A 72089-nucleotide genomic window follows, 5' to 3' on the forward strand; every position below is an offset into this window, starting at 1 on the left:
TAAATGTGTAATTATTTTAGTTTACCATAAAAATTGATATTTTTTTAATATTACAGTGAAGATTGTAATTTATCCAATTATATTCCTCATCAACGTGGGCCATATTGTGAAATGGGGCCTTTTTTATGCATAAGTAATTATTTGGGCTTAGACTAGAAGCAAAGAAACCCTAGCCCAATTCTTTGTGCCACGTCGTGCGTCTAAGCTGTGAAAAGTCTCTGCTTCCATTGCAAGGGAAGTTGTTGAGTCACCTTCATTATCATTGGCCATCTTTGTTGTGGGTTGCTAGTGCCGCGAGTGGGTTTTACTAGAGGCCAGGGATGCCATCCAAAAGCCATTGAAGGTGATAGCCCAGCCCAACTCTCAAGCCCAATAGAATTGGACCCTCAGAAACGACTAGACCAAATGAAGGAAGAGATGAGCAACACCAGAAATGAAGAGGGCAACGAAGATGAGCAGTGCGAAGAGGGAGGAACAACATCGTGTAAGGAAAGGGTGCGCATGAGGCCACGTTGGCTCAAGGATTACACACTGCACCTAGTTTGTTGAGAGAGGAGGATAGCTGAGTAACTAATTTTGGTTATGCACTTTTCTGTATTTGCTGAATATAAAAGAATTTTTGTGGGAAATTATGCGATTCACATTGATTAATTGTAATAACAAGTTTGTTGTGGAGATTCGCACTGTCTCGAAGAGTGCTTGTTACTAACAGAAGGGAGTAGTTGGCAGAGGTGTGAGATTTCTCTGTAAAGGTTGATGGTTCCTTGTCGTCTCAGCCATCGAAGGTGATGTTGCTGCCATAGATGATGACAAACTTCGACAGTCTGCTCTGGCGGTCTTGCAATGGTTAATCATATTAGGAATCTCTGCTACGATCGCCGTCATCCTTGAGTCTCTGTGAGAGTTCTTTGAAGTTTCGCGGGGGGCTTCTGTGGACATTGCCGAAATGTCGTCGAACTTTTTGGGTGATGTCAAATCTTGGGTTCTGTTACTGTTGTAGGCAACTCTTTGGGAGATATGATTTTTTCTTGCAGATACAATGATATGCATGGGTTGGGGTTTGTAGGTTGGAAAGATTGGAGCATGTTGGCTACGGTGGGTTTGACGGGTTATGGAGAATGAAGTATCAAACAAAGAAGAGGATGAAGATGAGAATGAAGGTGATGATGGAGGTGGGATGGGAGGTTCACAGTAGTGTTGTGGTGGTGGTGGGTGTGAGGTTGGAAGATGGTGGTATTGAGAAGATGAAAAGGAAGATGAAAATGGAGATGGTGATTGATGGTACATGTGAGAAGAGAATGGGGAAGACGATCGTTGGTGGAAACTCCACCTTTAAAATCGACATTTTCTGTAGCTTGAATCTTTAACTCGCTCAGATCGATAGTGAACTAAGTCTCGCCTTCACATTCGTTGAAGCTTTTGTTCCGCCCAAAAGGCTTCTGCTTCATGTTCTTTGACATCGAAGCGACTCCAAACGTCATCCGTGGCTATCTACCCATCGGGAAAGAACCAATGCTCTGAATACCAAATGATGCAGCAGGTTTGATGGTTGAGCAAAGCTCATGCTAAATCCATGGCAATAAGGGGAAACCCCAAATATGAGAGACTCTCAAAACTCTATTTCAAATATCAATCTTCTAAAAGTTCCATTATATTCTTTCCGGTAAGCTTATATAGTCATTACAATAAAGTTAATAAAATGACAAAATAACAAAACTGTAAAATATAACAAAGTTCTAAAATATTCAAATATATATATCCTACATCAAATTTGGAATATTAAATTTAACCACATACAACATACCACCTCAAATAATATTTCGACACGATGTTTTGTAACATGCAATGCTCTTCATTAGTTTTTGAGGATGAGTTCAACAAAGACGTTGTTACTTTTTACACATATATACATGGACAAATCTAATTAATAGTGACAGGGCTCAAGCCGGAGCCACACTTAATAAAGTTTGGAGCTCAAGACTCCTATTTTTTTTTTTAAATAAAACAAGTAAAAGATACATTTTAATGTAAAATGCAAAAAAAAATAAAGTGCTAAAAAATTTTAAAACTCAATTAGCCCCTTGGAAAAAAAATTCTGGCTTTGTCACAGTATTTTTTTTTCTCTTATAAATTTATCTAATTTTTTTATTAAAAAAATCTCTAAAATTAACAAAATTTTCATTTAAACCCCCTAAAATATAAAAAATTTACAAAATAGCCATTGTCATAAAAGAAATTCAGCCCCATCCGTCCCTATATATATATATATATATATATGTGTGTAATTGGTGAAAATTACCTCTTTTGAAGTCCTTTTGCATTTTAGAATAGTTTTGATAATTTTTTGTAAAATAATCCCTGTCTAAAAAATTTCGATTAGCTATCTAAAAATTTCGATCAGTTGTCTGAATTTTTTGATAAGCTGTTTGAAAAATTTCGACCAGTTGTGTGGAGTGTCGGAGACTATTTTATAAAAAAATATCAAAACTAGACAAAAGTGCAAAATCACTTCAAAAATAAGCTATATTTTTCCAAGAACCCTATATATATCATCCGATTTCATTTGTATGCAAAAATGGAAACTGTTGGGTGATGAAAAATCACTACAAAAACCTTACTTTTGCCAGCGCAAATTTGCGCGGCAAAAGCCTTCTGGGTTTTGCCGACGCAAAAAAGCCACAACGTACCCCCGTCGATAATGGCACTTTTGTCGACGCAAAACGTAATGCGCCGGCAATTGTATCTTTTGGCGAAGAAAAAATGCGCCAGGAAAAATAAGGATGCGCCGAGAAAAAATTTTGTCGCGTTATTGTGGAAAACACTTTTAGCGGCGCAAAAATGCGCCGGCAAAAGATGATTATTTTAGTGGCGCAACATTGCGCCGGCAAAAGATGTATCTTTTAGTGGCGTGTTTTTGCACCGGGAAAGGTGGATATATGTAGTGACGCAATTTTGTGCCGGTAAATGTTGAGACTTTTGTCGACGTAATTTTGTGCCGGTAAAATTATTTTTTAAATAAATTTTTTGATAATATTACTAATTTTATTTTCAATATATTAATATTAATTAATAAATTTTGATTTTTATATATTAATAATTATTTAATTTTTTAGTAATATTATTTAATTAGAAATAAAATTAAAATTAAAATTTTATAAAAAAATAAAAAAATTACAACTATTAATATTTATTGCCTCCACCAAACATGAAAATATAAAAGTATTTTAGTAAATTAAATTTTAAATAAATAAAAAAAAGTTCTACAAATATGTACTGCCCTCCTCATCATCCCCGCCCCCGTGAGCATCATCATTCTCGTTTGGATCTTATTCTGGTAAGTCGACAGTAAAACCAGAAGCCAATACACCAACTTGCTTCAACAAAGCACTGAGCAGGACATCTTGACATCGTTGACGACTATCAAGTTTAGTCGTATACTTCTTTAGGTTCTGCTTTTCCAGCATAATGTCCTGAGTTTGCTTCAAAATGGTGTCCACTTCAGGTGGCAATTGCCCGGACATTTGAGAAGTTGACGAAGATCCAGCCCTCTTTGCGCCAATTGCCTTCAACCTAGGCAACCCCCCAAACCCTTTCTTATAACGCGAGCAGGGTCCAAGGACATCCGTGACAATATCCATATCAGGCGTGAATTGATCGTCGACATTATCGCTGACACAAGAAGCAGCAGGTGATATAGGGGTCGTACTCTATGATGCTCGATGCTCAGTCATCTCAATCTGCACAATAAAAAACACGTATCTCGAATTCCAATATAACATTATTTGAGAACCTAACTTATAAATTTTTAATATAACTACATATAAAATATAACTTTATTATCTATCTGCCAACATCCTATCATTAATGACTGCAGACCAGTGATTGAAAAAGAATGTAACTAATGTTGTCCTCGTATCAGGGAGCAAGTGGGCTAAAGTTAATTTGGTCATTAAAATTCATATCTAAATCACAATCATGAAGATATTGTTGATATATACAGTAATAGCAGTTAATTCCATTAATAGGGAATTTATGTCTCTAAACATATACATCAACTATATTTTCATGTTTGTGATTTAGATATGAATTTTCATGAACAAATTAACTTAACCCACAAGCTCCCTGATACAGGAACAACATTAGTTACATTCTTTTTTTTATCTTAGTCCACAATCATTAATCATAAAAATATTGGCACACAGATTATAAAGATTTAATTGTTAAAAATTTAATTAATAATTAATAAATAATTACTAATTGACACCAATCAATTAATAATTAATATTTATTAATTATTTACTAAATTTTTTTAAAGTTAAATGATCATAAATTAGTTAAGGTTATGCAACTTACATGTTTTGTCGCCGCTACATCACTAATCCACTTATCCTTCTTCTTGTGGAGGTGCTCGAATGTGTCGATCATGCTCTGAAGCTCTCCAGTAGACGGGCCCATCTAAAAAAGCAAATTATTTAAACATTGTTACTTTTATAATATTTTTGTAAATGTAAGTATATAAGTTATTATAATTTACGTGATCATAAACATGGGCAACGATGGATTTGTAACCGTGTCCTCCTGGTATGACCATTTTTGCTCAAGCTTCTTTATTTCTCTTCGATATACGCTTCAAAAAGAAAATAGTACTCATTAATCTAGATTGTAATTTTATAATTAAACATTAATGTAAAATCTGCGGCATACCTGCTGAGAATCAGAAGCCCAAAAATTATATAGAATAGCCCAATCAGAAGAAGTAATCGACCCAAAAGGTTTTGACTTCGCTCTCTCGTTGTCCACCTCTCCTCCAACCTCTACCCAGTGTTTCTTCATCGTGTGGCGCCAATCAGTCAGATGCTTTTGCATTTGTCTTACCATGGCATCGTTGATTACTAGATTGTCTTGTTGATAAATGAATTTGTCCTAAAATCACAATTAAATTTGAAATTTGTTAAAATATTATGAAGATAGACAAAATATTTAATATTGAGTTATTAAAGATTTAAAAAATGCTTACAGATAGCCTATGCTGAATAACTTGGATATCAGCTGGTTTTACTTGTTCCCAAGCTAGTGTAGTTGGGGGTATGGTGTTACGCAAATAACGAGCCATGGAATTGTTGAACCACTTGCCGTATGTTTGAATAACTTTTCTAGTTTGTGCATCAAACTCTACTTTCAAATGGCTAACTTTTTTGGTGGCCAGCTCCTTCTCGATATTGGCACCGTAACAAGCTCCCCTGCCCCTCTTGGAGCTACCACCTGTGTCATTACTTGGTTCGGCCATTCCACATTAAAATATTCATTTATTAACTAATTCAAATTATGTATGTCTGTTGTTTTTTGTTATAAAATTAATATTTTATTACTTAGGGTCTTTCCCAACCTACCCTATTCCAACCCAGTGGATCCCTTGAAGATAGTAAGCAGTCATGTACTTTTCCACATTTTTCAAGATATTTCTCAAACATCTTGAAAAAATGAGGAATAGTACATGAATACATTGGCTATCCCCAAGACATCCACTAGGTGCATGTCTATTACTTTATATATATATATATATAAAATTAACATTTTATTACTTATGGTATTTCCAAACCTACCCTATTCTGACCTAGTGGATCCCTTGGAGATAGTAAGCAGTCATGTAGTTCTCCACATTTTTTCAAAATGTTTCTCAAACATCTTGAAAAAATGAGAAATAGTACATGAATACATTGACTATCCTCAAGGCATCCACTAGGTGCATGTCTATTGTTTTTTGTTATAAAATTAATATTTTATTACTTATTGTCTTTCCCAACCTACCATATTCCGACTTAGTGGACCCCTTGGAGATTGTAAGCAGGCATGTTCTAATACTCAATTTTTCAAGATATTTGATGAAATATCTTGAAAAAATGAGTACCAGTACATGAATACATTGACTATCCCCAAGTCATCCACTAGGTGCATGTGTACGGATATCTTATACTACCATTAATTAATGATAATAAATAAAGTTTTCATTGAATTAACTAAAAAGTTACATATATTTGTTCAAATTACATATCACTGTCCTCATCATCACTAACTACAACATCATTACGGACACCACTATCACTATCGACTAGAACATTGTCCTCATCCTCATCGTCTTCATACTCGGCCAACGTGTCGTCTTCAAATTCAACTTCATCATCGACAGCGAATTCATCTGAACCTTCACCAACCAAATCATCGACGTTGTACACTTCAATGGCATTGACATTAAACCGATCATACTGAAGATTATCAAAAATTAGAAGTTCTACCCACAACTTAAATGAAGAAGAATTAACTTCTTGCAATATTGGTATATCATTTGTGGTCTTATTATCATCAACATCAGAATTTGAGAAATCTCATACATTCCTCAGAATGTATTCATTAACGAGCCTCCAATCACCCCCATTTTTCACATTTCGAAGATAATACACCAACTTTGCTTGAGATGCGAGAACGAAAGGATCATCTTTATAACATTCTTCCTTCACATATACGCTCTTAAAATTGGATTCCACTTTAATTCTACTTGTATTGAACCATCTACACTTGAATAAGACAACACTGTAACCCATCAAGTAGGACAATTCAATTACTTCTTCCATAACTCAATAGTAGTTCACTTCTTCCTCACTTGGCACCATTACATCGCAATTTTGTGTTTTACGCTTCATATCACGACCATGAATCACAAATTTCACACCATTCACTATCATCCCTGGATATGAGAACACGATGCCGCTTGATTTGTTTGCGAGAGCATACAATTCATTATTCACTTCAGTGGGTGTTGACTCATGTAAACTGGTCACCTATCAACATTAACATTGAAAGTTAGTTTTGGATTGATTAAGTAAAGTTTCATAAAATAAACTAATATACATACTCTTTATTTGAACCACTGAGGAAAATCAGCTTCTTGTTGAACTTCAAGATTCGAGCCCCCCCACCCGGTCTTCTTAATTCACCCATATGCTCACTACAAACGGACAACAATGTTATGATTTTTTCCTTTACTCAGTATATAAACCAAACAAATTTATTGAAAAAGACTAGAAAACACACCTAAGGTACTCCTTAATTTCGGCATAATTGTTCAAGATATACCACTCAGCCTTTTGCTTTAATTACGGATTGAGGAGCATACTTGATTTCTTACCAAATGGACGACCAACAACCTTGTAAATAGAATATTCCCGATTTGGTTGGAATTCAACGCGATCGTCATTCCTCTCAGGTCGATTGAATCGAGTCTCAACCCCCCGAAGGTACATTGAGCAAAAGGTTAAGGCCTCGTTGACCACGTAAGCTTCTGCGATTGAACCTTCCGGACGTGCACGATTTCTTACATACTGTTTATAAACCGCCATTGAACGTTCAATGGGATACATCCACCTAAAGTGCACGGGACCGCCAAGAATTTCCTCTTTCGGAAGATGCAAAACCAAATGCACCATAATGTCAAAAAATGCTGGAGGAAATATCATTTCCAACTTGCATAAAATGGTGATAATGTTTGTCTCTATCTTCTCAAGGTCTTTCACATTCAAAGTCCGTGAACAAAGTTTTTTGAAAAAGCCGCGCAACTCAATAATTGGCTTCTGAACTTCAGGAACCAAAAACGATCTAATTGCGGCGAGCAACAACTGCTGAAACAACACGTGGCAATCGTGTGATTTCAGCCCAATTATCTTGCCATCATTGGCATTGATATTCTTCGAAAGGTTTGCAGCAAAACCGTCCGGGAATTCAACTGACTTCACAAATTCACAGAAAACTCGACGCAACGGGACACTTCCACTTGTTTCCCTCTTTGCGGAGGTGGAGTTTTTCCCTAATTTTCATGTCTGCTAGATCAAGTCTTGCCTTGTTAGTGTCTTTAGATTTTCCCTCTAAGTTCAACAAAGTTCCCAAGACACTGTCGCAAACATTCTTCTCAATGTGCATTACGTCCAAGTTATGTCTCAGCAATAGTTCCTTCCAATAATCAAGCTCGAAAAATATGATGTTCTTCGACCAATTAAGTTTAATCGGAGCCCTTTTCCGTTTCACACCATCAAATTCTTTGTGTTTCCCAGGATGTCTAATATGTAAATTCTCTAATTGCTTCAACACATCATCACTGGAGTAATCTTTCGGTGGTGGCCTGAGTTCCTTGTTACTGTCGAATAGTGCTCGTTTACTCCTCCATTCATGATCCATATCAAGAAACCTTCTATGGCCGATGTATGCAATTTTACTTCTAATCCCTACAGAGGGAGTTTCTTGCATGTGGGGCACACCTTGTACCCTTTTGTGCTCCACCCAGACATCATAGCATAAGCTGGGTAGTCGTTAATGGTCCACAAGATTGCTGCACGCATATTGAACAAGGTACTATTTTATGCATCTCGTGTCTCGACACCATTCACCCATAACTCCTTCAACTCATCAAGCAAATGTCTCATATAGACATCGATATCTTTTCTAGGTGAAGAAGGACCTGGAATTAGAATAGACAACATTAATGACTGTGGTTTCATGCACTTCCACGACGGCAAGTTGTATGAGACAAGTATCACAGGCCACATGCTGTAAGAGTTGCTCATGTTCCCAAAAGGATTGAAACCATCTGTAGCCAACCCAAGCCTAACATTTCGAGGTTCGGCTGCGAAAGATGGGTACAACTCATCAAGGTGCTTTCACGCCTTACTGTCAGCGGGGTGCCTCATCACACCATCTTCCTTTGGCCTTTCAGAATAGTGCCATCTCATATCCTCTGCAGTATATCTCGAACTGTACAGCCTTTTCAATCTTGGTATCAACGGAAAGTACCGCATGACCTTATGAGCCACTTTCTTCCCATTCCCACAATTATCTTGCGAGCGACACTCACCACAAACCGGACAGAATTCCAAATTCACATTCCTTCCAAAACAGTGCACAGTCATGCTTGCAAGCATCGATGGACTCATATCCCAATCCAATACTCCACAACTTTGCCTTCGCCTCATAGTTAGACTTAGGTAAAATTGTTCCGTCAGGCATAGCGTCGACTAACAATTCCCATCAAAGTAATGATTGCTGCACTTCTTAATAACTTTTAGATGCATCAGCTTCACCAAGAAGTTCAACGCGGAATAATTTCGGCAACCCGGGTACAGTTCACTTGACATCTCCTTAAATAAATTGTCATACTTATCGCGATGTTGAACATCATCTTGGGGAGGATCATTATAGTTTCCAGCGGGAACGTCATCTTCAACGTAAACATCCTCCAGGATATCCGCTATCTCATCTCTATCCTGATCTCGTACCACATCTGGTGGCGACGACAGCGCCTCTCCATGGTAATGCCACACTTTGTAGGACTGTATGATGCCATTGTTGAATAAATGTATCGAAATTGCATTTATAGGCTGGAACTTAACATTCCCACATTTCTTGCACGGACAACGAACCAAACCCCGATCATTCACCTGATTTTTAGCGATCTCGAAGAACTCCTTAACACCATTTCTATACTCCAGAGACCAACAATTCCTCGCACTCATCCAATTTCTGTCGCTCGCCATATTTAAGCGAAATAATTCAGAAAATATTAATAATTGTCTTAAAATGAGGGAAATGATAGTCAAAATATTTCATGACTGTTTGTCTCCCTAATTATCACTAAGTGATAATAATATCCTATCTCTGACAAAAATAATTATTTATATTTACCAAAGAAAATGTAGCTAATTATTAATTATTACAATTTTTTAAATCATTTACTTATTTATTACTTTTATTTTAAAACTAATTTAATTATACATTAATTTCATTTTGTAATTTTTTATTAAATTCTTCAATTTGTATTTGATTATTTACTTAAGTAATAATAACAATTTTATTATATTTATATTTTACTTAATTATATTTTATTAAATCATTTATATTTTTAACTTTTTTCAATTACAAAACATCTAATATTAATGTTAAAATTAATTATTAATTATTATGATTGGTAATTTTATTTTATTTAAATTATAGTTAAATTTTTTTTTTGATGTATTTTTTAATTATACTTAAACTTTTATTTGATTAATTATTAAAATTTTATTAATTTTACTAACTCTAACAAAATTTGGGCAGCATAATGACTATATTTCAAACTATCACAAAATTTAAAAATCTACAAATTAAACACATATATAACCAGAATATTCCCAGATTATACAAAACATATATATACATTAATAAATACATCAATTTACATATAAAAATATTTAACCACAAAAAAACATATGCCAAAACTGATTTTTTTATTAATACAAAAAAATTATTAAATACATATTTTCAAACATATCATATTTAATATAAAATAATTAAAAAATATAAACACACATTATTAATCTGATTTTGTTTTATGTTCATACTTTAACTAAAATACATATATGACAAAATACAATATAATAAATATTAACAAGCAAAAATAAAAATATTACAGTGGGTGAAATGGCTCTGCTCTGGCAGTGGTTCCTCTCTAACTGCTCCGGCAGTGGCTCGGGGACTCTATAGGAAAAAAAAATTCAATACATAAATAAAATAAAATAAAATACAAAACTATATTATAAAACTTACAGTAGACAACTTCGAGGAGGAGGGGGCGGCAATGGTGGCTCACGGTGGGGCTCGGGTGGGGTGAGGTGGGGGCTCGGGTGGAGTGGCCGTCGGGGTGGGTGGGCTCAGGGTGCGACTGGTGGGGGTGGTGGTGGTGCGGTTGGGGGGTGGTGGTGGTGCGACTGGGGGTGGTGGAGGATTGAAGAAAGAGAGAAGAGAAGAAGAAAGAGAGAAAAAAAAGAAAAGGAAGAAAAAAAAATGGGGAAGAAGGGCTTGGGCGGCTGCTGATATCGCTATGACTTTTACCGACGCGTTTCGTTGTGTAGGCAAAAGTCTAAAAATATGCCGGCAAAGTCAGTATTAAAACCCTAGGTCAAAACGACACCGTTTTAATAAGTCCAACTTTTGCCGACGGAAAATTAGACTTTTGCTGGAACAACGAAACGGGCCGGCAAAAGTCCCACCCACCAACCTTCTTGAAAACATGCATTTTGTTAAATATACGTTTGACTTTTTCTGGCGCAATTCGGGGTTGCGCCGGCAAATGTTACTTTTCCCAGCGCAATTCCAAATTGCACCGGTAAAGATAAAATTGCGCCAACAAAAGTCTTTGTTTTTGCCGGCACGTTTTACTAAAAATGCGCCGGCAAAAGTCTTCTTTCTTGTAGTGAATAATAAAAATGGGTGAAAGCTACGTGTCTGTGTGTGTATATATATATATTTGTTCCCTAAATTTAGCCGTACTTTACATATGAAAACTAGCCCTTAGTTGGCAGACTCATAGTTTTCGTTGAAAATGAGTGTGTTCTACGAGAAGACCATGTATACAACCATGTGAAAAATGAATAATTTTATACCACGCTTGACTTTCAGATCAGGCGCCACTCAAGACTACTGAATATATACAAGGCTATAGCTTGTACTTTTCTAAAGGCAAAAGATGTAAAATACAAGCCCTTTTTCTTTCTTTAATTCTTTCATGGAATCAAATATATACCACTTCTATGATCATCAATTATTTCTTTGTAATTGTAATAATAAGTCTGTTTTTTTTCTTCTATACATTCAAAGCTAGAAAATTAGTTTGGTCAATGTAAACGGCCACAATAATTTTCTTCACTAATAATTGTAAGCTACACAGTAACGCACAGCATAATTTTATGGAGTAAAGCCTAAAATAATGTGAGTTCCCAGCCCAAAAAAACCCTTTTAATTTTGCATTTTATGTTTCTAAAATCTATGATTAATTTCCACATGCCTAGATTGTTCATGTGTATAACAAGTACGTACACACTCGATTTCTTAATAATGATATGCGGTGAATATTGTAGAGCAGAGAAATGTAATTAAATTGAACAAATCTCATGTACGATAATATATAAATTTATAATAAAGAAACTAAAAACTATATCAATAAAAACCTAGCTATATATATATATTTAATAATTATACCTGGACATTTTCTATAGAGTGAAAAATAATAGTCGTAGTACTTGTAAGGCATTAACTTTATTCCTTTTTTTCTTACTCAGTACGGGGAGCTGCTTCAGAAGAATATGATGACACCTTATTTCATCAAGATATGAAATGTAATTAATTATTACATGTCAAGAAGATGTTTTCTTTGTCTATCTTTTTCAATATAAACTGAGCAAAACGGTTAAAAAACGAAAGTCCAACAACACACCAAAATATATGCTTCATTTCAATGAGATTATTCCATTTCTGAATTAGAGTAAGAGATAAGAGATCTAAACTCATCGAACAAATCAAAAATATAAAATGTTTTTCATTAAAACAAATGCAATAGTACTAGCTGTATAAGTATATTTCATAAGCTTATAGATTTTGTGCAATAATATTTTCATTTATAAAAATGAAATGAAAATCGATCACTCTAAATACTAACATTAATTAACAGATCATAAAGATGAAAACAGAAACAAATCACGTACGTTTAGTTTTAAGAGAAGAAAATGAAGGAATAATAAAAATATCCCATGTAGCAAAATTTCCACAAAAAAAGAAAAAGAAAAAAAAGATAATCTTGCATATTTGATTTGCTTGATGATCTAGCAAACGATCGGACCGAGACGCTTGATTCCCCGTGAGTTAAGAAGAAAGTGCAGTAGTTCTCTAGCTAACACCATAAACTGGGAAAGCTAGGGTTTTTGCCCTTGTGGTGATGAATAGTAGTGGTATAGTACTAGTGCTAGTACTAGTGCTACTAAACCAACCCTTTTCTTTTTTCTCCTTTTCTTCTTTTTCTTCTTTGATCTTCTTTCTTCATCTGGTAGTAGTTTTGAATTGTAATCTCTTGGTGATGAGCATAGAAGGTGATTATGAAAGGGTTGGGAGATGATGGTGATCATGATGATCATAAAGCGAAGCTGCTTGGGAGTGATGAAGAGAGGTTGTAATGATGGTGTGAGAGATTATTAGTCAGAAAGAGAGATCGAGAGCATGAATAAGGAGGAGGCCATGATGATTGCTGTTGGCTATGCTATGCTGCCTTCAAAACTAATAGCTTTAATTTGGAGAAAAATCCAAGGTTGAGAGAGAGAGAGAGAGAGAGAGAGAGAGGAATCTTCTCTCCTCTATCTCTCTCTGATTAGAGAGAATTATCATGAAACATGGGTCCTATCCTTTTCATAATATTATCATGAAACATGGGCCCTATCCCTTTCATCATAATTTTATTATTTATCAGCTATAGCTCTCTTGTTCCAGAAAAGAACAGTTTTTCTCATTTTATTGTTCAGAATATATACATACATATATATATATATATAATACCTTTGCTTGTTCAGTTGTAGAGAGCCCTATAGATATAAATATACACCTCTAATTCAACAGTTCCAAAAGTCATTTTCCTTGTGAGACAAATCAAAATGTTCACACTGTTTGACATTTTTCAATGTAGATAGGAGGGGTGACCACTATATGAATATATATGTACAATAAGAGCCAGCCATTATGTCATCTTAATAAATGTACCTTCTTTTTTTTCTTCAACATATATACATTTTTTTAACATTTTTTTCTTAATAGGTCATGGAAGCATGCAGTTAGATTGGAAATTGAATATACTACTGTGAGAGATTAAGTGGGGTTGTACGTGGCTGATTATAAAATTATCTTAAAATCTTTATTAAGAGTTTATACTATATTGGGTAGAAAAGGCTGTTTGTGACTGTATATGTATGGAATTGATGAATTAATCGTTAAGCTTTATTGGGTTTAGTTAAAGATGTTAGTTGTCTTCTGGCCACACAAACATTTAATATGATATTATATAAATATATATATATATATATATATCTAATAGAAAATGAAGAATCGCAAGCGAATCATTCAACCAGGGATGACAGAGGGGAGGGAATCGAAGTGTGTGTGTGTGTGTGTGAGAGAGAGAGAGAGAGATGTAGTAATTTGAAGGCTTAGGGAGAATGTGTGGCCTTGTGAGGATAATTGCTGGCCTGAAAAAGCACTTTGGCCAAATCAAAGTGGAGACAAATTATGTTACTTACTGTTCTTGAAATGTATCGATGTCTAAAATAAAAAATAAAAAGAAGCAGCAAATTCCTACTTTCTTTCTCTATATGTATAAGTTTCTATTTATTATTAACTTGCTTTATCTATGGTTATTGTAAAAGATTCCCAAATGAGCCTGTTCTGATATGAGTCACCTCCTCTGTGTCTACTTGGTCTGATCATCTTGAGCCTCAAAGTACTACTATTACTGATCAAACCCCAAAACTGATAAATTTGAAACATCTTTTCAACCCTTTATTTCGTTTCCATTTTTTTACCTTTTTTTCCCCTTCGTCTTCAGATAATGTGAATATATATATATATATATATATATATACGTATGAAATGATTTTATAACATAATTAAGACCCAAAGAGGGGCTGCTACCTAAAAAGAAACTGTTACAAGTAGTGGAATCTCATATGGCTAGTATAGCCAAAAGGCTTACACTCAATGGCTATTAGGAAAAAGAAAAATTTGATGCGTTGTAATTAAGACGGAAAGATAAACTAAAGGAATATAACAAACAACAAAACAAAATTATCTCACTTTCACCCACTAAAAGCAAAAGAAAAAAATAATAATTGACAGCCAGAAGTGATAGTCCATAGAAATGGAGGCAAATTTTGTAATATGGATGACAAAATTAGAGCTTTTAAATCACCCTTTTAACCACTTTGTCCAATGACTTTTATGTTTGACCTCTGATAAAGTCTCCCGCATGAACCAGCCTTTTGTTCCACTTTTTTCTCCTTTAAGTGCTGTAATCCAGACAAGTTTTTTTTTTTTTTTAATTTTTAATTATAAGTACTAAAGTATAACGTCTATAGCTAGTAAAGAGAAGAACAAATACAATTTAAGCAAAACCAAATAAAATAAAAAAGGAAGAAGAAGAAGCTATAAGGGTAGCTGAGATTCAAATCTTTTTAGCACCAAACAAATTTCAAACCCACAAAGATAAAAAGTTCACAGTGTTTCATGTCGTTTGTTTTGCTGCTATGAAATCTTGTTAGATCATACAAAGTAATATTGCATATTCATCCAAAAAGAAGTTTGGATCTTACTTTTTTACAATTTTCCATTAGTGTACAAACACTCAACTTTTTCCACTAAAACAAGTTAAAAACCATTGTCAAACATTGTTGATGTGTACTAATTAAACAGCTAATAACAACGTTATTACTACAATTAAAAAATTTATGGCCCCCACTAGTTGTCATCATGGTCATTATTCATTGGTTCCAAAAGAATATTTTCTCATATGCCTCATGGGTTGGGGTAAGATAAATCGTCAAATAGTGAGGGACCTATATGTGACTCTACAAGAAAAAAGAAAGTGCCTTTCTTTCACTATGGCCCGTTTGGTTCTGAAAGTTCAGATACCATCATTACATTAAGAAAGTGGGTTGACACTATTCTTTTTGGAAAGTATAAATATTTGCTAATACATGGGGATGGCCATACCAAAAGTGATTTGAAGTGACTGAAAATAAAAACCAAGGCTGTATTGTATAGTCTTTGTACGTCTAGCTTTACGTGCAGGTAGGATTGGGCCAAACCATGCAAACTGTATAAGGCCATTTAGCATAGTCTACACCCAATTCAATATTGGGCTTTTGGACTCAAAAGACTTCTATTTATAAAAGATGTTGCATTGTGTTGTGTTTATGTTGTTCCATTTTTCAAAATAAATGTTGGAGAACAAGCAAGTGGGAATTCTTTTATTAATGTAAGGTTTTCAAACTGGAAAGAGAATGACAAGTTATAAAAGCATGTACCAACAATTCTAATAATATATGTTGGAAAGTTAGGAGATGGAGAACAAAACATAGAACACAAATATGCTTGAAACAATTTTTTTGGAAACGCTTTCTATAAGGTAATATTTCCCCTGGGAGTGTTCGCGGTGCGGACGGTGTAGTTTTTTGCTAATTTATTGGATCACACCGCATATACGGTTTGAGCAATACCCCTGTTCTTTTACAAAAATTACGACAAACCCCCAATCAAAAATTTTGGTGGCAAAACCCCATTTTCTTTTACAAAAGTTGTGATAAAGCCTCCAATCATAAATTTTAGTGGCAAAACCCCTTTCCATTAATGGTTTGTTGCAAATTACCCATTTTAGGTATTAAATGTCATGTAAGTAAGTTAAGTGTCAACTAAGATACACGTGACAATACTTTATAGGGCCGCATGTCAAAAAATAATTAATTATTATTTTTTAAAATAATAAAAAATAGTAAAAGTAAGTTTTAATTATTTTCAATTTAATTTTTTGTTTAATATTAATCATGTATTATGTATTATTATTATTGTAAAACATTAAAATATTAAAAAAAATTTTAAAACAACTTAAAATAAAAAAAAAATTAAGAACTTTTTCAAATAAATTTAAATTTTGAAGGGAATAAATTTAAAAACTTTTTTCAAATAAATTTAAGTTTTGAAATTTTTTTTTAAAAATTTATATTTGTATTTTAAGTTTTGTTTTAGTGTTTTAATTATTTTAAAGTTTTAAAATAATAATAATATATAACTAAAATTAAACAAAACTTAAAATTGAAAAAGTTTTTTAAATTTATTTTTTCTATTTTAAGTTTTGTTTTAGTATTTTAATTATTTTTTTCTATTAATTTAATGTTTTAAAATAATAATAATACAAAATTAAAATAAAAAAAACTTAAAATTGAAAAAGTTTTTAAATATATTTTTTCTATTTGTTATTAATTAAATTTATTTTTTTTAAATAATAATTAATTATTTTTTGACATGTGACCCTATAAAGTATTGACATGTGTATCTTAGTTGTCACTTAACTTGCTTACATGTCATTTAACACCTAAAATGGGTGACTTGCAACAAACCATTAACGGAATGGGGTTTTGCCACTAAAATTTATAATTGATCGGTTTGTTGCAACTTTTATAAAAGAATAAGGGGTTTTGCCACCAAAATATTTTATTGGGGGGTTTGTCGCAACTTTTGTAAAAAAAATAATAGGGAGTTTTGCCGCAAATATCCCTATTTTTCAAAATAAAAATGTTGGAGAACAAGTAAGTGGGAATTCTTTTATTAGTGTAAGGTTTTCAAATTGAAAAGAGAATGACAAGTTATAAAAGCATGTACCAACCATTCTAATAGTATATGTTAGAAAGTTAGGAGATGGAGAACAAAACATAGAACACAAATATGCTTGAAACAAGTTTTTTTTGGAAACACTTTCTAAAAGGTAATATTCCCACTAGGGGTGTTTGCGGTGTGAGCGGTGCGATTTTTTGCCAATTTATTGGACTGCATCACATATACGGTTTGACCAAAATTTCAAACTGCAACCTGCACCACATAGACCTCAATCTGCATAAACGCACCACAAAATGCAGTATGGTGCGATGTGTGTTGGTTTTTGATAATGTGATTGACAGTGCAGCGGAAGCATGAGATAATGTTTCAATGTAATAATAACAATTATTAAGGCATAAGAACAAATCACTCTAGGAGCAATAACTAGAATGAGATATTTCTCATGCGCATGAATCTGAATAAAATAGAAACCTACAAATACCTTTTCTAGATGTAGAGTACGTGTAGATCAAATAGCGTCTTAGCCTCCTAACTCACCATCTTCCATACTATGGTTTGCACAAAGAGAATGAGACAGGTGGATGTCTTTGCTATTTGGTAGGATACACAAGAACACACTTTTGAATCTCAACACATGAGATAGTGTTCTTCTCACAATTCAGAGATAACAAAGTTCTTTATTTCTCTCTCTTGACAAATAATGTTAATTGCATCTGATCTCTCTCCTTTTTTTCTTGATGTTATATTCTATTAATATAATAATATAAATAAGACATATCCCTAATCTTATTGGGCCTTTGCGTGGGCCACAGTCCATTTAGACTGTGGTTGGCGCCAACTATAGGGTTTTGGACCTTGTGGTATTTTATCTCTATAAAATGCTATTCGTTGGGCATTTATCATATTATTTTATGTAGTATACAATTATACTACAAAATTGAATATGATTAAATAAATTTTTAATAAAAAATTAATTTCACAAAATTATTAATATAATTTTATTTGCCATTAAATGTTATTTCATAAATAATATTTTAAATATTATTTCACAAATAATATTAATTTGTGAGATTAAACATAACACTTTATTATTTCAATTATTTCCTTTTAATACCAAAATCATACATCTTTGTTAGCAAGACAGTATGGGGACAGTATGGACCCGTAGTTCTAAGCTCCAATAATTTAATTAATTTCACTAACTCTTAGTTCCATTAATTAATTTATTAACTATGAATTATTCCACTAGAAATTCATACTTGAACTCTCAAAACTAAAGTCTTATATTATTAGAAGTTATAACTATAAAGTCATCCATTGATTTAGTCATTACATGAGTTATGCCCATTTGCTAGTTGTTCATAATTAAAGCTAGATCTTAATTAGTTCCATTGATCCTCTAATGAACATTGTTCTATAAATTTAATTATAGAATGAAATTTCTGTTCTCCAACAGAAATTAAGTGCTCTATGTTCAAGCCCCGAATCAACACTAAAATGAACAACTAATATGCTTTCATTTAAGTATGGAGCAGATTTCATATCTCTGAAGTATGTTCCCAGCCAATTGCAGTTCTATGATTCCAAGATATCAAGAATTCGGTCGTAGGAATATTGAACATTATCCGATAAGTCAGAAGTCATAAAAGCACAAATGGGAGTTCATTACTCACTTTAGGATTGAGGTCAAATCTCAAACGACCATCGATTGATGAATGTAGAACTTCTATATTTTAACGGAGATTATCAGAAGTTCTTTCTTTCATCGTGTCACAGTCCAATACAATCTATATTGTATACGGCACCTCAATTTCTCTATGTCGCTACACTTAATGGTATGGATAAATTGTTCTGTCTTAAACAGAAGATAGACCGTACTCATAATCTTTATTAAATAAAACTCCCACTTTATTTCGGACAATTTTTATATTATTATCTTGAATTAAATCTTCTTGTATATATATCATTATACATATACTTAATTCAAGACCATATCAATAATATTGGATTTTCATGATAAATGACATGTATAATTAAATACAAATATGAGTGCAAAATTTTAACTTTATTTAATTAAAAGTAATCGTTCGTAGAGAAATATGCTTTAAGGGCACAAATCACAACAGTGCAGTATATGCGGTTTATACCTATCACAAATAATTTAACTATTAAATATTATAGTTAATAAAAATTCAAAATAAAGCTTATAATCAAAGAGTGTTTAACAAAACAATAAATATACAACAAACTAATAATTTTTTAGCAAAACAATCACTACACCAAATACCCCTTAGCATAACACAAGAATATAATACTACTGAAAAAGTATTATTATATACATATATGTGGTAAAATAAAAAAATGGCGCTAATTTATTTTGGTGCTCGCCTATAACTTGTTATATTTTTTTCCTAGCCCGCCTATAACTCTCCCGTTTTCTTCTTCGCACCCATCTGCGCCTCTCCCTGCTTGAAATCTTCCTTTAAGCATCTCTACCACCCCGACTGCATTCTGTCCTGGCTCACTCACCATAACTCCTGCCCCATTTTTCGGTTCCAGTTACCCGCAGAGCAAGCCAAGCTGGACTCTTTTGGGTCCCCGGAAGGGGTTTTGAGGTTAGGGGACTTGATGATGGGGGATGAGGACTGGTAGCGGCGGTGTTCAGGGCTCATTCTCTCCCAACCAGATTGCAGAGGTGGAGACAGAGACGGAGACGGAAAGAGACTCTTCGTCCAGTGTCTTCTTTCGTTCAGGGCTCGAGGCCATGGAGATGAAATGGAAGAAGAAGAAGAATATGAGGAACAATGAAAGAAGGCACTGGACGAAGAGTCTCGGAAACAACAGGTACTTTCTTCTTTTCTTTACTTTCTCGGAGTATTTTGGTTTTAACGGCTGTTGGGTTGCTGGAAAAGAATAAAAAACTAACCAAATTAATATAATATACCTAAAGGTTTGAGATATTGATATGCATTAGTTTCAATCGCAGCCCAAACTCTGCAAGATTTCAGTCAAGTGTATTTGGTTCTACTGTTCCAAGCGGATCATCTATTTTACAGTTGAGTAACGTAGTATATAAATTTTTATGGGTTTAAGCATATTTTCTGTTCTTATAATTGACCCAAGAAGACGACACATTGTTCAGGGGATGCAATGTCAAGAGAGTCCAACCCATTAAAGCAACGGCCACTGAATTGCCACCAACTGTTCAGAGTAAGGACTAGACACTTCATACATTGTAGTGTGAATTTTGAAATTCTAATATTTGATGCTCACTCATAATTTATTTTGTTTAGAATTGAAGACCGGTGGGAAGTCAAAGGTTGGGATCAATGGTAAGTTCATCATAGCTCCTAGTTTGAAATGAGGACTTAATAATGATTGTACATTCCATTGTTTGGTGTGGTTAATGTTTTTATCATTCTTTTTAGAGATGCAAACTTTTGTGCATTGGTCAATGTTTGATCAGTTTTGGCCTTCAATAATTTTTGTTTTAATAGGTCAAGGTACAGTTGAAAATCTTGCAAGAGTTGATGTGTGTTTTCATTCTGGAAAATTATTTACTTTTATTCAACTTAGTTTCTATGTTACATTCATATATTTATGTTTATTTGTTGCTTTCGAATTAGAAGTAGTCTATAGTTTGGATTCTGTTTCCTTTATGTCACTTTTTTAATCCCTTTTAGTTTGGGCGAGTTTAATATTCTGACATGTAAAAGAGTATAGCTTCATGTATCAATATTGTTCTTGGATGCTAGATATATATATATATATATATTTATATTTAATATGTGTTTTACTAAATGAAGGACCTCAGAGTTTAAAGAACTTTGTGAGCCAAGTGATTCTCTTTGAAAGAAGAATGGTAAAGTTGATTAATTCCTTACTTTTTCAATGCTTGGCTCATATAGGTTTTGGTCGGATTGGAAGATTGGTTTTACGAGTAGCAATATTCAGGGATTATATTGACGTGGTGGCAGTGAATGATCCTTTTATTGATGCTAAATACATGGTAAGGATGTCAAGCTAGCTGCAACTTGATGGATTTCAACTGCCAATGTTTTTGATATGCTCATGAATAGTCATTATAATTTATAAATTAAAATGGCACTACTCAGATGATGCAAAAAAAATTTCTTATGTTTGTAAGACTGCATCGAGCATAATATTTGGTTGACATGTCTTTGCTTACAACCTGGTTAGATGTTTGCTTCATAATGTATAATGATATGACTTAAGTCAAGTTTTTGTGCAATGCTTGCTTGATTTCTTGTCGTGTTAATAGTATGTTGTTGAATGTGGTGATTTTTTTTGTCTAAAGTGGCTAAAATGATTATGCTCTACTTTAATATGGTCAAGGCAAACTATGTTATAAAGTATGTGGAAGAACGTTTAAATTGCATTTTATTTCAGTAGCTATTAATTTTGATAAACACCTCATAGGAAGGGAGGTGCTCATTGTGTGTTCTCTTAAGAAATCATCTAGTCTCCTGGACTTGTAATTCACCTTTACGCTATCTTCTCTTCATAGTTTTGACTAAATAATTTTTATTCTCACTGCTATTAAATGTGAGAGATGTCTTAAATCCGGATCATTAATTGCTTTGAAATTATATTTATCACCTTAAACCCTCTATAAATGTTACCAAGTATTTAGTTGCATATAATTATCTCAATTATCTATTGATAAAAAAATGATTCTATTCTTTCAGATCTAACTTGAATCATGCTTATGCTTGTTGTGTGCAATGCTTGCAGTTTAGATTTTATTGTGATTTTTTGTGAGCTTATTTTTATGTCAAGTTGAGAGCATGGCAGCTTGTTAACTTGGCACTTTAAAATTTCTCACATTTTTTGGATTATGGTCTGAGGTGAGTAGTGGCTGTAGTGATGAACCATGGTCATTAATAGGCTTATGATGCTACCTTGAATGACCTTTATATTACATGAAATTATATGTATCTGAATGAAATGAGTATTTTCAGAGTATTTTATTAAATTGATGTCCTTTGCTAATAGTTCAACTTATGTAACAGTGATTCCTAATTGTCTTCTAAGGTCATCCCATTATGTGAAAATGGTTATGATATTTTCTATTCTTTATCCAAGCCTACATGTTTAAATATGACTCTACTCATGGATTATTCAAAGGAAGCATTAAGGTTGTAGATGATTCAACCTTAGAAATCAATGGGAAGCAGATTAAGGTTGTGAGTAAAAGGTAATTTTCATAAGATCTTAGCATGAAAGTGTATACATATTCTTTATTTGCTTATAGCACTTGCAAATGTGGGTGTTTTTTGTTTAAAGCTTAATGTAAATTGAGCTGACAAGTAAAATCTAAACCTTTAATCAGGGACCCTGCTGAGATTCCTTGGGGTGATTATGGAGCTGAGTATGTTGTTGAATCTTCTAGTGTTTTCACAACAATTGACAAAGCTTTAGCACATAAGAAGGTTTCTTTTACTAATTTATTCTGTTCTCTGTCTCAGATAGTCAAATGTGTGAGAGCCCACCATGCACGTACAAATCCATTTACATTTGCATGAAATTCTTTGTAACATTGAACTTTTCTGTCTTTGTAGGGTGGAGCCAAGAAAGTAGTTTTATCAGCTCCATCAGTTGATGCTCCCATGTTTGTGGTTGGAGTAAATGAGGAGATATACAAGCCAAACATGGACATTGTTTCAAATGCAAGCTTTACTACCAACTGTCTTGCTCCTCTTGCTAAGGTCGGTTGTTACTTGTTTTTATTGTTTTTGTTTTGGTTCTTGTTGTAGTTGTTTTTTCTTCTTCTTTGTGTGTGTGTGCGCGCACGTGCTCTGGATGAGTAGAAGAAACAGAAATAGAATTGATTTACAAAGAGTAGAGAGACCAAAAGAAAAACCAAAGACTGACAGTCTTACTAGAAACAACAAGATGAAAAGTATGGGAAATTTCTTTATAAAGCAACAATGAGCTGTGATTTTTGTAATGATTAGTGAAATTGTTCAAACTTGATTTTGAATTTATGAATGCATCTGGTTATATTTCCTTGTGCTTTTGATTTCAGCTAATACACTTTTGGTCTTGCTCCTGTTGCTAAGGTGTGTGCATGTGTGTGGAAATAGCAAGCTACAAGAATAAGAAATTTCTTTAAAAAGTAACAAATGAGTTGTCATTTTTTGAAATGATTAGTGAAATTGTTCAAACTAGATTTTGAATTTATGAATGCATCTGGTTAAATATCCTTGTGCTTTTGGTTTTAGCTATTATGCTTTTTAGTTATTCGCTGAGTGATTTTCTTATTACTTTACACAGGTTGTTCATGAGGAATTTGGTATTCTTGAAGGTTTAATGACAACTGTTCATGCAACTACAGGTTTGTTTTTCACTTTATTTGTTTCTATAATAGGAGAATAGTTTGCAAGTTGGTTACTTGACTCTTGTTTCTAATGTTCAACAACACAGAAGACTGTTGATGGCCCATCAATGAAGGATTGGAGAGGAGGCCGTGGAGCTGGACAAAATATCATTCCTAGTTCTACTGGTGCTGCAAAGGTAGTGAAATCTAAATTCATAGGGAAATCTAAAAACAATGCTGGTTTTAATGTGATTTGATTCTTATTCTTATTATTATGTTTATTATTATTTTTTGGAACTATAGGCTGTTGGAAAGGTTCTGCCAGAACTGGATGGAAAACTTACTGGAATGGCCTTCCGTGTTCCAACTCCTAATGTCTCGGTGGTGGACACAAGGTATAATTTTGTTGGTGACACAAGATATAATTTCTTTGATGTGTATTTTTAATACATTTTAATTGCACTGATGGAACTATTGGCAATGTCATGTGTAAGAAGTATGTTTTCATCTTGCTAATATTCTCTTAACTATTTTTTTAAATGGCCCAGAAAAATCCATTGAAAAAAACAAGATCATATTGGGGAAACTAATAGTAGTTATGCTGTTATTTGTTAAAATCAGTTTTATAACATTTGGATGATGTAATTTTTCTAAGCATATCCTCTACCTTTACCATAAGACCTTGTACAACTTGCCTTCAATTGCTTACCAATGGTTAATTTTGTGGTCTTGCCAATCAACTATCTCCCTCTCTTGGTTCTATATCCTTTCATTTCATTCTTGTCAATTCATCTCATCAAAAGTGATAACTTTCTGTGTGTGTGTGTGTGTGTGTTTTTTTTTTTTTTTTATTAACGGTTCTTTGTTGCAGTTCCACCATTGCTTTCAAGATCATATCTTTAGTCGATTTTATGGGGTCCATTGTCACCTAAACAATCACTGATCATCTTTTGTTTTGCATACTCTGATATTTTGGTCTCCTATCACCACAGAAAACATGTTTAGACAACTTAGCTTACTTGGGATTAGAATGGAATCAAATTATTTCCATGTTGTTTTTTTGGCATGTTTTGAATTGAGCCAAGAATTGCTAGCAGCCCTAGTTGGAAAGGAAAAGAATAAAAATGAAAGATGATTGTTGCTTGTTCCAATGTGGGTCTTATCTGTTTCTGTTAAAATAAATGAAAATATATTTATCGTTTACCTCATTTTTCCCAAGTTTTTGTGACATATCATTTTGGTATGGTTTTCTTTAAGGGTTGCTATGTTGGAGATCATGGTCTAGCTACTATTGGACAGTCTTGTAAGCAGCTTGGGGATTTAAATTTGTGATTTTGTGAGGCCTTAACAGATGCGGGTTTAGTTGAATTAGCTCTTGGTTGTGGGACTTCATTGAAAGCTCTTGGTATTGCTGCTTGTGCTAAGATAACTGATGTCTCACTGGAAGCAGTGGGCGTACATTGCAAGTCTCTTGAGACCCTTTCTTTAGATTCTGAGTTCATGCACAACAAAGGGGTGCTTGCTGTAGCCCAAGGATGCCCATTTTTGAAAGTATTGAAGCTACAATGCATCAATGTTACTGATGAGGCTTTGAAAGCTGTAGGCACTTCTTGTGCGCCATTGGAGTTATTAGCTCTATATAGTTTCCAGAGATTCACAGATAAGTTAGTGCCATTTTTTAATCTTTGTCGCCTCAGTTTTTACATCTTTATTTGATATGTGTTTTTGGTCATTTATTGTCGAGCAATGTGCTATCTGATTACAGGTATGAAGAATCTGTAACCATAGAACTCGTTGGAACAAATTAAATCTTGTGTACTTTTTTTTTTGTCTATTTCATTTGCTCTTAGGTTCATTTTTCAATTTTTCTATTGGTTGCCTCTAAATGTTATTGGGTACCTTAGTTTATAAGATAGAAGAGATGTGATAATAGCTTGGCTTTTTTTTCATATCTTTATTCTATTTTCTAGTAAGTTCAGTACTTATTCTTTCAATTTAGTGAGTACCTTTATGTATTAGGCCAAAGAGCAAATCAAACTGGAAAATTATTTCTGAATTCCACTGAGCAAGGAAGTTGTCTCGTTTTGCTTACAAGGTTTCGCGGAAACATCTCTGGTTGTGGGATTGAGAAGCTAGTTAGTGGGAATGGTGGCTGTTCTGACTACTCTCTTGATGATGTTACCAATAAATTGGGAGATAGAGTTAGAAGTTTAAATGAAAATTGTGAACTTACAAGTTCTAAAGGAACCTGGGAGAGTTCTTGTGATTTTTGTGTGAAGAGCTGGGAAGACATTAGGGGAATGGATTCACCATCTGCAAAACATGAGCCTGTTAACATTGAAAATGAAATGTGTAGGTTCACGGTTTTGGTGTCGATTATTGGTAGCGGGATTAAAGATGTTGGATATATCAGACCCATTTTCACATGCCTTGGGGGACAAACACTCAACTCTGGTATGTTTCTCTTGAAACTTTACACAAAAGTATTGTTTTCAAATTGTTTTTTTTCAGCTGGTCTGCGTTTTTTGCATAATAAAAGAAAGGGAAGACATAAAGCATAGTAAGAAGAATAGCATTAGAAAAGGTGATAATTCTTCTTTGGCTGGATAATTGTGCAAATACTCTGTATGGAAATGGAAATTGAAATAAAAACTTTTCTTTATGGATGTAGGTGTATGGATTCTGATTGGTTTCCTAATAGGAGTTGTAATGATGGTATTGGTTGCTGCATGCTTCCTGTGTAGAAGATACTTTAAATCAAATCACCCATCCAAAAACCATGGTATGCTCTAAAATGTTTCACCACTAAACAAGAAGCCATTTTTTCCTAGATGTATGCCATGTGCCATACTTGTACTTATTTTTGTCTAATTCACATGACAGTGTTCAGGGATGTCCTTACAAAAGAGCCTGCTTGCCGAAAAGTACCTGTCAAGGAAGTGTATGCTGCAACAAACAATCTCTGTGAATCAAATGTAATTGGTGAAGGAACTGTAGGTTAGAACTTTGCTAAAACAAAACAAGTCTGTTTACATAAAAAAGTGTAACAGGAAAGATATCCCTATGTCCATATCACCTTATCTAAGCTGTTTTTTGGACCATCCACCATAGCAATCCTAACAGGTGTTGTTTTTAAATCAGGAAAGGTCTACAAAGGGATACTGTCAAATAAGCAACCCGTAGCAATTAAGCACATCATTAATGATGAAGATGTTGAAACATTTGTCAGGGAACTTACTAGCTTAGCACATATAAGACACCCGAACCTTGTAGCTTTGCTTGGTTGCTGTGTAAGGAAAGATGATGGCTTCCTTATTTATGAGCTTTGTCCAAATGGGAACCTCTCTGAATGGCTTTTTGGTATTTCCTGACTCTTGTGTAAGGTTATTCTGTATTTCTAATTCATGTTATCATGTTTGGAGCTCATGAAATATTGACTTTTGACACACTAGGAAGAGATAAGGTCCTGTCATGGATTCAAAGGCTTGAGATTGCAATTGATTGCGCTAGAGCCTTATCTGGAATAAGGTCCTGTCATGAATGCACTTTATAAGATCCCTGGTCAGTAGTCTCAGGTTATACAGATTTACAGACTTTGTGTTGTAAATTTTCTGTTTTATAATTTATAATTCTACTCTTAATCTGGGTCCTGGATTTTTCAATGATACTTCTTTTAGCCTTTATTTTTAATCTTAATACATTTCTATAACAATGATGTTAACTGAACGATTGATGTTGTCCCTTGTTATACTTTCTTCTGCTCTTTTCTTTTGGCTATAGAGAAATTGTTCTGTTAAAAACACACGTGGAACATGTTTTAACTGCATTATGCTCTCCTCCAGCAGACTGACAAAATAAAATTTGGAACTTCTAGTGCATTGAAAAATGATTTTGCCATTAGATAACTTATTCTTCTCTTTGTCACACTGCATTCTGTGTTATTTTATTTATTTATTTTCTGGAATTTGCTAGGGGCACATGTTTCATACCAAAATCTTGCACCACATAATGTTGCATATATATATATATTTCCTTTTCGAAATAGAACCTGTCATTTGAAGTCATATGGCTAGCTGTGCAATTTTATTATTATTATGTAAAATGTCACCTGCATTACTCTTATTTTACACCCTTAACATTGTTATCTTCAATTGATTGTATTATTTTCAACTTGTGGCACAACAAGTTTTTTGGTGATCAACCTGCCATTGATATACTAACGAAGAAGCGAAATGCATTGCTTGGAGTGGCTACAAATGATGATGGAAAGCAAGTGGAGGAAGATGCTAGATATCCACCATGGGTGCAATGTTGCCTGAAATCTCATTATCTGGATAAATATGATATTTGGGGAAGTCGACATTATTGAATATTTGGCACTAAATTGGTGGTTATTAGGATAGATACTCATTGTCTTGCATGTTGGTTGGAAATTGTATAGCATGTTAGTTTTACCATGTGATTTAAGATTTATTGGTTTAAGTTTTCGGGTCTTTGTCTCCTGAGAGCTATAATATAATTTGATGACAGTGTTGAATGTTTTAAACTAATTTGTGGATTGTTAATACAATGTTGAATGCTTTTTACTTTTTGTTATTTGAAAATCAAGTTCATTTAATGATGCTAGTATATATTAGAAAACTAATTTTAATTATATAAATAAAAAATAAAAATATAATAGAATAAATTAGTGTTATATAAATGAATATATAATGAGAATTTAAACTTATCTAAATATTAAAATAATACGAAAAATGTGTTATAATATCTATTACAATAACACTTTTTATAAGTAAAGAACTTTGTTATGCAAACTTCATTATATAACACAAAAAATGTGTTATACTAAAGTGTAGTATAATACAAAAAATGTGTTATATAATCGACTATAAATAATATAATTAAACACTTATCTATTTATTAAAATAACACAGAAAGTGTGTTATCGTTGACAGTATAATAACACATCTGTATAACAATGATAAAGTGTTATGCAAAGTACCCTGACCTACGATAACATAGTCGGTCTTAGCACATCAAAAAGTGTTATGGTATGTTTTGATAACACATTTTTGGTGTTATTAAAAGCACTTTTTCTTGTAGTGAATAAAAATACAACCAACTATTAACGAAGAAAAAATGTGATATAGAAGTAAAGATTTTGATAAAGGAAGAATATATTTAGGATGAAGTAGAATATGTGTTAGCATCCTATGAAATATAATAATTTTTCTAGATATTGTATATATTATACTATATAAATATATATGTATTAAGTTTAAACGTAGTAAAATTGAAACAAATATAAGCGTGAGCTCCTCCTTCTCTCTCTGCCATGGCGTGGCAATGAAAGGTGGTGCAGAAGCTTGCTCAGGCTGACCCACGTCAAGAGCTCCCTTCATCCATAGATTTACCATCGGAGGCTCCATCGACTGAGCATGTGTGTGAAAAAAGAGCAGATGAGGCTGTGCCCTCTGCAACCCCTGAGATTCCTGATAAGGCGAAGGAAGTTTCTTCTCCTGTTGCTCCGATATTGTCAAAGGATAGGTCTGGTTCGTGGGCGGAAGAGGTAGAGACTCAAACTTTCCAAGAAGCGGCTAAGGCTACCTGGTCACGTTTCAAGGAATCCCTTCCGTTTCAGGGGGTTCAAAATTAGAATTTATGGAGCCTCTTCAGAAGGATGGACAAAAGATAGCTCAGCTGGATATTGAGGAGATAGAAGTTGAAGCATCATTTTGGAATTCCGCCTTGATCTGTGTTGTCATTGGTGCTAATCCACCATTACTAGTTTTTGAAGGTTTTATCAACAGGATTTGGGGGAAGCTTGGGATTGACCGAGTAGCACGGATGAACTCTGGTTTTATGATGGTCAAGTTCAGAGATGAAGCTACACGTGATATGGTTTTAGAATTAGGGGTAATCCATTTTGATAGGAAGCCTGTTATCTTGAGACCTTGGACGACTGACATTGAAAATCTGAAATCGATCAAATCGATACCTGTTTGGATTCGTTTGCCTGATCTGGGTTTACAATACTGGGGCACCAAATGTTTAAGTGCATTGGTTAGTACCATTGGAAAACCAATCATGATAGATAAGGTCACAAAGGATCGATCAATGATTAAGTTTGCTCGAATTCTGGTTGATATGGAGATATCAGATTCTCTTCCAAAATTCATTAACTACATTAATGAGAGAGGTCAAGTAATGGATCAATTGATAGACTATGAGTGGTTGCCTACTAAATGCACTAACTGCAAAAAGTTAGGGCACACAGCTTCTTCTTGCAAGCAAGTGGAAGTTTTGGTCTGGAGGAAAAAAGAGGTCACAGTTGATGCTGTAGAAAATCACACTAAGATTGAAGCTTCAGGCAGTAAGACTAACCAAAGGACAGACAGTTCAGATCAGGCAGTAACTGAAGAGGAACCGCATTCCTAGATTGTGGTGCTTCCAAAGGAGCAAGGATGGACTACACCGAAAAAACTAGGTACCATGAAGGCGAAATCCCCTGTTATTGGTCAGAATACAAAAAATGCTTTCAGTGTTCTTCAAGAACAACAACAATTCCTACACGATCCTTCTCCATTATTGAATTTGAATGGACAATTTCAACATAATGAGCTGGAACGTTAGAGGGTTGAATAAGAGGAATAAGCAAATAGCTGTGGGTGATATTTGCAAGATAAATAAGATTGGTATTGGGGCTCTCTTGGAAACCAAAATAAAAGGTGATCGAGTAAAGGAGGTTATGAACTCTAGATTTATGAGTTGGGATTATTACAGTAGTAAGGCTCTGGAAGGTAGGATCCTTTTAATCTGGAAGGGCAGCTGGGTCAGAGTTGATGTTCTGGTTGATCATGCTCAATTTATCCATTGTAAGGTTCTGATCTGGGCTACAGGACAATCTTTCTGTTTCACTGTGGTTTATGGCTTGAATCAGATAGAATTGAGGAAAAGTCTTTGGTCTGAGTTGGCTATAATCTCTCTTCCTGTCAAACCGTGGTTAGTTATTGGCGACTTTAATTCTGTATTTGATGTAGAAGATCGTATAGGGGGTAAGTTCATTTCTCCTAAAGAAGTAGAGGATGCTAGGAAATGGCTTGATCTTGGGATTGTGGAAGAAATGAAACTGTTGGGCTCTTATTAAACTTGGTCAAATAACCAAGATGGAAATAATCGCATTTTTTCCAAATTAGACAGAGTGTTCATAAATGAGGATTGGATTGATACGTTTCCTAATGTCAATGCAATAGCAAGTTGGGAGGTTGTTTCGGATCACTGTGCCATCATTTTGAAGCATATTTCTGTTCTAAAAAATGGTTTGCGCCCTTTCCGATTTTTCAACATGTGGACTAGTCATCCGCTCTTCAAGCCTACTGTATTGGCTAGCTGGAATAAATCATTATCATCAGAGGGATGTGGTTTGCAACAGGTCTTGAGGAAATTACATCATCTTCAGTTTGTTTTGAAGAGATTTAATTGGAGAGTTGTTGGTGATATTGTTAAGGAGTATGAGGAAAGTAAGGTGTTGTATCAGCAAGCTAAAACAACTTATTTACTGATCCGAAAAGTCAAGTCCTGAGTGATATAGAGAGAGCTTCTCACCTGGATTTTAAAAAGAAAGAGGCTGCTTATGCTAGTTTTTTGTATCAGCAGAGTAAGGTTGATTGGCTGAGATTAGGTGATGAGAACTCATCTCTGTTCTATGCCAGTATGAAGAAACGGAAAGCGCTCAATAGGATTGTGTCCTTTGTAGATGAAAATGGCAGTGTTGAAGGATTATCCAAAGGTTATAAGTCATTTTACTCAGCATTTTCAATCTTTTTTAGGAGGAGCAAGTGCAGCAACTGGGTTAGTCGAAACCTCAGTAGTACTCTCAGGACCCACTCTTTGCATTGAAGACCAAACAGTCCTGATCAAACCATTCACTTACTAGGAAGTCAAAATAGCTATGTTCAGTATAAAGGCAGTAAAGACCTCGGGACCGGACGGATTTGGGGCTGGTTTTTATAAGAGTTTATGGTCTGTTATAGGGAAAGAAGTGGCTACAACAGTAATTGAATTTTTTGATCTAGGCTACATTCCGAAGAGGCTGAACAGCACCATATTAGCTCTTATTCCCAAAGTCACTCATCCCTCTAATGCCTCATAATATCGCCCAATAACCTGCTGCAATACACTATACAAATGCATATCTAAAATGCTTTGTAACAGGTTAATTCCTATCCTTCCCAAGTTGATTAATCAGAACCAAGGTGCTTTTGTTAAGAATAGAAGTATTGCTCACAATATTCTTATTATTCAAGACCTCCTTAAAGGTTATAACAGGAAAAGAGTGTCACCTAGGTGCTTAATGAAAATCGATCTTAGCAAAGCCTACGATTCTATTGATTGGGATTTCCTTGAAAATCTGTTAAATACTTATAAGTTCCCTGGCAAGTTCATTAAATGGATTATGGTTTGCTTGAGAGGTTCTTCCTATAGTATACTTATGAATGGTCAGCTCTATGGTGATTTTAAGGGAGGTAAGGGGCTGCGACAAGGTGACCCTATTTCCCCCCTTCTATTTGTCCTAGTTATGGGTTACCTCACTCGAGCTCTTCATGGGGATGCTAAAGATAAGCATTTCAGATTTCATCCGCTTTGTAAATCTTTGAACATAACTAACCTTTGTTTTGCGGATGATTTGTTGCTAGTTTGCAAAGCTCATATCAACTCTATTCAGATTATGCAACAGGTTTTTAAGTCTTTTTCTTCAGCTTCAGGTCTGAGCATAAATCAAGCCAAGTCATGCATTTATTTTGGAGGTATTTCTTCAGTTGAGAAGGAGAAAATTTTGTGTATATCTAATATGAGAGAAGGGCAGTTTCCCCTAATGTATCTAGGTGTACCTTTGCGGCCAACTAAGTGGAAAGCTATGGATTGTGATCTAATTATTTCAAAAATTAGACAAAGACTTCATGGTTGGGCTAGTCGTAACTTGTCTTATGCTGGGCATGTGCAGCTAATTCAGTCGGTATTATTGGGGATTAGGAACTTTTGGATGAGCATATTTCTCCTTCCTCAGAAAGTTATCAAAGAAATAGACTGTTTATGCAGAATTTTCTTATGGGGTGGCAATGGTTTTCGAAGTAAATTTCATCTAGCATCTTGGGATCATGTTTGCAGGCCAAAATCTTATGGTGGTTTAGGATTTAAAGAGGGTGTTCTTTGGAATAAGATTAATCTTGCTAGATATGTTTGGGCGATCTCTTCTAAACAGGATAGCTTGTGGGTCAAATGGGTTAATTGCATCTAGTTAAAAGGGGTCCGGATCTGGGATTATGTTTTGCATCAAGATACTAGCTGGTACTGGAAAAAGCTAGTTAAGGTGAGAAAGTTACTGTCTGAATCTGAGATAAATGCTGCTGTTTGTAAGGGGAAAATAAGGTTGAATAAACTTTATCTGCACTCTATTTCTGGTTCCCCTAGCAAAAGTATGAAGAATATTTGGTGTAAACTATCAGTGCCTAAACACAGGTTTATTCTTTGGCAAGCTTTTCACCAGAAGCTGCTTACCAGAGATCTTTTACATCACTGCAATATACCAGTATTATCTCAAAGCTGCCCGGTTTGTGAGACTGAAATGGAGTGCCATGCTCACCTATTTTTTGACTGTCTGTTTTCCAGGAAAGTGCTTCAGGCAGTTGCAAAATGGTTGGGAAATCTAATGTAGCCTAGGCAGTTCCAGAATTGGTGTTGTTGGCTGGAAGAGCCAAGTAAAGATGATCTGGCTCGGGTTGTTGCAGCTTCACTGGCTGCTTCAGTCTACTTAATTTGGCAAAATAGGAACAAATGCTAGGTGGAAAGCTGCTGTTTTTCAGTAGCCCATGTTGATGATCTTACTAGAAATTCAGTTAAGGCTAGAGTTAATAATCTTTGCCGTAGGAGTAAAAAACTGACTTTGAGGGAGAAACTAATGATAAATTTTTTCTCTAAAATGTAATTGAGGGGGAGTTATCTGCTCCGCGTTTGTATTTGTTGGTTTATCAATATAATTTCCATTTCTTGATCAAAAAAAAAAAATATTGAAACAAATATAAAAAATTAATAAATATATATAAAACGATGTTGTGCGGTTTGAACCGCATTTATTAAATTCTAAACTGCAAATTGCATTGCACCGCGAAGGATTCCAAACCGTAAATTGTGGTGCGGTGTGTGTGGTTTGTGCAGTGTGGACGATTTGATGAACACCCCTAATTTCCACCCTCTTAGAGCAACTCCAATGGCAAAAGCCATTTTGGTGTTGTAACTAGGGATGGAAATGGGGCAGGTAATTGGCGGGGGTGTTCCCTGCGCCCCCATCCCCATTAACAGTTTTAATCCACATCCCCGCATATTCCCCGTTGGGGTTGGGGTGGGGAATCCTTGTGGGTACTCATTTATTTAAAACTAAAATAAACATAGGTATATTACCTAAAACTAATATATATTACATTATATTAATCACTCAAAGTATTAAATATGTCCAAAATAATATTAAAATATTTAAAAAGTTACTAATATGTTACAAAATCAGATAAAGAAACATGTCAAATAAATAAAAAAATAATATAGAATAAATAAAAAAATTAAACCGGACCTGTTGGGGTGGGGAATGCTATCCCCATCCCCACCCCCACCCCCACCCCATTTAATATTCGGGGTTTGAAAATCGCCTGTCCTACTCCCGTTCCCCATTTAGGTGGGGTTCATCCCCATGGGGAAAATTTCCATCCCTAGTTGTACCAACATCAAAATGGTAAATTAGGACCATATTTTTTTCTATTCCAATCACAACACTAAAAATTACACTAAAAAGTATATTCTCTAATAAAATAAAATATCTTCTTATTATTATATTTAATAAATATATTATATATTTAAAAATATGTATTAATAATATTATTATATTGTAAATTGATTTTGTCGTTGTCTATAGCTACATACTAAATATGGTGTGGCACTATGGACAATCCTATATTTGTTGTGATGTTTATCGTTCAGTTGGACTGAATGTAGGGGGATATCAAATCAAATTTGGTGTTTTGCAACTGGGTTGGAGTTGCCCTTAGTAGCTTGTGGGTTTGTAAGGAAATAGCTTTGGAGATATGATAAGCCTTTGAACAACTTACACTAAGCAACAAGTGAAGGTTGTTCCAAACAATGTATCAATACTTTGATTTCTGGTTATGGATGTTTTTGAGAGAGAGAGAGAGTAAATATTAAAAGAATGGTTGTTGGTACTCAAAGTCTCTCAAAAATGTATTTGGTATTTTTTTGGTGACTCTAGTCACCAAAAGTCACATTTTTAGTGAAAAATTGCAATTCTTCACTCAACATACACAAGAACATATAGATGGCACTACAAGAGAAATGATTTTTAGCTATCAAGTTATTAGCTACCAAATATTATTGGTAGCAAAAAATATTATTTTGGTACCAAATTTTAGTAGTGAAATGTCTTAGTACTAAATTTTAAACAATATTTACTAGTTAGTTTTATTTTTTAGCTACCAATAATTTTTGGTAGCAAAATATTTTTTTTTTAGCTACTAATTTAGTTACCATTTTTCTTTAGTAGCAAAATAATTTTTTAGCAACCAATTTCTTTTGTAGCAAATTATATTTATTTTAGCTACCATTTTTTTAGTAGCAAAATATTGCTTGTTTAGCTACCAATTTAGGTACCATTTGTCTTTAGTAGTAAAATAATTTTTTTAGCTACCTCTTTCTTTAGTAGGAAACTAATTATTTATTACCAACTTTTAGCTTCCATATTTCATAGCAAAATATACAGGGTAGTTATTTGGTGCACCCCCTCTAATTTTTTGCTCGGAAAGTATTTTCTGTAAGGTCCCGTAAAATCTCTTAACATAATTTGCAGAAAACACAACCATTTTCTAACATTAAGGTAACCGAAAATCCATATAAAAAAACTTTCAAAACATGCAAGAGTTAGAAAGTATGCACATACTTAAAAGTAAATTACAGTGTCATAATTTTAAAACATTCAACAAGCCCAAAATAATTTCTAGTTATCATATGGGTTCTAGTCCCCAAAACATAAATTCTCAAAAGGTCGGTCTACATGTACATCCTCGCAGATAAACTCCAACGCTCACTGATCTACTTTGCCTTTGAGCTTACCTACAACATGAAACAACTAGGTAAGTGAAACACTTAGTAAGAACAATTTAACGAACATAACCACATAAACGAAGCAAGAACTTAAACTAACTGTAACTAGGCAGATAACCAATCAATAATAGAATTCTATTGAAAATGAACCCTAACATACAATTTAAGAATGTGTGAACGTCCTGGAAAACTTATGGTCATGCCTCATAACCAAAATTCATATCCTGAAGGCACACCCGCACGCAGAAAATCCCAGAGCATACATACAGTCTTAACTGGTAACATACATACATACTTACTCACTCATATCTTAACATACATACTTACTTATTCATTCATATCTTAACATACATACTCAGTCATTCATTTCTTAACGTACATACATACTTACTTAGGGTTCCGGAGGAACCTTCAACATAACTTAACATATCTTAGCATAACTTAACACATCTTAGCATAACTTAACATATTTGACCATAGATTAACATATTGTAGTACATCTTAACATATCTTAGTACATCTTAACATATCTTACTATAGTGTCGACAGGTGTAAACTAGTTACACCAATTACCCAGACTCCTAGAAGAATTCGACATACTTTCTTAGTCATAGAGATTTGATTCCAGAATTAACTTACTTACGTGTTACGGGATTTAACCGGACTCTTATGTCACAAGTGTTAACCCGGATTTCTTACATGTTGCGGTGGCCAACCTACCTTAGTTACATAGTCACCGGTGGCGAACCGGTTTCTTACTTAGTTCCCCGGTGGCTAGCCGGAGTTCATAGTTGTCACGGTAGCTAGCCGGAATTGGAATCAACTTACTTATATGTCCTAGAGTTTAACCGGACTCTTATGACACATGTGTTAAACCAGACTTCTTACATATTGTGGTGGCCAACCGACCTTAGTTACAGTCACCGGTGAAAAACCAGTTTCTTACTTGGTTCCCGGTAGCTACCCGGGCTGCTTACCTTAATCATAAGTATGCAACCCCTCTAGGACCACGGTCTTGAGTAAACCTACTAAGACTAGTTCAAATTATTAGCTTATAACTTAGATATCTAAACTAGTCATTAACGTGTTGTAGCCAAACATATCATAAGTTGTCTTACCTGGATTCCTCAGTGCTTGCTTGTGGAAATCTTTAATCCAGAAGCGAGCCTTCCCGCTTAGATAACACTGTAGTGAAACCATGGAATGACTCGGATTAATTATGGCGTTTGATTAATTAAGTTTATGTCTTTAAGTTGAGCGATTAGGAATGAACTTAACAAATTTTCAATACTTTAAAAGCATTTGCTCTTAAATTTTAAAACTTAGACTAAACCCTTGAATTTATAGCTTTATCACATTATTCATAAAAATATGCCTACAAATAATGATGCTGGAAATTTGGAAATAAATTCATAATTTCATAAAGAGACCACTTTCTTAAGTCTAAATAAATCTTTCATTACCGCTTTCTTATTTTCCTTATAAAATATAAGTGTTAAATGCTATCTCCCACTTTATTAAAATTGTAAATAAAAAATGTCAATTTTTAGTAAATTAAGAAACTCATAAGTTTTATTATCCAAAAAGATTTTATTTTTTCAATTAACCAAATAAACAATTTTAGTCATATCTCACACAAGAGTACTATCTTAAGATTTTTTAATAAAATGTAAAACCTCATTATATTTCAAGCCACTTAAATCTTAACCCTTGATCCATAGAAAGTTATCTTATACTTACTTTAAGAAAAAGAAACATGATTTGACTAGTGAATTATGACTTAAAGTTTTAAAAAAACAAATCTGTCCAAAACATAATTTGATTTGGCAACCATTTTAGAAAAACCAAAACTCACAATCTATGGGGTATTTCTTAGTCAACTCTTGCAGGACTTTTAATTAATATAAAAAGAGTCCAAATTATTAAAACCATCTAAAAATGTTGATTTTAAACTTGTCAAAATGTTGCTCAAACATGCACTCTTCAAGCTGTCAGTTTTCCCTCCAGCCTGCACATCAATTACAAAAAGCTTATAACTTGACATAGACATAACATTTTTTGGTGTTTCAAAATACTAAAATCAAGTACTCTTCCTAAATAATGAAATACTAAAAGTCCCATTTGAAAATTTGACCAATAACCTATTGCTTGGCTCGTTGTAAGCCACTGTAACAAAACCATCTTGGTAGCAAACAATTTTGAACATATAAATTGGAAAATTTATAACTCCCAAACTATAGTGAATTTGTAAAACTTGTTTCATGGGTTTAATATCAAATATGTCCAGAACATTAAGAAAAAATTTCAGCCAAAAATAATCACTTTTACCCGCTCAAATAACTGTTCAAAGTTTTAAGGTCGGAATTATCAAACCCTAATCCAGCTTGTACTAGATTCCTAAAGAGCTCATAACTTGAGTCATATAAAATATTTTCCAGTGATTCAAGATGTTAAAATCATATAATCTTTCCAAATAACTCATTACAGAAACTCTCATTGAATAATTAGGTCATTTAGGTATGGTTTTACCCTTTGGAAGCCACTGAAATTTTTTGGCAGCAAACATGCATCAACTAATCCTATGGAACTTTGGATTCTAAGCTACCAAACACCACATAAACCACATGCATGCATCATCAGCCCACTAAATAATCTTATTACAATCCAAATAACTAATTTAACTCACAAAACAACAATCAAATTCAGATTTGCTAAAGCCATTAAAATGTTATGGTAAGAATCAAGATTTTTACCTCTTTATGTTCAAGCCTTTAGGGTGGTTGAGCTCTTTGGGTTTCAGATCACTTCTCAACACTTCACACACTAAAATCTCTTCCCATAAACACTAAGAATCAGATTATAGAGCTAGAAAAAGGAGAGGGATGCTTAAAAAGAGTTTGCTCTAGGGTTTACCTCTTTCAAAAATTTCCTTCTAAGCTTGCATGCATGTAGATGATGGTGCTCACACTTGCATCAACCACACCTAGGTTTGAGATGATGTATGTGGTGAGTGTTAAAATAACATGCATAGAGTTTTAGAATCCTTAAAGGTTCAGTCAACATAGGAAGAAGAAGGAAAGAAAGATGGTAAGAAGAAACAAGAGAACTCACCCTTTTTCTTAACTTTGGTTCAAGCTTTTTGTGAAACCTTTGGTGGAGCTTCTTCAACTTTTAAGGGGCTGAGATGAATGGTGTTTCATGAAGTAGAAAACAATTATTAAAGCTAGCCATGAAGAAGAGAAAAAGAGATGGAGAAAAAATGACATAGTTAGAGCATTTTTACCTTTGGTTTTGTAGAGTTTGTTTTTTCTTCAATGGTGCTCTAAACTTCTAGAGAGAGAAGGGAGCTTTGAGAGAGATGAGTGTGTGCTAAAAAAATCAGATGGAGTAAGAGAGAGGGAGGGGTATGGTTGAGGTATTGGAGAGAATGAGTGTTGAAATTAGCTTAGTTTTATTTTCCATAAAAAATGATAACATTGGAAAATAATGATGGCTATTTTCTTGAAATTCTATTGGGCAAGATTTTCCCACTCAAGCACTCTATATAACCAGCCACACATGCCTCAAAGTGCCCTTAATTTAAATTTTATTAATCCACAATTAAACTTGAACATAAGATCAAAAATGCATTTAGCATAGTGTATAATTTTGATTAATTTTTCTTAGTGAGAAAAATCAATTTAAATGACTTAGCTTTTTTTGAGAGATTTGTTCAGTTGTAAGTTTGGTTTGCTGGCTCGGTTGAGCTTGGTTTGTATTTGCTTTGATGGAATTTCAATATAAGCATATTTTTTCATAAAAAAAATCAATTTAAATAAAATGTGACATCACCAAACTTATCATATTTTATTTATTAAAATAACCAATAGTTATTATTTTATTTAAAGTTTATCCTCAAACTTAGTTTTGCCATAATTATTCCATCAATAATATTTTATCCAAGATTTTTACCCGATTAAGGTTTTTGACCTGGTCCACGACCAAAGGTCTCAGTTTCTAAAAAAAACTGCACTTATCACAATATAGCTAGCATTCAAACATTGCGAACTTCTTGTAACATAAAATGTTCCCCTGAAATAATACATAATACAATGAATTAAAATACCCAAACTAGGATTTACCCGGTGCCCTAAACGCGGGGCGTTACATTTTTTGCCCAAATTTTATGGTCATATATATTGTAGTTAGTTAGAGCTTCCTGCAAAATTTCAGGAAATTCCGAATAATTTATAGTGAAGAAAACAAAGTTCAAATAATTTGTTGCACCTGTGACTGTTTTTTTTATGCTTGTGGAAGATTCATGCTTGAACCTTATTTTTGGCACTGTAAATTATTCAAAATTCTCTAAAAATTTGCAGGATGCTCTAAATAACTACAATGTACACAGTCATAAAAAAACTTGCTGAAAACACTTCCCTACCCAAAAACACCAAGGGGTGTATTGATGTGCCCCTTTTTGGGGGGTGCACCGGAGAATCCTCCAAATATATGTTAGCTAACAATTTTTTGTAGTAAAATATACTTCATATTTTCAAAGTTTTTGTTACTCAATAATATATTTTTGGAGGATTCTTCGGTGCACCCCCCAATAATGGGCACACTGATGCACCCCCTTGGTAATTTTGGCTTGGGAAGTATTTTTGGTGAATTTTTCTATGACCGTGTAGATTTTAGTTATTTAGAGCATCCTGCAAATTTTCAGAAAATTCTGAATAATTTATAGTGCCAAAAATAAGGTTCAAACAGTTTATACCTTCCACACACATAAAAAAAACACAGTCACGAGTGCAACAAACTATTTGAACTTTGTTTTCTACACTATAAATTATTCAGAATTTCCCAAAAAATTTGTAGGATGCTCTAAATAACTAAAATATACATGACTATAAAAAAATTTGAGCAAAAAATACTTCCCGAGCTAAAAACTAGATGGGGGTGCATCGAAGAACTACCCTATATTTTATATTTATAATAATGATTTTTTTCAAGATAAATGTCATCATTCATATATTTGTTTTTTTTGCTCGTATTCTTATTTTTTTTTTATTTGTTAATGATATACTCAATTTGTTATTTTTTAAAAACAATTCACGATTATATGTATCCATATATATATATATTTTGAAAAATTGGAAATCAACAAATGATATGAAAAAAAAATATATTATTTATAAATAAATTAAATGCTAATATTTTTAAAATTTTCAAATCAAGATTAAAAATAGAATTTATGAGAAAACAGTGAATGAATATTGAAATTTCACTTTCTTTATAAAAATTATAAATTATCAATCTTTTTAAAATAAAAGCACTAACATGATAATAATAATAATAATAATACAATTTCGTTTTGACAAAATATATTTATAAAATATATTGTTGGATCCAAAATTGGCACGTTTTAAATATTTATAACTCGCAAGCGCACAAATCGTATATATAGTATAGAGTTCATGTAAGTAAGGATGTCAAACCCAAAAGAATTGTCTAAAATAAAAAAGAAACTATTTTAAATCAATTATAAATAAACTCTAACCTAACTCCAAAGATTGATGAAATTTTTGTATCAAGAACAATAAAATAAAGTATGGTAATAAATGTATTAAAGACAAGATATATAAATAAAATAGAAATTGTAAACAAGACGGTAGAAGAAAAATTATTAATGTATTAGAATCCACAAAATGTAAGTTTAATAATACTTATAAGTATATTGATTTCCAAATTTTATTGATAGTAGAAATTAATCAAGCTATCACTTTTTCAAATTAGATTTTCTATTTAAGCACAAGTTATTATAGAAATATATGATTTATCTTCACTTTTAAGATTATAATTTCAAAGTATTTAGTGTGAATCAATGTAATGAAACAACAGAAAAATCAAAGGACAATACTTGTAAGGCAAAACGTAATATTTTTGTTCTAAGCTTGGATGTGCTCAATTTAATTTCACACCACAATAAAAAAAATATTATAATTTTGCACAAATAAAGAACAAAGTGTAAATATCTTCCAACAATAAAAAAATACAAGATATTAAAGATGAAATAAGATATTTGAAGAAGAAAATTCATAGAATTTATTGCACAAAATGGGAAATCAACATACAAAATAAACATTATCTAGTTACATATTTACTGTGTGTCGTATGTTGTACCAAATTTTATTATTAATGTTAATCACTTATAACAACTACTTCAGTATAGCGGTAAATAAGGGTTGAATCCATGAGGACTATGATATTCAAAATAAGAAATAAACATAAATTAACCAAGGGATTTAGTTTTTACAGGCTAAAACATAAAATAAAATGAAGATTGAAAAGAATAAAGATTAAAGAGTAACGATTCAAGAACTAAGGAAACTGCGATTTTAAAGAAATAGTCAAGAGTTACTCTCCACCTTCGACAATCAATCTATCAACAAAGATAAATAATATTTCTTTATTCCCAATTAAACTATTAACCCCACAGATAACACTTAAGCAGTCTATTGTCTCAGTTTCCTTATTATAATTAATTAAAGCTAAGCGCTCTTAACTAATCAATTTTACCAAGCAATAAACTCATTAAGCATTCGATCTATTTAACCTAGGAAAAGCATTACACTCTATGGAAATAGGTTAATCTAGGCAACAAATTCATTAAGCATGCAATTCATTTAACCTAGGTTCTATTTTTCATCTCAATCAAGATACCTGTCACAATACCATAATTGAAAATTTATCACTCTACATAGAATCCTAAACTATTAGGTGAATAGCAATCCTAAGATGATAGTAGAATAATGTAAAATCCTAATTAGCGGTAGTCTAAGTAAGATGTTACAAGATCCATGACATTCAAATAGAAAAATAGAAGCAATTTAATATAAGGGAATAGAAGGAATAAAATTTATCAATGCATTCAAGTTCTCATGTCTAGTGTTTTGAAATAACCCTCAACTACAAAGAAAACTATTCTATAAAAAAGTTCATATTCACAAACATAAACATTCAATGAAAATAAAGAAGTTTTGAGAAAAAAGAAAAATTAGATTGAAGAATAAAGATGATGATGTATTTTTCTTCTCCTCTGCTGCTCTAGTCTCTAAAATTCGCAATCCAAAGTTATATTAAAAGTTAACCCTAACTCCTTTTATAGCTCTTTCAAAAAATACATTTAAAATTCAAAAATTAAGGAAAACTTAATCGTCAGCAGCAGCCATTGGAACATGTATTTTCCCAAAAATCGGGCTCCGACCGCGACCTTGAACATTTATGGCCGCGGCCACTGCGTTCTGTCCCTTAGGCCAAGGCCGTAGCAATTTTTTTTGTTTTTTTGGTTTGCTTCAGCTGTAGCCGCTGACAATATTTTAGCCATACTTTCCTCGATATAACTCGGAATTGGACGATTCAAAAAGCTATGGAAAGCTAAGAAAAATATATAAAACTTGTATTTCTTAAAGATTTTCAAAAGAGTATTGAAAAATTATCAAATTCAAGTGTGAATTTCAGACATGTAATTCCGAGCTTAATCATTACTTGTAAACACATCCCAAATTCATTATTTTTCACTCAAATGTCTTGTAAGTCCTAAAAACACACACAAAAAAATTATTAAACACATATAAACAAATAATCAAGTGCATAATCATAGAAGAATAGTGAATTAAAAATAGACAAATTTGAAACTTATCAATATTGTTTCATACCTTAATAATCTTCTAAAGATTAGAAATTTATGACTAGAATTACAAACACGAGTAGGAAAATTTGGAGGATTTGGAGGAGACTCCCCCAAATTATTCCTCTAAAAACATATGGAAAAAGTGATTAAAAAGAAAAAAAGATGACGAGAATGTAATGGTCTTGAAAATGTGGCAATTGTGTAGAGTAACCTCCTCCCCAAAAAATGTAGAGTCCCAGAATTTACTTAGCTAGTTAGATAGTAGTATTAGTAGTAATAGCTAGTGTTAGTTATAGTATGTTAGATTTCATGGATTTTGGTTCAAGCCAGGACTTAGTTGGAAACTCCTAGCAATAGTTATGGATTTTATAAGTTTAACCTATAGTTTAAGAATATTAATTATAACATAAGGTTTGATTAATATTGCTGGTTATTAATATGATAATTAATATAACCTAAGGTTTAGATAGAGCTAATAAGGATATGACATTTGTCATGAGCATGGATTATTCCTAAGGTTTAGATAGAGCCAATAGGAATATGACACTTGTCATATGTATGATTATTAATGAATTATTATTTTAATGATAAAATAAGAGAAATATAAGACTTAGTCTTCACCAGAATTTGTTAGGAGCATGACATTTGTCACAATTTTATTTGTGATTTAGATATTTTATTTATTTGTGATTTAGATAATTAAATAGATTTTTCGTAACTTTAGGGTACTGTAACTTCCGACCTATTTTTGACCCAGTTATGTTATGAATTTTGAAACATAGTATTTCTAAAAAGTTGTAGATAATTTAATTAGCTTTCTAACGGTATAAAGATATTCTAAATCGGAGTTCTACAACTCCAGATATGTTGATTTTAATGTAGGTTAGTTTAGAGTTATGAGATTTAGGGAGTTAGAAGTTAGAATTCTATTAGTTTTGATTATTAATATTTTTTTAAAAAATCAATCTTTGTTGAACAAGTCCTAAGCCTTTGGCTGAAGAACATTCAAATATTTTCAATTAAATTCATTATTTTTATTCAAAGCCAAAAAGAAGATTTTTATTCCTAGAACATTATAAATAGGACCTAGCACCAAGCCTTTTCATTCATTCTTCAAGCATTAATCAGAGCCTTCCAGGTGCTAGTGAGACTATAGAGTGATAAACACTTAGGGTTGGGGTTATAAGCTTAATCATTCTAAGCTTATTAGACACTTGGGAAGTAAGGTTCATAGAGTGTATTTCGGTTTTGAGGTGTAGTTCGGTCATAGCAATTTCAAAGGTATTCCTATTCTTAGTTCCTTTTCTGTATTGTTAGTTCTTATAGTTTTTCTCTACTCAATTCCTAACCCAATCTTCTCTATTCTTGGTTAGGCATCTAAGTTCTTCGAACTTGAGATTTCTTGTAACGCTCTGGATAACCAAGACCGTTACACTGTGTGTTTAAAATAGTGCAAGACTTGCTAATCAAGTCATTTAAACAAAATGTGAATTCAATGTCATCAACGGATTAGGAATAAAAGATTTTGGTCACAAACATGCTATTTTCATTAAAAATGACAGTTTAATACATGGAAACTCAAAATAGGGTTTAGACGACTTAGTTACATCAAATACCAAGAGTTACAAATAATTCAAGCCACTCTAATGGCAAAATATACATTTTAGGTTTCCGTCCCTGTACAATTCCTCGACGGTGGCAACCGAGCAGCTGACAATGTACACCTCGCCCCCAGAGCTCTCCAACTCATGGCTGATTCAGCCTGCCCTTGCCTTTACCTGTACCACGTAGCACCCGTGAGCCGAGGCCCAACAAGAAAGCTTGATATCATAACAAAACCAACATCATTAATCAAATATTCCACAATGCACAACCAGGAATTCAGCAATTCAAAACATTTATCCAATCGGTGATAACACCCAGTAGAATAACAGTTTATCATCCAGACATTCAACCAATCTTATCCATAACACAATATTCACGTTCATAATCAACAAATTATCACATCCATCAAATAATATTCAGGGTCGGCGCCCTTAGTCGCACCCTCTACTTAACACACTGTCTTCGGCTCACTTGGGCCACCCCCAGTGTAATACTCACTAACTCCGGCCAGCTTAACCGAGCTCAGTGATAAATAAGCTGCCTCAGCTACCAGTGGCCGAGCCGCGCCCTGTGCGCAAATATTGATTCCGACACCCTTAGGCCGGTTATCGCATGTCCCATGGCATAATAATACCATCTCATGACATGATACACAAATATAGGGAGCACTTAGTCCCATCGTGTCCACATGGTTAATCACATTCACATAACAATGCATACAAACATAGGGAACACTTAGTCCCAACCTAGCCACATAATCAGGTGCAGCTTTCTTACCTTTCGATTCGCTAGCTTTGATCACTTGACTCCTTGAGCACGATCCCTCTCGAGCCCTAGCGCTCACCTAAACACAATCATAGGTCAAAGTCATCACCAAACCTCAAGTCCAAAACCTAGCCTCGGGACCAAACCCGAGCCCTCGGGAAGTCCTAGTTCCACCAAACAAGGTGGTGGAACCAAATCCCAAACCCTTGGTCAAAAACCCTTGCAAATAACCCTAAATCCCTTTTTGGAAACAGGGCAGCGCTACAGCACTCTTAGGAGGGCGCTACAGCGCTACAAGCAGAACCAAATTCCCCCAGAAAGCTTGGCCTAGCGCTACAGCGCCCAAAGGCTAGCGCTGTAGCGCTAGTCACAGATAGGCAATACCCCAGTTTTCCCTCCTGCGATTTCCTCGAACCAAACTCAACCAAAACCTCTCCAAACCTTCACAAAACTAAAAAACAACCTTATTAACACAGTCCACTCATGCCAAGCACCTCAAATACCCAGAACTCAAACACATGCATCCCTAATCTCAAAATTCACCATAGCCACTTCTAGATATCAAAACTCAATAGAAACCAGTCAGAACATCAAAGTTAAAAGCTTAGAATTTCTTACCTTTAGTGGGAATTCGGTTTCAAGACAACCTCTACACCTCCTTAGCTTGCTCTCCCTCAACCTTTGGCTTGAATTCCCTAAAGTCCCCATCAGATTCAACTTAAACACCATAGTTCAAAAACCAAAACCAGAAACTGAAGAACTCTAAAGTCTTACCTCAGGTGATGGTGTGTTCTTGCTAAACCCCTACCAGTTCTTCAAACCTAGCTTAGGATCCTTGATGCTCAGCCTAACCCAGCTCTCCTCTGAGCTTTGCTCCAAGAAAACCCAAGAAAAGTGGTGAGAGAACCACAAACCGACCCTAGAGAAAACTCTCTGTTTTCCTCTCCTTTCTCTTTTCTTTCTTTTCCTTCTTCAGACTTCTGTAGTATTCTATCACTTCCACTAACATAAAGCCTCAGTAATACCCATCTGTAAAAAGCCAAATGACCTTAATGCCCTCCCTTTTATTTCTAACCCTTTAATCCTCTTAAGGGCATTTTAGTCATTTCACCCCAATTCCCGCTAACTTCTCGAGTGTCTCTAATATTTACCGCTTACTACCCAATACCTAATTAACCACCAATAATATTCCTCGATGTCAAAATAGACCCCAATATACTCACTAAATTCCCATTTATACCCCCAGGCTCACCCCGAGCTGGGTATAAATCCCCGCCATGACTTTTTCGCTAATCTGCTCACTAGGATCGTCTCGAGTCACAGATCACGGATATATCTACATAATAATGTGGTCTCAAAATTAGCCTACGAATATACACACAAGTACACAATTATGCTCTCAATGAGCCAAATTACCAAAATAACCTCACAGCAGAGTATATAGCCCCATGCATGCCTTTATCATCATATAATAATATGACCCACATAATCATGCATATAATCATATAATAACACAGTGAATCAATTATGGCCCTCCCAACCTCCTAATCAAGGTCCTAAACCTTATTAGGAAATTTGGGTTGTTACATTTCTTGTTGGTAAGTATCTTCTCGATAGTTTAGTTCATTCCTCTTCATCTCTTTCTTTTAGAAAACTCACCTCTCTATTAATGGTTTTTAGGAGTGTTCCAAAATCCCGACTTTGTTCTCATCATCCCGGTATATTGGTAAGGAAAATAGGATAGATCTTGTATGTTTGTATGATATGTTATGTTATGTTTATGTTATGATAAGTTTATGTTATGATATGTTTATGCTATAATAAGTATATGTATGATATGTTTTTAGTTGCTTGGGCATATGACTTGCTTAGATAGCAAACCCCAAGATTAGTTTATCATTTTCATGGTTTAGAGTTATGGTTTACCCTACCTCAGATATTAGACAGGGGACCTAGATGGTTTATCGCATGCCATGTTAATGAGTTAATGGCCATTAATATTGTAGTCCTATATGGTATATGTTTTTATAGCCATATGTTTTATAGTGTATGCTTATGATATATGGTATATGTTTTTATAGTCATATGTTTTATAGTTTATGTTTATGATGTAGTTTTATGCTTATGATATATGATGTATGTTTTTAGTAGGTTTTCCTTGCTGGGCATTAGGCTCATTCCTTTATTTTTAGTGTGATGCATGAAAATGAATATGGAAGGCGGAAGGATTCTTGGTAGCTTGGCTTGTGTGTTAAGGATGGATGGAATGTGTGGACTGCGTGTCGATCGAGGATGAAGTTATATATTTCTAGTCTTTTAGATCATGTTTTTCCGCATTTAGTTTTTTTAAAACAATTGAATTAAAGTTTATGTTTTTCTTTTAAACAATGGGTACCCATGCCATATTTTCTATTATTATGTAATTGATACAATATTTTGAGATTTAATAAAGTTATATTATTTCTTATGTACCTTTCCCAAAATAGTAGCTATGTATAGTAGATCTAATGGTCCAAGGTCTTAGAAATAGTTGGGTCATTACAGTTGTATTGTGACAGTCAGAATCCCGTGATCCGTAAGGGGAAAGACTGGGTAAGCTGTGCAATCCCACACCACCTGGGGAAGGTCAAGTGTGATGATTCTAAGACTGTGTAGGTATGAGACTACACAGTTGAAGAGGGCTTAAATGGATTGATGGGTACTACCTATATCAACAAGATGCATCTTCTTTTCGGTAGCCCATCACTTGAGAACTCCAAAATTAAGCGTGCTTGACCTGGGGTAATCTAGGGATGGGTGACCTCCTGGGAAGTTTTCCTAGGAAGCATGTGAGTGAGGACAAAGCATGCTGAAAAGACTCGTGTTTGTTTGTAGGGCAAGTCGTCATTCCAGAAAGCAGCCATAGTGACGTGGGGCGTCACAAATGGTATCAGAGCCTTGACCCAGCCGGAAGTGTGGCCGACGGGGACGTCGGGCCCGTAAGGGGGGGTGATTGTGACAGTCAGAATCCTGTGATCCGTAAGGGGAAAGACCGGGTAAGCTGTGCAATTCCACACCGCTTGGGGAAGGTCAAGTGTGATGATTCTAAGACTGTGTAGGTATGGGACTACACAGTTGAATATGGCTTAAATAGATTGATGGGTACTACCTATATCAACAAGATGCATCTTCTTTTCGGTAGCCCATCACTTGAGAACTCCAAAGTTAAGCGTGCTTGACCTAGGGTAATCTAGGGATGGGTGATCTCTTAGGAAGTTTTCCTAGGAAGCATGTGAGTGAGGACAAAGCATGCTGAAAAGACTCGTGTTGGTTTGTAGGGCCAGTCGTCATTCCAGAAAGCAGCCATAGTGACGTGGGGCATCACAAAAAAATGGTCTTCCAATCCCTTATTTATAACAAAAATTGATGAATTAAAATAATCAATTTCAAATAAATAAATTGATTAAAATAATTTTTGTTAAAGAAATATTATGGTAAATAGGGATTAAAAAGAGTAAAAGGGAAAAAATGATAGAGGAGAGGAGAAAAATATGAGAATAATGGGGAAATGTGGTGTATTTGTGTGGGAAAAATGGAGTATTTTTTTAAATTTAAATTGGTATCAGCATATGTGGGACTCATTGGTATTTTCTGTGTAATTTTTAGGTAAAAAAGGTGAGGTGTCGCATGATTATTGGCTCAAAAATGACCTTTTAATGTGTTGGCAAGTGGTGGGACCCGTTGGGAGAAAGTTGTTGGAGCTGCGCCCGACAAGGGCCACGTGTCGATCTCTTATTCGCTGGAAGACTACAGGTGGCTTGGTGGCTATAGGCGCTCGACTCCAGGTGTGCAGGCAACTCCAGGCATCCAGGGGCTCCAGGTGCTCAGCTCGGCTCTAGGCATGGAGAAGTTGTTGGCTTTAGGCAGGCCTGGTGCATGCGACCCAGGTGGGGGGAGGAGCTACGTGTGGGCCTAAGGGTAGGCAGGCTCGTGCAGTTCTTCTGAGCTGTAGGCAACTTGGCTGGGCTGAGCTTCAGGTACCATTTTTTTCTTTTCTTTCTGTAGCTTTGCCACTTTGTTTTCCAACATGCCAAAACTCAATTATTTCCCTACAAAAATTAAATTAAAAATCAAATATTTTCATTTATAAAATATATCATATTAAATCCATGAAAATATTAATTAAAATTTAATTTACTTATGTATTTAAGCTTAATAAAATTACATTTTAACTGTTAATCTAACAACACTAATTTCAAATAATTAAACTATAACATATTACAACAAAATAACACTAAAAACATATAAAATTCTATAAAACTAAAGTAAACTAATTAAATTCAAAATTACATAAAAACTCAACAAATTCATAAAAAAAACTTAAGAACTTATCAATAATTAGCTTATAAATAGTGGTAAAATAACTCTATTTTGTAGAGTAATCACACCCCCAAACTTAATACTTCGCTAGTCCTCAAGCAAAAGAAAAATTAAAAGCACACTTTTTTTTATTGGTGATATCAAATGTTTTGCTCAAAAATTGCATAATGAAATAGTTCAAAGAAAATTACAAACAAAAGTTAAGCTTAAGAAATTAATTCAACTGTAGCCTTTTTTTTTTTAAAAAAAATATTCAACATGCAAACACAAAACTCTCATCAAATCATTATGTGAAAAATTAGATAAGCTTATGCAAACAAAAATAAATTAAATCTCAATAAAGAGCAATTTTTTTTATAATTCCCATAAGTTTTCTTTTCTTATCTTTCTCCACTAATGTAGAATAAAGCATTATCAAGAATCAATAGGACTTTAATTAGGCTTGTAATTGTTGGTTTTTATTGATCAAATAAGAGATTATGCGCAGCGGAACAACAATCAAATTGTCAGATTAATTCCATAAGATTTCTAGATCTACTTCTTCACACTCATATATATATTGAATCAAGGACAAGAATAGAAACATTACCTCAGGTCCTTCCTTGCTGCTATCTTTTCGTATGGCTGAATCCTTGAGATCTCACACCAAGATCTTCCAAAATGTTCTCAATCACCCAAAGAACGAGTGTGGGCTCGCTATACAAATAATAGGCAATAACTATTTATCAGATATTCTCAACACATGAGATCTGATAAAGTTTGGACCTAGGTTTTGTGAAGAACAATGACCTTTGTTTTTGTCACTGATCTTTTTCTCTGAGAGAATCCTAGATATTTTTCTATCCCTGAAAACTTACGTTCTTTGAAAACTGATATCCAATATTTAATAATATCCAATATATTAAAATATTTGTTATTTTAAACAAATTCAAAATAACTGATCAGTTATCAGATTTTTGTTTAAATAATAATGTTGACGCGGTTCTTCGGCAACAGATAATTAAGAGAAGAAGAGAAAGAGATTAGTACTAAAAGTAGAACCGTCATAGATAGGAAATCTTTGGGGAAAGAACTAGGTGACTCGAGACACGTTTTTAAGTGGTTCGAAGGTTAAAATCCTTCTACTCCACTAGTCAATATTATTGATATTCTCTGGGTAATTGGTTTACCAAGTATATAGTTCTTCAAAGACTATTTTTTCAAACCCCTATCAACTCCCAGGGTCTCCATATTTATAGGAGAAGGCGCCTGGAAGTTGGTAGGGAGGTCATCCCGTGACCTTACCATTTGTCATATCAAGTCTGTGATATTCATGATTAATTCCTAAACCTGACACACAAGTGTGGTCTAATCAGTATGGAAGGAGATAATGGGCCGCACGGCCCAACTCGTCCGTGGGCGTCTGAATACGCACGTTCCTGTTGTGTGTCCGAGAAGTCAGGGGGATATCGGACACGTGATGGCAGGAATATGCACGTTTATCTTCCGTGTTGACTTCCCATAGGGTCAGAGCTTCCTGAGAAGCTCGCTACCGGAGCAATCCATAACCCGAGCTTATCCGTCCGTGGTCGCCGGATGTTATTCCCAGCTCCTGGTGCAACAAGCGCGAGCTGGAAACAGGACCCCCTCGAGCTAGAAAGGGCCCGTCCTGGAAATAGAGCCTCTGGCCTGTGGGAGCCTCGGACTAAATCATGTTTAGTTCGAGGCTCGTCCTGCTAAACAGCCCGCGTGAAAACCAGGGCGTACATCTGCCCCCCAAGCTCCTGCTCGTGGTCCATGACGTCAGATATGGGAGACCATAGTAGGGGCTTTTAGACTTCCCCCACAACCCTTCGTATTCCATGCTTTTCGCAGGCTTCTGATACGTGGAACGCCGTGGGTGGCGACGGTACACTCTACGAGAACCGCATTAAATGGCCTAGCCTACTGTCCAGCCGTCGTTTCACATTTCGAGTGGAGGGTCTCCCAAGTGCCTTTTACACGTGATCCTTCCCTTGTATAAAAGGGGGTGGTCATCCCACGCATGGGCCACCTTACTATTCAAAACCTCTCAAATTTCCTTCTTTTCTCTTTGACCTTCCGAAGAACAAAACCCTCATTTCCACTGCTCTCATCTTCTCCGTTCACGAAGCTTAAGCGTACGAGTTCCTTCAAAGCCTTGGAGACCACTGTGCCAACGAAGCTCCTACCAGCGCAGCGACCTCGCTCACCATCTAACCATATACTGTAAGTCTTCTGTCCCTGTTTATTTTTGAAAGCATGCCACTGTAGCTTAGGTAAAAAATTTTACTGTAGCCACATGCTGAGGTTTTCTGGGTCGTTCGGATATGGAGGGTGACAGCCCTTCTTAGATTAGGGCACACTTGCCATGGGACATCGTCTTAGAGCATGGGTTCCATGGTTCTTCCTTAGGAACAATTTCTGGGTAGGACCCTTGGGAATTTTGGGTGCAAAAACCGGGTAGCTTAGGGAATACGCCTTAAAAGCGGTTTTGCCACGCCTTGCCTGTTGAAACTTTCCCCCCAAGGAAATTTTTTACTCTGAGTCCTCTGACACACGAATTCCGAATAATCTGGGATCTGCTGAGGGCATAGGCGCGTGTTCCTTGGAACGCGTGGCACCACTCTCCACGGGCTGGGCTTACCCCAGCTCGTGTACTTAATACCTGCTTCGCTCTCCTGCTTGGGTCGCCTTTTCTAAAGTGTTTTCTTTTGTTCGATAGGCGACCAGATGGCTCCAAAGAGAAATCTGCCACAGAAGAATGTGGGAAGTTCGTCCTCCCAGCAGGATAAAGGAAAGGCAGTGGTGCCCAGCTCGCCAATTCCTCACTTTGGGCCGGCGGTGGAGAAGCAAGCCGAGGTGGCCCCTGACGCGTTTTTCGAGGCGGAGAGAATCGTCTCGAAGATAACCGACCAGGCAAAGATCACCAAAATCTTCCTCAACCACAACATTCCCCTGGGGAGGGCCTCCGTGATCGCCCGACTTGCTGCGGATGGGGAGCGGAGCTGCACGCCGCTCGACGAGTCGTTCGCGGCCTGGAGCGGTGAACACTTCAAGGCAGGGGCCTTCCTCCCCCTGGATCAGTATTTTGCTGATTTTTTGAACTATGTGGGGTTGGCCCCATTTCAGCTCCCCCCCAACTCATACCGCCTACTGGCGGGATTGAGGTATTTGTTCCAAAAGCATGAGTGGGAGGTCCCCACTCCGGCTGATATTCTATATTTCTTTTGCCTCAAAGCCAGCCCGGACCAGCGGGGGCGAGGCGACGGGTTCTATTACCTAACCCGCTTCCCTAACACAGCAGCAGTGATTGAGCTGCCGAGCCATCCAAACGACTTCAAAGACCAGTTTTTCATGTCAACTGGGTTCCGAAACTGCGATCATCACTATTTCAACCGTCCTCGTAAGCGATCCTTGATTTAGCTCTCCTTTTAAAGGTTATCTTATTTTAGCTCTTCCCTTATTCCACTTCTGACTTTAATCAACCTTGCAGCCATCTACGCGAGGACCGAAAAGTCTGTGACCCTCGGGGGTCAATACGATACACTGGCGAACTTGCCCCCCAGTGAGAAAGACTACCGCGCGCTCGTAACGGACGAGACAATGGTATTCTGCAAGCTGATTTTCCCAAATCAGACTTTGAATTTGAAAAGGCCTCGGGGGGCTCCCCCAGCTCGCGAAAACAGACCGATCGTCGTGGAGGAGGTCGCAGACGAAGAAGGCAAGGAGGAAGGTGAGGAAGTTCCTCTGGTGATGAACAGGAAGAGGACCTTGGAGGTCGCCCAGGGGATGAACGAGGAGAGGGCCCAATCCGGAGCAGCCGCGGTTCCTTCCGGTCAAGGTAACTCTTATTTATTTAAGAACGTAGATAGGGCCACCGCAGACCCCCGGCTGGTTAGGTTCAACCCTAGGCAGCTCGTCCATCCTCACTCAAGGAATCCGGACCTGGACACGCTCTTGCTTCACTGCGTTGACCAGCTCGTGCTGGACAACCAAGAGAGTCGGCCTAAGGGTACCGTAGTAGTAGATAATACCCTAGCCTTTAGGTCGGTCCTCTTTGAGGAGTATGGGACCAACTTGCGCACGTGGCCTGCGCTCCAGAGGGGCATCTATGCTCCGGGGATTAGGCAGTACGTAGAAGAGTCCAACCCCGAGTCAGAACCGGACCTAGAACCTTCGCCAGTTCGCGAGATAATCGTCCTAGGCTCTTCCAGCTCGGGGGGTAGGGCTCCCTTAGTATTTGCTTACTTACTGCCTTTGAACCTTTTGTCTCTATTTCTGCATGATTGCTACCTCGTAATAACCATGTCTTTTATTTTGTTCTTAGCAGAAGAGATGTCTCAGCCCGGGAATAGTCTGCGGGGCGTTGTCTTTGGTGGGAATCCCCCAGCAGGGCCGAGGTTAAAGAGGCTCCGCGAGTCCAAGAGCTCGGCCGGGACCTCCACCAAATCCCCGGCTAAGGAGAAGGAGAAAGCCCCGCCATCCCAGGTCGCGGGGGTGAACCTCCCTGTTGCCAGGACAGGGCTCATGCACCCGCCACCCCAACGATCTCCACTAGCCGCCCAGGACGGGGTAATAGAGGTCGGGAATCTGGCGGCGGCAGCCCCGGATGTGCGTATCCCGGTCGACCCCCGGGCTCTGGAGAAGATGGCCGAAGCACTCCGGGGTACGGTGTATGAGTCGGCTAGCTACGCCGTCAACCATTTCTACAATATCAGGGAGAAGGAGCTCCGGGCCATCGAAACAACGAGCCCGGTCCGAGTTGTAGATTCTGCGATGGACATGACCTTAACGGTAAAGTGCCCCCTTCTTTTAAGGCTTTAACACTCACACGCCGTCTTTCTCCTTCTAGTTTGTTAATTTATCATTCTTTTCTTGCAGGGCATTGCTGCCGCGTACAGAGGCATTGTTAGGACCAAGGCCCAGCTCGAGGGTTTGGAAGCTGACCGCCAGACCGCCCTTCAGGAGTCTCAGGAGGCGAGAGACGCGCTGGCGGCCTCTAAAGCCGAGCTAGAGAAGATCCGCTCCGAAAACCAAGAGCTTAAAAACTCCCTGGCCGCATCGCGGACAGATCTTGAGGCGGCGAAGGCCGAAGCCCAGGCCTCCCAGGCCGCCCTGAAAGCCGAGCGGGTCGTCTCGGAGCAGTCCTTACAAGACCTGTTCTATCACTGCTGGTCCCACAATCCGGACGCGGACTTTTCTTTCATGCCGCCGGACCTCTGGGCATTCTTGTTGCCACAGCTCCAAGCCCGCCTAAATAAGGAGGCTCCTCCTTCGGAGACTGGAGAGGCCTCTGTCGCGGCGGAGCAGGGTGAGACCGCGACCTCCAAAGGGCCAACTGATGGGGCTTAGGACACTTCTCGTTTAAGTATTTTGAACTCTTTCTATTGTAATTCTCTTTTTTATGTGAGGCGTTTCCACCTCGAGACAATTTGCTCAGCCAGTTTGACATATATATATTTTTATGCATTTGGTTACAATTCATCTCTTTATTTTTATGAACTTAGTTCGAGTTAACTTTATCCGTATCCCGGGCTCTTTAAAGAAGAACCGCGTTCAACAAATTTTAGTTAACTTCTAAGTTTTGTGACCTGGTTAAGACCAGGAACTTATTTTGAAAAACTTAGTTCGCGTCAACTTTTATCCGTATCCCGGGCTCTTTAAAGAAGAACCACGGTCAACAAATTTTAGTTAACTTCTAAGTTTTGTGACCTGGTTAAGACCAGGAACTTATTTTGAAAAACTTAGTTCGCGTCAACTTTTATCCGTATCCCGGGCTCTTTAAAGAAGAACCACGGTCAACAAATTTTAGTTAACTTCTAAGTTTTGTGACCTGGTTAAGACCAGGAACTTATTTTGAAAAACTTAGTTCGCGTCAACTTTTATCCGTATCCCGGGCTCTTTAAAGAAGAACCACGGTCAACAAATTTTAGTTAACTTCTAAGTTTTGTGACCTGGTTAAGACCAGGAACTTATTTTGAAAAACTTAGTTCGCGTCAACTTTTATCCGTATCCCGGGCTCTTTAAAGAAGAACCACGGTCAACAAATTTTAGTTAACTACTTCTAAGTTTTGGGACCTGGTTAAGACCAGGAACTTATTTTGAAAAACTTAGTTCGCGTCAACTTTTATCCGTATCCCGGGCTCTTTAAAGAAGAACCACGGTCAACAAATTTTAGTTAACTACTTCTAAGTTTTGTGACCTGATTAAGACCAGGATAGGACTTAGTTTGTGATAACTCTTATCCGTAGATAAAAATTAACACCTAAGTCGTTAAGGAGACCTGGTTATATCCAGGTACCATATGCCCCCCAAGTAACTGGGAAAGGGTCTTTCGTTGTTACTTTAAAATTACACTTGCAAATAACGAGAAACATTTGATTTTTATTTATACATGGAAGGTGACCTTCTAGGCCTTACAAATGGCTCATTGATAATATTTCTTTAGGTGGATAGCATTCCAAGTCCGCGGGACCGCCCCTCCACCAAGTCGAGCTAACTTATAAGTTCCCTCTTTGATGACTTCGATGACCTGGTATGGTCCTTCCCAACTTGGTCCCAAAACCCCATCTTTGGGATCTTTCCCGGCCAGGAAAACTCTCCTCAAGACCAAATCACCGACGCTAAAGGCACGTCTTTTGACCTTAGTGTTGAAGTAGCGAGTGATTTTCTGTTGATAATGGGCGAGCTGGAGTTGTGAATCCTCTCGCCTTTCATCCACTAAGTCTAAGGAGTGGCACAGGAGCTCGTGGTTCCCGTCTTGGTCATAGGACTGGACCCTATGTGACAGAACTTTCACCTCCACGGGGAGGACTGCTTCACTCCCAAATGTTAGGGAGAAAGGAGTGTGACCCGTGGGAGTCCTATGTGAGGTCCTATAGGCCCACAGAACTTGGGGGAGCTGTTCTGGCCAGATCCCCTTTGCCTCATCTAGCCTCTTCTTGAGGCTTGCCTTCAGAGTTTTATTGACAGCCTCGACCTGGCCGTTCGCCTGGGGATAGGCCACGGACGAGAAGCTTTTCACAATTCTGTGCCTTTCGCAAAATTCGGTGAACAGATCGCTGTCAAATTGAGTGCCATTGTCGGAGAGGATCTTTTTGGGTAGGCCAAATCGACATATGATGCTTTTAACCACGAAGTCTAGCACCTTTTTCGATGTTATTGTCGCCAACGGCTCTGCTTCGGCCCACTTGGTGAAGTAGTCAATGGCGACCACGGCGTAACGGACCCCACCCTTTCCGGTGGGCAGGGCGCCTATTAGATCTATCCCCCAAATGGCGAAGGGCCAGGGAGACGAAATCATTTTTAGCTCGGTCGGAGGAGCTCGTGCAACCGCGGCGAACCGCTGACACTTGTCGCACTTTTTTACATACGAGATCGAGTCTTTGGACAGAGTCGGCCAGTAATAACCCTGCCGAAGGATCTTCAAGGCCAGGCTTTGCCCCCCAGCGTGATCTCCGCAGAACCCGTCATGAACTTCTTGCAGGATGGCCTTCGCTTCACTTGGAAGAACGCACCGGAGGAGAGGTAAGGAATGCCCACGTCGGTACAACACCCCCTCGACTAGCGTATACCTCGGAGCCTGATAAAGGACTCGACGTGCGTCATTGCGCCCTTCGGGTAACTTGCCCTCGACGAGGTACTCAACAACGGGAGTCATCCAGGTCGGCCTGATGTCAATCATTTCAATATCTGCTCGATCTCCGTCTATGTTGGGTTTCTCCAAGAACTCAACTGGCACCAACCCCAGGGTTTCTGTCTCTCCCGAGGTGGCGAGCTTGGCGAGAGCATCTGCGTTGGCGTTCTGCTCCCGAGGTATCTGTTCGATCAACCCTTGCCCAAACGCAGACAGTTCGGATTTTACCTTAGCCAAATAGGAGGCCATCTTGGGACCCCGCGCCTGATACTCGCCTAGAACCTGATTCACCACGAGCTGGGAGTCGCTGAAGCATTGGACAGAGCTTGCCTTTAGCTCACTAGCTATCCTAAGTCCAGCTAACAAGGCTTCGTACTCTGCCTGGTTGTTAGACGCCTTGAACCCGAACCTCAGCGCCGAGTGGAATCTATGCCCCTCTGGGGATATCAGAATGATTCCGGCCCCGGAGCCGTTCTCGTTAGATGAGCCATCAACGAAGATCTTCCACGATGAACTTGAGGAGGCGACCTGAGGTGAGTCTTCTGATGGGATCTCATGGAATCCCACGCATTCTGCCACGAAGTCGGCCAAGGCTTGACTTTTTATGGTAGTTCGGGGAGTATAGAAAATCTCGAACTGACTGAGTTCGACCGCCCACTTCAGCAAGCGTCCCGAGGCTTCAGGCTTTTGCAAAACCTGCCTTAAAGGCTGATCGGTCATGACGTGTACAGAGTGGGACTGGAAGTATGGTCTGAGTTTTCGCGAGGCCGTGATTAGGCAGAACGCCAGTTTTTCCATCAATGGGTACCTTGACTCAGCTCCGAGGAGTCTCTTGCTGATGTAATAAACCGGTTTCTGAGTCTGGTCCTCTTCTCGCACCATAACAGCACTAGCTGCGTCCTCAGTGACGGCCATGTAGAGGAAAAGAGGTTCTCCAACCATGGGCTTTGACAGCACAGGCGGCTCAGCCAGGTGCGTTTTTAGGTCGAGGAATGCGCTTTCACACTCTACTGTCCATTCAAACTTCTTGTTTCCCCGGAGCAGGTTGTAGAAGGGCAAACACTTGTCGGTCGATTTGGAAATGAACCGGTTCAGTGCTGCCACTCTTCCTATGAGGCCTTGGACATCTTTCCGCGACCTGGGGGAAGGAAGCTCGAGCAGTGACCTGATCTTGTCGGGGTTTGCCTCGATTCCTCGGGTATTGACTATGAAACCCAAGAATTTCCCCGATGCGACACCGAAAGTGCACTTCTGAGGATTGAGCCTCATGCCATATTCTCGAAGTATGTTAAAGCATTCTTCCAGATCGGTGATGTGGTTGCTGGCAATCTTAGACTTGACAAGCATATCATCGACGTACACTTCCATGTTTTTCCCGATCTGGTCCGCGAACATTCTATTTACCAGCCTTTGGTAGGTAGCTCCGGCGTTCTTCAGACCGAACAGCATGACCTTATAGCAATAGACATTAGTCGGGGTCATGAAGCTGGTATGATCCTGGTCTGCTGGATTCATCGCGATCTGATTGTAGCCCGAGTACGCGTCCATGAAGGACATGAGCTCGTGCCCCGCCGTGGCATCTACCAGTTGATCGATCCTCGGCAACGGAAAGCAATCCTTGGGGCAGGCTTTATTCAGGTCGGAAAAGTCGATACAGGTCCGCCACTTCCCATTGGGCTTTGGAACTAACACGGGATTGGCAACCCAAATGGGAAATCTGGCTTCGCGGATAAAGCCACATTTTTTGAGCTGGGCCACTTCTTCTTCAAGGGCTTCGGCTCGGGTTGTCCCTAAACGCCTCTGCTTTTGAGACTTGGCAGGGACGCTTTTGTCTAGGTGGAGCGTGTGCATGATTACACTCGGACTGATTCCTTTCATGTCCTCGTGCGACCATGCGAATACGTCCAGATTCTTCTTCAGAAACGCAGTTAGCTCCGCCTTTCTTCCGTCGCAGAGGTTCTTTCCGAGCTTAACCGTCCGTGACGGGTTTTGTTCATCGATGCCTACCTCCTCGAGCTCTTCAATAGCTTGGAGCTCGGACCTGTCCTCGCCTACTCGGGGGTCAATGTCCTCGCTTAGGGCGAGCTCTTCGTCTTCGGAAACCCGAGGTTTTTCAATCTCAGGAGCCGCCTTGGGTCCCTAAGATTCCTCTTCATCCTGAATGGCCATCGTCACTTGCCCGGGTTTAGATTTTCCCTTCATGGAAATGCTGTAGCATTCCCTGGCAGCGAGCTGATCGCCCTTGATAGTACAGATCCCTGTTGAAGTAGGGAACTTCATGGCGAGGTGCCGGACGGACGTGATAGCTTCGAAAGCAACGAGCGTAGGTCGGCCCAAAATTGCATTGTAGGCAGCGGAGCAGTCAATGACTACGAATTCGAGTAGTTTGGACACTGTTCGGGACTCATCTCCTAGGGTGATCACCAGCTCAATCGTTCCTATCGCTGCTGATCCTTCTCCTGAAAAACCATATAGCATCATCGAGGTTGCCTTCAGCTCGGAGACGGTCAGACCCATTTTTTCTAAGGTGGACCGGAATAGGAGGTTCACCGAGCTCCCATTGTCCACTAACACTCTCCTTACTCTCCGGTTGGCGAGCTGGACTGCTACGACCAAGGGATCGTTATGAGGGAATTGGACATGGCTCGCGTCTTCCTCCGTGAAAGTGATCGGTTGTTTCTCTAATCTTTGTTGTTTTGATTGACGCTGTTCCGGGACGAACTCCGCTCCATTGTGGGCCTTCAACTCATTCACATACCTCTTCTGGGCGCCTTTGCTCGTGCCAGCCATGTGCGGTCCTCCAGAGATGGTGGAAATCTCTCCCTCGACCACGGGGGGAAGGACGTCCTGATCTACCCGAGGTCCAGGTTGACTGGCTGGGATCTCCGGAGCGGGTCGACTTGTCGGGACCCTGTTCCGCGAGTATTGCGCCAACGGACCTGCTCGGATGAGAGTCTCGATTTCATCTTTGAGGTGCCTGCAGTCGTCGGTATTGTGCCCAACGTTGTTATGAAAACGGCAGAATTTGGAAGCGTCTCTCTTTCCCTTAGGGTGCTTTATCGGCTCCGGCCTTTTCCAGGGGACTCGCGTAACGTTGGCCAGGAAAATATTCTCTCTGGTCTGGGTGAGCTCGGTATACGTTGTGAACACGGGCTTGAATTTATCCGCGGGCTTGTTCTTCTTTTGACCGTGCTGGCTGTTTTCACCATTTCCTTTTCTTTTGCCGCCACCGGTCTGGTTACTCTGCGCGACGTCGGGAGTCGCCACTACGATCTCTGTTCCCGTCCCAGCGGGCTTCTCGAGGACCTGGCTGGTCCCCGCGGCTGAAGCTTCAGCTTCTTCCAAGTTTATCCACTCTTGGGCTCTGTTAAGGAATTCACTAACCGAACTGACCCCCCTCCTTTGAATATCCTTCCACAGATCTCCGCCTACTAGGATCCCGGTCCTCATAGCCATGAGTTTGGAGCTGTCGTCGGCGTCTCTAGCTCGAGCAGCGATATTTGCAAATCTGCTCAAGTAGGCTTTTAGCGTCTCTCCAGGTTGCTGTCTCACGTTAGCTAGGGAGTCGGCCTGGACTCGGACGGCCTGAGAGGCGCGGAATGCCCTCTTGAAGTCAGCCGAAAAGGTCTTCCAGGAGCTGATTGACTGCCTTTTACTTTGTTTGAACCACTGCCTGGCAGGTCCAGTTAGGGTGGAAGGAAAGATCAAGCAACGAAGCTCTGGCCCGATGTTATGAGCCATCATTAGGGTGTTGAACATCCCTAAGTGGTCAGACGGGTCTCCATCCCCGTTGAACTTTGACAAGTGGGGCATACGAAAGCCAGAAGGGTATGCCGTTGCTGCTATATTGGGGGCGAAGAGTTCCATCTCATCCTCTGAATCATATTCGTCTTTTTCTTTTTCCGATAGGAGCTTCTTCATCAGCTCCTCCATCTGAGTTAAGCGCTCTAGGGTCTTGTCCTGAGATCCTGGGTTATTCCGGGGCTGTTCACCAGCTCCGGACCCGTTGTACATATTAGGCGGGTTGTTGCCCCTCCTATCTTGAGATAGGTCATTTGGGGCATTCCCGCCGTTACGTACTTCGGATCGGACCCCCACTGAGCGGGCCTGGCTACCATCCCTAACTCGATCCTCTCTGTGAGAGTTGAGGCGATCTCGAAGGTCGCCTCCCTGGGCAGTATGGTGACTTTGTGCTGAACTTAGTCACTGTCGCAGGTCTCCTCCCGAAAGGTCACTCCGTGCACTACCGGTCCAGTGACTCCTGCTGGACAGGCTCGAGGTGCGTCTTTGGCGGCTCCGACCTGATCCTTCCCCCGGCACCCCGCTGCGCCGGGAAGGCCCGGCCGATGGCGGGTCTCTCCTACTATTTCCGTAGGTCGGGATGTCTCGGACGGTCTGAGGAGACAGGTATCTGATGGGAGAAGGAGGATGCCTGACCGGAGAGGCGATCCTAGTGCCGTCCGGACGGACTAAATTTGGTGGGGGCCTCTCGGCCCTGCCAGCTTGCTGGTTTCACGCTGGGCGAGCTGGACGAGGAACTGGACGTTCTTCGGGGACGGGCTGACGTCTCCGGACCTCCTCGGCCCTTCTTTGGGAATTTCCTCGATCTCTTCCGGGCGTCCTCGAGGAAGGCTGAGAGCTAGGGGTTGATGTCCTAACCGAACGGCTGTACTGCTGCTGTTCGTTCCGAGGCACTTCCCTGAAGTTCGCCTCTTGATGGTGCGGTGAAGGGGTGGAGTTGGCTGTAGGGAGTCTACCTGAACGGCTATGCCTGGATCGATTACTCCGGCGAGACTTAGGAGCCTCGCCTTGCCTCTCTCCAACGTTACCGTTGGTTGTGAGAGGGGGTAGTCGACTCAGAATATCCTGGATTTGCTGACCAGCTGCTGCTAGCTGGCTCCTCAGCTGAGCATTCTCCGTCTCCACCGCAGTGTAATAACATGGATTAGGATTAGGCGGTCGGGACGCTGAACTACCAGCGTCGTCTTGGCCCGCCGGCTGCTTTCCTGGCCTCTGCTGGACTTCAGGAACTTGCTCATCAGGGAGGGCAACATGGCGGGCCTCCTGCCCATCATGCTGTTCTCCCTCGTTGCCATGTTTGGATCGAGTGGTCACCATAGTTGTATGTTTGTGGTAATACTAATCGGACTTGCTCTCAATGAAAGCACCAGACTGTTGACGCGGTTCTTCGGCAACAGATAATTAAGAGAAGAAGAGAAAGAGATTAGTACTAAAAGTAGAACCGTCACAGATAGGAAATCTTTGGGGAAAGAACTAGGTGACTCGAGACACATTTTTAAGTGGTTCGAAGGTTAAAATCCTTCTACTCCACTAGTCAATATTATTGATATTCTCTGGGTAATTGGTTTACCAAGTATATAGTTCTTCAAAGACTATTTTTTCCAACCCCTATCAACTCCCAGGGTCTCCATATTTATAGGAGAAGGCGCCTGGAAGTTGGTAGGGAGGTCATCCCGTGACCTTACCATTTGTCATATCAAGTCTGTGATATTCATGATTAATTCCTAAACCTGACACACAAGTGTGGTCTAATCAGTATGGAAGGAGTTAATGGGCCGCACGGCCCAACTCGTCCGTGGGCGTCTGAATACGCACGTTCCTGTTGTGTGTCCGAGAAGTCAGGGGGATATCGGACACGTGATGGCAGGAATATGCACGTTTATCTTGCGTGTTGACTTCCCATAGGGTCAGAGCTTCATGAGAAGCTCGCTACCGGAGCAATCCATAACCCGAGCTTATCCGTCCGTGGTCGCCGGATGTTATTCCCAGCTCCTGGTGCAACAAGCGCGAGCTGGAAACAGGACCCCCTCGAGCTAGAAAGGGCCCGTCCTGGAAATAGAGCCTCTGGCCTGTGGGAGCCTCGGACTAAATCATGTTTAGTTCGAGGCTCGTCCTGCTAAACAGCCCGCGTGAAAACCAGGGCGTACAAATAATATTTTAATCATATTAAAATATCTCATTATTTATTTAATATTTAAATAACTAAAATTGTGGAATCAAGAGACTCAGTCCATCTCTTATGCGTGTAGCACAGTGCCTGTGCACTGTGCCACACGTGTACCACATGCATGTGCAGGCATGTGATTTTTCCCAATTTTATTATTATTTAAATACCAAAAATCCCAAAAATAAATTAATTCAATATTAATTATATTTTTGTTAAATCAAATAATTAATTAATTCTTAATTAATTAATTACACATAATTAAACAATAATTATGTTTGATACATAGAAAAATATTTTACTTATCACATAAGTCATTTTTGCCCAATTTTTGTATTTGCCTTTGACTGTGATTGTTTGAGCCATTCTGGAGACCATGGACCTAAACATTAAGCTCCAATAAATTGAAATTAAATAATTAAACTCTTTAATTATAATAGTTAATTTATTAATTCTGATATTACTCCACTATAAATTCAGAACTGCACTCTTTATGTTATAGATATACTTTTACATAAATCTTTTTCTTAAGTCGTCCATTGATATAACCATCTTACAATAGTTCAACCCTCTAATTAATTAGTTCATAAATTAGAATGGAAGAATTACCATTTTACCTTTCTAATTTACTTCTTATTCCTTAAGTACCATTAATTCACTAGTGAATAATTAATCTATAATCTAATTATAGATTTGAGCTCAAAATCATTCAATTCCAGAATTAACCCTTAAGGGAACTAATATACGATCCGTTAGGAAAGATTAGATTCTGTATTGTTGATACATGTTCCCAGCCATCCATGATATTAAATCTCCAAAACAAAAGTCATTAGCCTCATTCTTTGAAGAGACATTAACGAATGAATCAAAAGATTTAATAAACATGAACAGGAGTTCATGCACACTCAGGATTCAGGTTGATCTATAAATGATCATCAGTTATGATATGAATTACAAGTCTTTATTGTTAAATGGTTTTTGGATAAAGACTTTAATTCACATCGGTCCTTGTCATATATAATCATATTATATAAAGCACCTTTACCGAGATGTCTTACCACATCAATAATCCGAATCTAGATTATTTGTATCATAATGATACTCAGTAAACCGTACTTACAACTCCAATTAAAGAATTCCATAACTTTAATTTGTTGTTGTTGACTATTTTTATTCATTCATGTGATCTTAATTCTCTCGTACTAATACAAGATCACGCCCTCAATAATGAATATGGAATTTTTCTGATATTTACAAAATTATTCAAACAATAATTTAACAATCTAAATATAACAATAATAATAAACCCATCGTATTTATTTATTCACAGAAAAAACAAATGTCTTTACATGCTTTTAGGATACACTCCTAACAGTAATGTGCTTAGGAAAAATGTAAGATAAAAGATAATGAATTTGGATTACTTCACTTGTTGCTAACTTTGATTCTTTCATAACCATTTTTTGTAACACCCTAAATTCTAGCTTTAATTGTAGAAAATAAAGATGTTGAAAAATAATCGAAAAAAACGTTGCCTTCTTTATTTATAATTTAAGATAAACATAACCCGGGTTTAAGAAAAATAAATAATAGACTTTACAATAAAATAAATTAAAACTAGGCAACATTAAATCATAAAGTTCATAATTTCCCAAGAAAATAACACGCGGCTATACGACTCCCACATATTCACACCAGTCTTGCAATTTGGAATCCGCTCGCCACCGGTCATCTAAGGTTAACTTATTCTAAAAAATAAAAGAAAGGAATTAGCTTCTAAGCCCAGTAAGGAAAATACACAGCAATTCATACAGAAATTAATCATAAACTTATAACAAATAATTTCACATGCAATACTATATTCATAACAGAAACCAAGGTCATAATCTATCCTAAATCACTGTTGTGGATGCTGAAAATTCTACACTCGTGAAAGACCCGCATCTTATGTCTAAGGTCCCTGGGAGGTCCAAAGCAACCATGTCTGAAGTCCCTCGGATCCCTCAAAGACGTGCTCAAGCCCTATGAGGGTGGAGATATAAAACGAATCATAGGCTAATAGTGCATAAGCCTCACTCAAAACCAGATGCCTAGGGCGAGCTCACTATGGGTTCGCCTTGCACGGATCAACCTTGCTCCAAAAGTCCACTACGCCTCGGACACCCAGGCGCCTCGCGAGGCCTCTCCGTCTTGCGCGCCCCTGATGCCTTGTAAGCGCCTCGCGTGCCCAGGCATCTTGCAAGGCCACTTTGCCTCGGACACCCATGAGTGTCTCACGTGCCCCAGGCGCCTCGCGAGGCCTCTCTGTCTCGCGTGCCCCTGATGCCTCGCAAGCGCCTTGCATGCCCATGCATCCCGCAAGGCCACTTCACCTCAGAAACCCATGAGTGTCTCGCGCGCCCCAGGCACCTTGCGAGGCCTCTCCGTCTCGCACGCCCCTGATGCCTCGCAAGCGCCTCGCGTGCCTAGGCATCTCGCAAGGTAGCATTGCCTCGGATGCCCACGAGTGTCTCGCGTGCCCTAGGCACCTCGCGAGGCCTCTCCGCCTCATACGCCTCTGATGCCTTGCAAGTGCCTCGTGTGCCCAGGCATCTCGCAAGGCAGCATCGACTCAGACGTCTGTGAGTGTCTCGCGCACCCCAGGCACCTCGCGAGGCCTCTCCGTCTAGCACGCTCCTGATGCCTCGCAAGTGCCTCGTGTCCCCAGGCATCTCGCAAGGCAACATCACCTCGGATGCCCATGAGCACCTCGCGTTCCCTAGGCGCCTCGTGAGGCCTCTACGCCTCGCGCACCCATAGTGCCTCACGTCCATGTTGCCTCGCAAGCGTACATGGCGCCTCACGCCTCATGGGTGCACACAGTGCCAAGACCTCCCCACGTCCTCGCGAGACCTCACTAGCCTTATTGCATGCTATACCCACCTCGTTGAAAAGGCCCTACGTCACTAGGTGAGGTTGGGGCCACCAAAGAAATACACCCTCTCCAGTTAGCCAATTGGGACCACTTACAAGAAGGCCAACCAGGTATGTTGTTCAAGGTGGCCCACAAGAGACAAGAAATACGAAAAAGGTACCTTTAAATAGGTACATACATGTCTGCAAGGATCAAGGCACAGAACTGACACCTGTACCCGACAAGTAGTGGCGATAAGGGGTAGTACGAAGAGTGGCAGCACCACCTCCACGGCTCAGACATGCACCAGAGCCGACCACCCCTCTCCCAACACCACTACACTTGAGACCACTCTCCTGACAATATACTTGTGTACCATCTGGTCCCCTGGACCACAATGTATCGGGGCCATTTGAGCCCACTATAAAGGGAACCCCACTTCCACATGGAGGGAGGTTGGAAAAAACACTGTAGTTGGACACAAAAAAGAAATACAAGCTCTTTTCTCCATTTTTCTTCTGCAACTATTTTCTAAGTTTTTGTTTGGATTTTTGAAGTTCTTCATTTATAAGCATTATACTTTGATTTTTATAACTTAACTTCGTTGACGAGTTCTCACCGTCAACAGTTCGGCGCCGTCTGTGGGAAGAATAAGTGTTAAGCCACTGTTCTTCCGTCGATTCTGATAAGAAAGAAATGCCACGACGTTCTAAATGATTGAGAGAGCCACGGGAAGTGGAGGTCCACCTTGATGGAGATCAGCTGAAAGCCTCTACGAAGGATCCTCCTCCACCCACAAGCGTGGAGGCCCCAAAGGAGCCCGAGGTTCCCGGAGATGAAAGGGAAGCCTCATCCCCGACAGTCCCACATAAGGAGGATTGTCCAAGGCCAACGGCTGCCCCAGCAAGGGATCCTGGCGAGTTTCCGCCCTTGAGGCCACCGCAGGTGCCAAACTCTGGCCAGCAGGATCCAGGCCCATCGGCACGCAGACCTGACAAGCATCCCTAGGTCCATTCAAAATTAATTATATTTTTGTTAAATCAAATAATTAATTAATTCTTAATTAATTAATTAATTACACATAATTAATCAATAATTATGTTTGATACATAGAAAAATATTTTACTTATCACATAAGTCATTTTTGCCCATTTTTGTATTTACCTTTGGCAGTGATTGTTTGAGCCATTTTGGGGACCATGGACCTATAACATTAAGCTCCAATAAATTGAAACTAAATAATTAAACTCTTTAATTATAATAGTTAATTTATTAATTCTGATATTACTCCACTATAAATTCAGAATTGCACTCTTTATGTTATAGATATACTTTTACAGAAATCTTTTTCTTAAGTCATCCATAGATATAACCATCTTGCAATAGTTCAACCCTCTAATTAATTAGTTCATAAATTAGAATGGAAGAATTACCATTTAACCTTTCTAATTTACTTCTTATTCCTTAAGTACCATTAATTCACTAGTGAATAATTAATCTATAATCTAATTATAGATTTGAGCTCAAAATCATTCAGTTCCAGAATTAACCCTTAAGGGAACTAATATACGATCCGTTAGAAAAGATTAGATTCCGTATTGTTGATACATGTTCCCAGCCATCCATGATATTAAATCTCCAAAACAAAAGTTATTAGACTCATTCTTTGAAGAGACCTTAACGAGTGAATCAAAAGATTTAATAAATATGAACAGGAGTTCATGAACACTCAGGATTTAGGTTGATCTATAAATGATCATCTGTTATGATATGAATTACAAGTCTTTATTGTTAAATGGTTTTTGGATAAAGACTTTAATTCATATCGGTCCATGTCATATATAATCATATTACATAAAGCACCTTTACCGAGATGTCTTTCCACATCAATAATCTGAATCTAGATTATTTGTATCATTATGATACTCAGTAAACTGTACTTACAACTCCAATTAAAGAATTCCATAACTTTAATTTGTTGTTGTTGACTATTTTTATTCATTCATGTGATCTTAATTCTCTCGTACTAATACAAGATCACACCCTCAATAATGAATATGGAATTTTTATGATATTTACAAAATTATTCAAACAATAATTTAACAATCTAAATATGACAATAATAATAAACCATTGTATTTATTTATTCACAGAAAAAACAAATGTCTTTACATGCTTTTAGGACACACTCCTAACATAAACATACAAGAAATGAACTCAAATAAAAAAAAAAAGAGGAAAAGATAGCAAAAGTGAGGTTATGGGGGATTGAACCCCTTACCTCTTGAAAAGGGTAAAGACTCAAAAACCACTAAGCTAAGGAGATGGAGTGTAAATAATAGGCTAGATGTGAAGGCTTATTTATGGGAGCCGTAGGCTCATCTCCACCATTAAACCTAAAGACTAATCAATGGCCAAGAAGGGAGCTTGGCATCTAGATTGGGATCCACAAAGCAAGACGATAAGCTCACGATCAATCTCAAGAAATCACAAGGATCACCAATAACACCACCCATTCTTTCAAGATACCATATCGAAAAGTCTACCAGATCACCTTAAGGTCCTCTCCTAGACTGGGGGGCAAGTGTGGATGCTGAAAATTTTACACTGGTGAAAGACCCGTATCTTATGTCTAAGGTCCCTGGGAGGTCCAAAGCAACCATGTCCGAAGTCCCTCGGATCCCTCAAAGACGTGCTCAAGCCCTATGAGGGTGGAGATATAAAACAAAGCATAGGCTAATAGTGCATAAGCCTCACTCAAAACTAGCTGCCTAGGGCAAGCTCACTCTGGGTGCGCCTCGCATGGATCAAGCTTACTCCAAAAGGCCACTTCACCTCGGACACCCACGAGTGTCTCACGTGCCCCAGGCGCCTCACGAGGCCTCTCCGTCTCACGCGCTCCTGATGCCTCGCAAGCGCCTCGTGTGCCCAGGCATCTTGCAAGGCCACTTCGCCTTAGACACCCATGAGTGTCTCGCGTGACCCAGGTGCCTCACGAGGCCTCTCCGTCTCGTATGCCCCTGATGGCTCGCAAGCACCTCGCGTGCCCAGGCATCTCGCAAGGCCACTTCGCCTCGGACACCCACAAGTGTCTCGTGCGCCCCAGGCACCTCGCGAGGCCTCTCTGTCTCGCACATCCCTGATGCCTCGCAAGCTCCTTGCGTGCCCAAGCATCTTGCAAGGCAGCATCTCCTCGGATGCCCACGAGTGTCTCGTGCGCCCCAAGCGCCTCGCGAGGCCTCTCCGTCTCGCACGCCCCTGATGCCTCGCAAGTGCCTTGCGTGCCTAGGCATCTCGCAAGGCAGCATCACCTTAGATGCCCATGAGCGCTTTGCGTGCCCCAGGCGCCTCGCGAAGCCTCTATGCCTCGCACGCCTATAGTGCCTCGTGTCCATGTTGCCTCGCAAGCGCACATGGCACCTCACACCTCACGGGTGCACACGGTGCCAAGACCTCCCCACGTCCTCGCGAGACCTTACTAGCCTTATTGCATGCTATACCCACCTCGTTGAAAAGGCCCTACGTCTCTAGGTGAGGTTGGGGCCACCAAAGAAATACACCCTCTCCAGTTAGCCAATTGGGACCACTTACAAGAAGGCCAACCAGATATGTTGTTCAAGGTGGCCCACATGAGACAAGAAGTACGAACAAGGTACCTTTAACTAGGTACATACATGTCTACAAGGATCAAGGCAAAAACCTGACACCTGTACCTGACAAGTAGTGGCGATAAGGGGTAGTACAAAGAGTGGCAGCACCACCTCCACGCCTCAGACATGCAATAGAGCTGATCCCCACTCTCCTAACACCACTACACTTGAGACCACTCTCTTGACAATATACTTGTGTACCATCTGGTCCCTTGGACCATAATGTATCAGGGGCCATTAGAGCCCACTATAAAGGGAACCCCATTTCCACATGGAGGGGGGTTGGAAAAAACACTATAGTTGGACACAAAAAAGAAATACAAGCTCTTTTCTCCATTTTTCTTTTGCAACTATTTTCTAAGTTTCTGTTTGGATTTTCGAAGTTCTTAATTTATAAGCATTATACTTTGATTTTTATAACTTAACTTTGTTGACGAGTTCTCACCGTCAACAACTGTCATACAAAAGATCACACATAGATCTTAAAAATAAATTTTATCCCGCAATCATAATATTAGTCATAAACACAAAAATAACAAATGAAGACAACCCAAGAAACAAATAAGTGTCAGTTATATAATCATATAATCAAACATATCATAAATTTCACAAGAGTCATAACAGAACTTATTTATACTAATCATACAACATCATAAAACCCTAGGTCATAACATAGCCTAAGTCATAATCTAAATCATAGTTCATAGCATAAGTCATAGGTCATAATAATAACCATAGGTCGTAGGTCGTAGGTCGTAGGTCATAGGTCATAATCATAAATCATAAGTCATAATAACAAGACAGATGTAATAAAAAGATAAGTGCTTATACAGGGGTGGCAATTAAGCCCCAGACATAAGTCCGTCATACAAGTTTGGCAACCGAGCCTACCGGACATCAACTTAGGCCCATCATACAAGTTTGGCAACTGAGCCTACCAGACATAAGTCTGTCATGCATCATTGGAAACCTTAGGTCCAGCCACACTTACCCCTTTATTGTACCTGAAATGTTTGGTCATACAAAACATAAACTAGGTCATAGACTAAACTACCTAATTTTCCTTACCTTGAGTGTGGTGCACAGAAACTGTACTTGAGTCTTTTATATGTTAATCCCGCTTAGAACCCTATTTCATAAACATGATACCATTATTAAAACATAAACTAATAGATCTAAAACTCAAACACAATCAAAACTTAACTATACCTCAACCTTGATCTTGAAGAAAAACTCTAGATCCTTAAATGCTTGCTTGTAGGGTTTTGACAATAAGAAAGATAACCTTGGTTGTGTGGCCCCTTTGGGTACTAGGGTTTCAAAGATATGAAGAGATGATGGTGATGATGATTTTGGACTTAGGGTTTGTGTTTTGATGGTGGTGCACGAAAGCAATAGGGAGAGAGAGAGTGTGTGCGTGAGGGTCTCAAGAAGAGCAAGAGTGAATGAAAAAAATGAGAAGGAATAGGCTCTCAAAAATCCTAATTTCATTCTAACTATAATCCAAATTTAAATTTAAATAAAATAGAATCCTAACTTCTATAGAAAATATCTCTAAATTATTTTATTAATATTTTTATTAAATAATTGAGGAATAATCTAACATCAAACTACTTAGGAAAAAATATCTCAACCTCTAATTACCTAAATCTCGTAACTCTGAACTCACCTGTAGTAAAATCAACATAACTAGAGTTGTACCAGTCCGATTTAGACAGTTTTTATATTGTTAGAAAGCTAATTTAATTATCTACAACTTTTTAAGAATACTATTTTCCCAAAATCATAACATAATTGTATAAAAAACGGGTCCAAAGTTACA

At 37.7% G+C, this 72089-nt stretch overlaps 3 protein-coding genes across 3 annotated transcripts; all 3 read left to right on the forward strand.

Moving 5' to 3' along the window:
• Nucleotides 1-19861: 19861 nt before the first annotated feature.
• On the forward strand, nucleotides 19862-24014 carry LOC133832199 (glyceraldehyde-3-phosphate dehydrogenase GAPCP2, chloroplastic-like). The gene is made up of 11 exons (XM_062262573.1): nucleotides 19862-20067; nucleotides 20198-20283; nucleotides 20347-20433; nucleotides 20517-20555; nucleotides 21132-21232; nucleotides 22329-22441; nucleotides 22577-22676; nucleotides 22806-22952; nucleotides 23521-23581; nucleotides 23663-23760; nucleotides 23867-24014. The coding sequence occupies exons 1-11, from the start codon at nucleotides 19862-19864 to the stop codon at nucleotides 24008-24010; spliced, it is 1182 nt and encodes a 393-aa protein (XP_062118557.1). The 3' UTR covers nucleotides 24011-24014.
• Nucleotides 24015-24028: 14 nt separating this feature from the next.
• Nucleotides 24029-25949, forward strand: LOC133832200 (F-box/LRR-repeat protein 4-like). The gene is made up of 5 exons (XM_062262574.1): nucleotides 24029-24059; nucleotides 24915-25227; nucleotides 25414-25466; nucleotides 25583-25764; nucleotides 25920-25949. The coding sequence occupies exons 1-5, from the start codon at nucleotides 24029-24031 to the stop codon at nucleotides 25947-25949; spliced, it is 609 nt and encodes a 202-aa protein (XP_062118558.1).
• Nucleotides 25950-30179: 4230 nt separating this feature from the next.
• Nucleotides 30180-32861, forward strand: LOC133832201 (uncharacterized). Its single transcript, XM_062262575.1, has 5 exons — nucleotides 30180-30618; nucleotides 30730-31088; nucleotides 31220-31414; nucleotides 31597-31616; nucleotides 31778-32861. Exons 1-5 carry the CDS (start codon nucleotides 30180-30182, stop codon nucleotides 32859-32861), a joined length of 2097 nt encoding a protein of 698 aa, XP_062118559.1.
• Nucleotides 32862-72089: the final 39228 nt, after the last annotated feature.

Source organism: Humulus lupulus, chromosome 4 (genome assembly GCF_963169125.1).
Source record: "Humulus lupulus chromosome 4, drHumLupu1.1, whole genome shotgun sequence".
Lineage (NCBI taxonomy): Eukaryota > Viridiplantae > Streptophyta > Magnoliopsida > Rosales > Cannabaceae > Humulus > Humulus lupulus.

Excerpts from the sequence above, each read along its gene's own strand:
- LOC133832199 (XM_062262573.1), top strand. The coding sequence starts at position 19,862 with ATGAGGACTGGTAGCGGCGGTGTTCAGGGCTCATTCTCTCCCAACCAG. Across the intron at positions 20,434-20,516 it reads ATTGCCACCAACTGTTCAGA|AATTGAAGACCGGTGGGAAG; the intron begins GTAAGGACTAGA and ends TATTTTGTTTAG. Across the intron at positions 22,442-22,576 it reads ATTAAGGTTGTGAGTAAAAG|GGACCCTGCTGAGATTCCTT; the intron begins GTAATTTTCATA and ends ACCTTTAATCAG.
- LOC133832200 (XM_062262574.1), top strand. The coding sequence starts at position 24,029 with ATGGAACTATTGGCAATGTCATGTGTAAGAA. Across the intron at positions 24,060-24,914 it reads GGCAATGTCATGTGTAAGAA|ATGCGGGTTTAGTTGAATTA; the intron begins GTATGTTTTCAT and ends AGGCCTTAACAG. Across the intron at positions 25,228-25,413 it reads TTCCAGAGATTCACAGATAA|GTTCATTTTTCAATTTTTCT; the intron begins GTTAGTGCCATT and ends ATTTGCTCTTAG.
- LOC133832201 (XM_062262575.1), top strand. The coding sequence starts at position 30,180 with ATGAGCTGGAACGTTAGAGGGTTGAATAAGAGGAATAAGCAAATAGCT. Across the intron at positions 31,089-31,219 it reads AGGAGTATGAGGAAAGTAAG|AGTAAGGTTGATTGGCTGAG; the intron begins GTGTTGTATCAG and ends TTGTATCAGCAG. Across the intron at positions 31,415-31,596 it reads GGAGCAAGTGCAGCAACTGG|GGAAAGAAGTGGCTACAACA; the intron begins GTTAGTCGAAAC and ends GGTCTGTTATAG.